Source organism: Punica granatum, chromosome 2, assembly GCF_007655135.1.
Source record: "Punica granatum isolate Tunisia-2019 chromosome 2, ASM765513v2, whole genome shotgun sequence".
In the NCBI taxonomy this organism is placed as follows: Eukaryota; Viridiplantae; Streptophyta; class Magnoliopsida; order Myrtales; family Lythraceae; genus Punica; species Punica granatum.
The window spans coordinates 845,315-906,043 of record NC_045128.1 but is presented as its reverse complement, the minus strand read 5'-3'; the positions used below and the strand labels follow the sequence as shown (position 1 = coordinate 906,043).

At 40.0% G+C, this 60,729-nt stretch overlaps 10 protein-coding genes across 24 annotated transcripts; 6 read left to right on the top strand and 4 right to left on the bottom strand.

The window, feature by feature from the left end:
* Window positions 1–553: 553 nt before the first annotated feature.
* Window positions 554–1,828, bottom strand: LOC116198126 (barwin-like). The gene is made up of 2 exons (XM_031528472.1): window positions 1,489–1,828; window positions 554–874 (listed from the first exon to the last, which is right to left on the bottom strand). The coding sequence occupies exons 1-2, from the start codon at window positions 1,762–1,764 to the stop codon at window positions 701–703; spliced, it is 450 nt and encodes a 149-aa protein (XP_031384332.1). The 5' UTR covers window positions 1,765–1,828; the 3' UTR covers window positions 554–700.
* A 5,633-nt stretch (window positions 1,829–7,461) lies between these two features.
* On the bottom strand, window positions 7,462–9,811 carry LOC116194808 (CBL-interacting serine/threonine-protein kinase 23-like). Of its 7 annotated transcripts, none has more exons than XR_004154529.1 (6): window positions 9,499–9,811; window positions 9,130–9,233; window positions 8,841–8,933; window positions 8,613–8,767; window positions 8,270–8,392; window positions 7,462–8,108 (listed from the first exon to the last, which is right to left on the bottom strand). XR_004154529.1 is itself a non-coding variant. In XM_031523701.1 (6 exons), exons 3-6 carry the CDS (start codon window positions 8,682–8,684, stop codon window positions 7,773–7,775), a joined length of 426 nt encoding a protein of 141 aa, XP_031379561.1. In that variant the 5' UTR covers window positions 8,685–8,767; window positions 8,841–8,933; window positions 9,499–9,791; the 3' UTR covers window positions 7,462–7,772. The 7 variants fall into 7 exon arrangements, 3 of the variants coding, with proteins under 3 accessions (XP_031379561.1, XP_031379564.1, XP_031379563.1); XM_031523701.1 differs by lacking the exon at window positions 9,130–9,233 and having other exon boundaries at window positions 7,462–7,844; window positions 7,950–8,108; window positions 9,499–9,791; XR_004154528.1 differs by lacking the exon at window positions 9,499–9,811 and having other exon boundaries at window positions 9,130–9,492.
* A 1,179-nt stretch (window positions 9,812–10,990) lies between these two features.
* Window positions 10,991–12,138, bottom strand: LOC116196590 (protein ANTAGONIST OF LIKE HETEROCHROMATIN PROTEIN 1-like). The gene is made up of 3 exons (XM_031526385.1): window positions 11,623–12,138; window positions 11,311–11,536; window positions 10,991–11,190 (listed from the first exon to the last, which is right to left on the bottom strand). The coding sequence occupies exons 1-3, from the start codon at window positions 12,136–12,138 to the stop codon at window positions 10,991–10,993; spliced, it is 942 nt and encodes a 313-aa protein (XP_031382245.1).
* A 133-nt stretch (window positions 12,139–12,271) lies between these two features.
* LOC116197384 lies at window positions 12,272–15,075 on the bottom strand. 2 transcript variants are annotated; one of them, XM_031527524.1, is made up of 3 exons: window positions 14,543–15,075; window positions 13,126–13,453; window positions 12,272–13,028 (listed from the first exon to the last, which is right to left on the bottom strand). In XM_031527524.1, exons 2-3 carry the CDS (start codon window positions 13,438–13,440, stop codon window positions 12,426–12,428), a joined length of 918 nt encoding a protein of 305 aa, XP_031383384.1. In that variant the 5' UTR covers window positions 13,441–13,453; window positions 14,543–15,075; the 3' UTR covers window positions 12,272–12,425. The 2 variants fall into 2 exon arrangements, with proteins under 2 accessions (XP_031383384.1, XP_031383385.1); XM_031527525.1 differs by lacking the exon at window positions 14,543–15,075 and having other exon boundaries at window positions 13,126–13,470.
* A 7,069-nt stretch (window positions 15,076–22,144) lies between these two features.
* LOC116195321 (mediator of RNA polymerase II transcription subunit 14) lies at window positions 22,145–32,478 on the top strand. 4 transcript variants are annotated; one of them, XR_004154626.1, is made up of 9 exons: window positions 22,145–22,650; window positions 23,993–25,069; window positions 25,704–25,801; window positions 26,871–27,045; window positions 27,155–28,141; window positions 28,235–29,281; window positions 29,764–30,830; window positions 31,191–32,176; window positions 32,254–32,478. XR_004154626.1 is itself a non-coding variant. In XM_031524429.1 (8 exons), the coding sequence occupies exons 1-8, from the start codon at window positions 22,438–22,440 to the stop codon at window positions 31,990–31,992; spliced, it is 5,466 nt and encodes a 1,821-aa protein (XP_031380289.1). In that variant the 5' UTR covers window positions 22,145–22,437; the 3' UTR covers window positions 31,993–32,478. The 4 variants fall into 4 exon arrangements, 3 of the variants coding, with proteins under 3 accessions (XP_031380289.1, XP_031380291.1, XP_031380290.1); XM_031524429.1 differs by having other exon boundaries at window positions 31,191–32,478; XM_031524431.1 differs by having other exon boundaries at window positions 27,155–28,145; window positions 28,260–29,281; window positions 31,191–32,478.
* Window positions 32,479–32,829: 351 nt separating this feature from the next.
* Window positions 32,830–35,370, top strand: LOC116195324. The gene is made up of 2 exons (XM_031524436.1): window positions 32,830–33,406; window positions 35,076–35,370. Exon 1 carries the CDS (start codon window positions 32,927–32,929, stop codon window positions 33,401–33,403), a length of 477 nt encoding a protein of 158 aa, XP_031380296.1. The 5' UTR covers window positions 32,830–32,926; the 3' UTR covers window positions 33,404–33,406; window positions 35,076–35,370.
* Window positions 35,371–36,791: 1,421 nt separating this feature from the next.
* LOC116195322 (VIN3-like protein 1) lies at window positions 36,792–45,681 on the top strand. Of its 4 annotated transcripts, none has more exons than XM_031524433.1 (5): window positions 36,792–37,178; window positions 37,987–38,059; window positions 41,542–42,184; window positions 42,940–44,337; window positions 44,477–45,681. In XM_031524433.1, exons 2-4 carry the CDS (start codon window positions 38,023–38,025, stop codon window positions 44,306–44,308), a joined length of 2,049 nt encoding a protein of 682 aa, XP_031380293.1. In that variant the 5' UTR covers window positions 36,792–37,178; window positions 37,987–38,022; the 3' UTR covers window positions 44,309–44,337; window positions 44,477–45,681. The 4 variants fall into 4 exon arrangements, with proteins under 4 accessions (XP_031380293.1, XP_031380292.1, XP_031380294.1 ...); XM_031524432.1 differs by having other exon boundaries at window positions 36,794–37,178; window positions 44,472–45,681; XM_031524434.1 differs by having other exon boundaries at window positions 36,795–37,178; window positions 37,987–38,053; window positions 44,472–45,681.
* A 977-nt stretch (window positions 45,682–46,658) lies between these two features.
* LOC116197986 (tRNA (guanine(37)-N1)-methyltransferase 1) lies at window positions 46,659–50,324 on the top strand. 2 transcript variants are annotated; one of them, XM_031528275.1, is made up of 11 exons: window positions 46,659–46,978; window positions 47,081–47,178; window positions 47,523–47,627; window positions 47,829–47,891; window positions 48,072–48,145; window positions 48,241–48,763; window positions 49,045–49,164; window positions 49,281–49,421; window positions 49,524–49,630; window positions 49,715–49,795; window positions 49,920–50,324. In XM_031528275.1, exons 1-11 carry the CDS (start codon window positions 46,884–46,886, stop codon window positions 50,007–50,009), a joined length of 1,497 nt encoding a protein of 498 aa, XP_031384135.1. In that variant the 5' UTR covers window positions 46,659–46,883; the 3' UTR covers window positions 50,010–50,324. The 2 variants fall into 2 exon arrangements, with proteins under 2 accessions (XP_031384135.1, XP_031384136.1); XM_031528276.1 differs by lacking the exon at window positions 48,072–48,145 and having other exon boundaries at window positions 47,829–47,890.
* Window positions 50,325–50,681: 357 nt separating this feature from the next.
* LOC116198115 (flocculation protein FLO11) lies at window positions 50,682–53,733 on the top strand. The gene is made up of 4 exons (XM_031528459.1): window positions 50,682–51,875; window positions 52,275–52,493; window positions 52,631–52,722; window positions 52,813–53,733. Exons 1-4 carry the CDS (start codon window positions 50,757–50,759, stop codon window positions 53,498–53,500), a joined length of 2,118 nt encoding a protein of 705 aa, XP_031384319.1. The 5' UTR covers window positions 50,682–50,756; the 3' UTR covers window positions 53,501–53,733.
* A 149-nt stretch (window positions 53,734–53,882) lies between these two features.
* LOC116198116 (omega-hydroxypalmitate O-feruloyl transferase) lies at window positions 53,883–55,767 on the top strand. The gene has a single exon (XM_031528460.1). It carries the CDS (start codon window positions 54,142–54,144, stop codon window positions 55,531–55,533), a length of 1,392 nt encoding a protein of 463 aa, XP_031384320.1. The 5' UTR covers window positions 53,883–54,141; the 3' UTR covers window positions 55,534–55,767.
* The last annotated feature ends 4,962 nt before the right edge of the window (window positions 55,768–60,729 follow it).

Sequence of the window (60,729 nt, the reverse complement as noted above, 5' to 3'; positions counted from 1 at the left end):
GTCAAAACCATAATATCGTTAATTGTTTGGATGTAAAGGGGAACATGTGTATTCACCCAAAAAAAGAAAAAGGAAACATGTATAATGTACATTACTCCTTAATAGGGTAATTAAACTGGAAAATATAAAATATAAAATATCCTTTCATCATCTTAAAATTAGAATTGTCGCCAAAACATCGACAGTAGTTAAATTACGGAGTGCATATATTGAAATTAACATTAAAAAATCCTTGCGGATAAATTTCCCGGTCAACTCCGCTAATAGAAAAACAAAAATAATTTCACTTTGAAAATATTGACTATGTCTGACTATGGAAGGACCGAAGGAGTATATTATTCGGTGCAGCCGGTAGACCATGAGCGCTAATCACAACCGTAACAACTGGACAGCGGGACCCACGCAATGTTCAAAGGGGGCCCACAGCCCGCAGTCTCCCGCATGGGCTCGACGGTACCTAACGTTCGAGAGGTTCAATTAAGGCCCACTGGGCCTGAATTATGGACCCACCGTAACATTGAAAATCATCGTCCAGTCACGTCCCAGAAAGCCGTAGATATAATGGAAAGTTCAATTATTATTACTATTACAGTCTCTGTTTTTCATAACAACAGATAAGATAACGTACGTTATCACTTATTTGATACATTTAGTACACGATGTTTATTTTCGATGGGACGGTCTTCATCGTGCTGCTGCTCTAGTCACCGCAGTCCACAAAGTCGTAGTTCACAATAAGGTGACCCTGCTGATATCCGTTTCCGTCGGTATCGAGAGGGCGGAAAACGCCTTCATAGTCCAGATCCAGTCCTCCGTTGCTGCACTGGTCAACGATTCTAACGGTTGCTTGGGATCCGGTCCTTGTGTTCGTCACCTGATGAATGAATATTTACACCATATTGATTTAGAACAAAAGCTCTCTATATATACAATTTATAATATGATAACTAGTATTATATCATTTATATATCCTGAGATTATCTTTTGATATATCTCGATTGAGTTATAAAAAATGTGTGTATATATATATATATATATAATATGATAACTAGGGTTTTCGTAAGTATGAATGACTATGCCCAAGACTTTCGTATGTACATGAATGAATTGGCCCAGGGCTTTTTCCTTTTTCAACCCTATCCTCATAGACTATTGAAATTTGACTTATTCGTCCCAGCTCTATCGTCGAGAATTCTCGTGGTACCTTAACGAATGAAATTGCATGTGTAATAATTTGCTTTTATATTGGCCAACTGAAACGTCTTTTGGGGAATATTGATGTACGTACGTAATTGATAATATAACACATATCTAAGTTCCAATTCCGTGAAAGTACGTTCTTCCTTCGAAGCACGATCGAGCTGATTAATGAGTCTTTCATTGGGTGTCTACACAAACATCGTTGGTCGGGAGAATGTTTCATCATTCGTGATGATGGAATGCAAAATAAGGGAGATAGAGATTAACTACTTAATGTGCTTTACGTACCCTCAAGCACCTGCCACAGGCGTCCTGGCCCTGAGGACCGACCGGCCCGCAAAAGGCTGTCCAACCATACTTTTGCCTCCAGGCGAGGGGCTTGCTCGCATCCCAGGTGGCACAGAAAGCGCTCACGGCGGGCGCGCCCAGATCCCAATTGTTTTGGGTGGGATTGTAGTAGTGATAGGTAGCCCTGACGTTGGAAGCGCTTTGAGCAATGGCTACGTTAATGGAAGTGGCAAGGAGAAGCAGAACCGAGAAACAAAGGGCTGATCTGATCTCCATATTTTTTGTGAGAGTATCTGTGTGTAGATTTTCTCTCTACCTAAGCTGTGCGTGGGGGAAGGAAGATAGGGCAAGTATTTATAGGTGAAGTAATGGTACTTAATTAAATTACCAAAGTAGGCTTGGAAATTTATGAACTTTGAAAAGATCAGATCAGATCAATTGCAAGTTTTACTTTTCAAGACTTGACTCATGACTTAATGGAAATTAGGAGAAATTAATTAAACTCGCGGTGGTGCGAACAGACGACATACGTATGCATTTCCTGTGCAAATACTTAATATATATGTAGCAATATACTCGAACTATGTACGTGCTGCGTGTCGGGAACGATCATTAATTTGAACATTAGTTATTCGACTCATGGTGTTTCATTTAATAATAAACTCGGAATACACATGAGATTGAAAGATGAGTTTTGGAAACTTATTAACTTTCAATTACCATACAGCTAAGCTAGCAAGAGGGGAAATTTTAGTGACTAGACGTGTGGAAGCTGCTTTAGTTCGATGATGGACCGGCAAGCAAATGCAATGGAAGGGCTGATGTTGACCATTGACTAAGACTCTCAAGAAAGGCACACATTATTTTTCCATTAACTGCGCTTATTAATGTCCGTCTTCGATGGATGGTACTGATTGATTGTTATCAAGCGGCTCATAATTGCATTCAATTTCTTGCAGAGATTTTCGGGACTCTGAAGAGTCAAAAGAGGCAGCTGCCCGCTTTATGTGGCATATCGGTCTTCTATATTCATAGGAGATATACTCTACACTATGCGCCTTTTCGCCTCGACCAGTTTTTCACCCAAAAAAAAAAAACAAGAAGAAGAATGTCTACGGATCATATTTTTCACGGAAAAATTTGTTCCCGTAATCCACTCGCTCTTGCTTTTATTATGAAGGTAGTTTTCCTTATTTTTCATTAGAAAATAGATATCGTTCTTTTTTCTTTTTGCTTTTTGGGGGAAGGGAGGGGACAAAGAATTGAAATATTCGTTTGCATGCAGCGAATAATTCGGTGAAAATAGACCGTGAAAGCAATATCCCGTGCAGGAAGGATCATTTGATCATATACGGGCGATTTTCTTAGTCTTTTTTCTTTTTTGATCAGATAAACGGGTGAGTTTTAATTGGTTAGCTCTTGATCTTAATGGTTTGTTCTTCTTTATGTTTTGCCTTGGTATTCATGCGGTACTTATTACCATATCGCATGTTCAATTGTCGTGCTAATCAATTTCATATAATTGATTGAGCATTCAAAACTACATACATTTCACCCCTGAAATTATCTAATACTTCGTATAATGCATAACCGTGGATATCACCATAGATGACATCACAGATATATTCCACATTAACAAATAGAGTGAGGTTTAAGTGTGGCTTGGCTTTTCCGTTTTCCCCTGTGGTCTCATGCACAACAATCTCAAGGCGAGGTATCACATACTGTGTTCTTGAGTAGCTTAATATTACAAAATATACTTGATCATATAAATATCTACGTACCTCAGTCGTTTTACATTAGAGTGGCATGAATTAAATAAGGAGACGCAACAAAATGACAATAAGGAAACCAACAAAATAAGGAGACACAACATTAGGCTAATTTGATAGTAAATTAATAAAAAATCTTCACAACTAAGGAAAATCTCGGCTGAGGCTTCTTGGGCAGCAGGACAGTGCTACGGCAATGAAATTTGGTTTTTAAGCACCGTGCAAACTATCTTGAAATTTGGGAGTCAATGCTATAGCACGAACGATCTATTGCTAAGGCACTGAGCACGTTGGCTGATTTGATGCTGGGACACAGACTGGTGGGAGTTATGGCACCGAAGCTACTATCGTTACTTAATCTTTCGTAAATCCCAATTCTCCATGAAGTCACCTATTACTTGCTCCGCATCAATTCCTTAATGAGCCTATCAAGCTTCTCATGACATCCAATCAATTTGTTATAAAATATTAATACATTTTTAATTGTTATTTTTATTTTGAATTTCTTTCTTTGTAATTTCAGTGGAAAATTTTTACTTAATTCCCAGATATCTATTGGTGGCGTGAGACACGCTAGTTTGATTGTGGTTGTCGACAAATCCTTTCATAATTAATTTAGTACTTTACTATCTTAGTATTAACTAACTAAAGAGGATGTGAAATAATGCGTTGTGGAATATGTGTAAAGACAGTGTGTTGGAGTAATATTTTAAGCAGCCTGTCTATGTCTCTTTGAGGGAAAAAAAAAAAAAAAAACATATGAATCACTCGTAAAACCCGCAATCTATCTGTTAAAATGTCAGCTTACATGACAATGTCTAATGCCATTGATTCGAATCATCTCTCATTTTCATCCCTAAGGCCCGATATCCGGCTTACTGGAGTAACCGAGCACTCCCGATAATTATTTTATTTGGCTTAATGCATCAAATTCTGTAAACGATATACGAGTGTTTTTCAGAACTTCTCGTTCTATAGTCGTAATTCATGGGAGAGCACTACTAGCACAGCAATACACTCGCACGTTTTCCTCGATCACTGTTGAGCTTGGCAAATTAAGGACCGGGTGGAAAACCGACTTGGTCGAGACCCTGCAAGCTCGGCTTGGATGAGAAATGGTCAATTTTGTCTTGGACGGTGCTAGTGGTCGAATCTATCAAGGATCTGCAGCACCCGCCTGTCCCTGCGCAAAACCACCCGGTTCTTTGACTAATCTACCCGGCTTTAACCCAGTTTTGACGGACCTTTTGACCGACAGTAGACCTTCAACTGCAGTACATATGTGGGTTGCATATAACGGGCCTGTTGTGACATGGACCGATAGAAGGCCCGGTTAAGCCTGATTAACAGGTGACTTAACAAGTTACTATTTAACTAGTCATTCAGTATGCCCGTTGTTTGTACTTTCAGGAGACGCAAGAGCATGTTGGGAATATATTGAATTTTCTTTTTGAGAAATTCAAAATTCATTAATTTCTAGAGAAATAAAGAGGTAAGAATAAAAATTAGAAAAGTAAAAGTGGAGAACGTGAAGAGACGATAAACCCTTAACTTCTTATTTTTCGAGAATGCTTATGTGGAAGCTCCTCAACAAATAAATCGGAAGCTCTCGACGAGATTACTTTGAATTATTATATATATAGATTAATTGACTACTTTAAATGCCTGATTAACCAACTATGCCTTAGTTACTAAATAGCTCTTCTAGGAAAGAGATCGCATGTCAGATACAATCATTTAAGGTTAGGAATATATATACACACAAGCCTATATATAAAGATATAGAGGATGAGGTTTTAGTGTAAGTACAAGACGTTGTCATGTCGATTCTCATCAGTGAAATTTATATTTTATTTTAATTCATATTATTGTACTAGACTTATATACCTCTATTATTATTGAAAAAATAAGGTACATCACTTTGTGATTTTTTCTTATGTTTGGAGGTAAGAATGTCAAAACTTTTAAAAAATTTCAAATTATATATTATATATTATAGATTTTATTATAGGTCCCATTTTGGGCCCTAGCAGCGAGTGGGGAATTTTTTTCCACTCCCTCTCCTCTTTTTTTTTTTAAAAAAATTTATATTTCCAAAATTTTTTAATTTCTTTCTTTTTCTATATTTCAAATCCAATTCCAATAAAATGTCACATAATCCAATTGATTTGTCATGATAAAAGATATTTTCAAATTTATCTCGAATAAAATATCACACAATCGATCCGTTTGTCATGACAAATGATCCGATTATTATAATTAGATCACTCATTTCTAAAAGGTACCTTTTTGTAAATTTTGAATTTTTAAATTTTCAAGCTTTTTGAAATCTCTGCTTTTTCCATATTTTTTTTTTCCAAATTCAACCCGAATAAGGTGTTAAGTAATATGCTCCACACGTTAGGCCAAGTGATTTGATCGTTATAGTAAGACCACATTTCCAAAAAAAAGTTTTCCTCCATTTCTTTATTTTGAAAAATTATGAGAAATTTTATATACATGCAATATTTTTTTCCCAAATTTTAGGTTGTGAGTAGAGATCATTTTGCCACTCCAATTGTCTTCTTCTTGTTTGTTTTAATTTCCTTATTTTGTCCATTATTTTTTTATCATGGCAGAAAGGTAGCGGTGTAACATGATTAATGGGTCGAGTCAAAAGATCCCGTCATTATGGTTAGAAGCAAACTTATGAAAGCAAAACCTCTAGTATTCATAAGTAAATATAATATCATATTTTTTCCCATATTAAGTACAAGTTTTTCTCAATCACTATAGGATTTTACATCCAGTTGAATAAGGTATTAGGTAATTTGGTTGAGCCTCTGTGTCGAATAATCTATCATATAGTAATACCACTAATTTCAAAAAAAAAATCCTCGAATTCTATTTAAAAAATTATTTTACTTTCCTTTTTATCCAATATTTTTAAATCCAACAATGTAATCCAATTCACCCATTAACTCAAATGATTCAATTAATATGATCTAACCAGTTATTTCTCAAACTACGTTTTGCCTTATTTTATTATAGATTTATTCCAATTATATGCAAGTTCTATCCCCTTTTTCTATGAGTACTATGCATAACAATAATGTCACATAAGGAAGTGGACCTTCACAACATCCACAAGAAAATATAACGTCACGTTTTTCGCCCTTATAGTTACAGGATTTGCCATCTTTTTCATTGATCACTATACGATTTGACATGATTCGTTTTACTTCTATCTCTATATGTTTTATCATATTCTAAAGAGTTATACACATACTCTCTATACCCTTTTTTTTAACAAATTTCCATGGACGGACACAAATTTATTCCTCTCTATTGTACCTTTCTTACAAGTAATATCTTTTTTCCTTTATCCATAAGAGCGGACCCATAAACGTTAAAATATATTGTTTTAAGATATTATAGTCATATACTTAACTAAGTATGTCCAAGAAATAAATATTTCTTAATATTATATATATATCTAACAAATCATATAAGGCACCTTTTGTATCCGCGGCGAAGCGCAAGCGCGCTTGCTAGTACACATTACAATTGAACATATATGCCAAATAAAATAAAATTAATGAAAATATTGTAAAATTGTAAGGTCTATTCTATCCCTATCTTAAAATTTCATGCAAACACCGATGGATGCGATGTAATACTAACCCATCGAGCTACCTGCTTTCTTCCTCCATCTATGGTTTTTTATTTTAGATTTCCCCCGTGGACGACAAATCTTGAGGATAACTTGTAAAACTGCACTTATGTATATGTAGATTGGACCATATTAATAATTGGTGACGTGAGACAACAAGCTAGTTAGTTCGTACTGCTTGACCGCTGAATATATGTTCTTCGAAACAAGATACTTGAAATTTATTTATCTCAGTCAGTAATATCAATTTTGTGAAGATCGATCCATCAGCTGAAGTGAGATGATGATGATGCTATTAACTATTATTAAGTACGAACGTACCGAATGAAACTCCAATGTATTCCCTCCAATGTTTCGAAGCTCAACCATGTGAAGTGAAGGGGCCGCCTCAAATATCTTAGAAATACTCGAAAACACACACGCTAATTAAAGGGCGTAGCGAATATTTTGTGTATTAATTAATTCTTTTGGGTCAAACAAGAGAACACACCAAAAAAGAAAAAAAAATGTATGCACAGGGAAATTGACTTACGTACGTACATACCTCACTCAAAACAGCTAAATGACTTTTTCGTCGTCCGTTTTTCTACCTCAGCAACTTCATTTGTGTTTAGGTACACGGCAACGGTGTCCATCCATCAAACAATCAGAACACAACCAGCCCAAGATAAAAAAAAAAAAAACACACACACTGCATATATTCTGTGAAAACAATTTGAGTCCTATATATATACCTAGCTAGCTTATATAGGGAGCAAATACCTTGTTTTTTACTTTCTTCACAACATCGAAACCCAATGCCTTCGCGGTGTGTTCAATCTTTGAGGTTATCTCATGGGCTGGGCGGTTCAATATAAATCTCATCTCCTTTTCCACAGGCTCCTTTCCTCCACAAAGGATACAATCAGAGAGACCAATTTATGTATACATGTCTGGAGAGAGAGAGAGAGAGAGAGAGAGAGAAGACAGCAGCCTTTGAATATATATATACACACACACACAACAAATATAATAGTGCAAGCTTGAAGATCGACTACCATTTGATTTTCGAAAGGAGAACTGAGGTTGAGACCCTGTGATGTTGATAAGAGGTCAAATGCATTGACACTACTGACAGGGCCAGCAGTACTAGCAGGTCCTCTTTTTCGCCTCAGCTGCTTGTCGACAAGATTATTTTCCGGATCACCAGCCTGATACTGTGATACATATACAAAGAATTTAATTTAAATCAAGTCATTCATTACCATATAAATGTACTGTACTCATGAATAACTTAACGTGAATTATATATAGGGCGATCTAACTGCAGCTAGCTTCAACATAACAGTATTCCATAACATAGACCCCGCAAACTTACCCCTGATGATGAGTTGATGAAAGCAGCATTTTTTGTCCCGTCATCAAGGCAGCTTTCTTTGGCTGGAGGCTCACATCCTTCCTTGAACCATTCGTGTTCAATGACCTCGGCAATTGTAATGCGCTGTACATAAAGGATATCATAAGGGATATCGAAGCACCATCAGCATGCATGTAAGTACATACGAGTGAAGTGACCAAGCAATGCATGCATGTGTGTCTTTGGCATGTGGGAAATTTATTGTAGACCATTTGCAGGCTAGATATGTGACAACGTATCTATATTGTTCATTTGTTCTTCTTCCTGTTGTTCCTGTCTGCATCGAGACCTTGGGAGCGCTTACCACCAAAGAGGAGAGCAACCTCTCCTTCTTCTTCGGCTGTGGTGGGGCCGGGGGCCAACAGTTCAGGGGCATTTATTTTTCTTCTCTTTAGGGGGAAAATTTTAGCTCTAATGTCTGGCAAATTGTGGTCGGGCCTTGAAGTTGTCACGCACTTTCTATCAAGCATCCAACAATTTATTTAGCAAGAATTCCTCTAAACATCCACAAGAACAAAAAATAGAAACCGACCTTAGTTTCTCCACCGAGAGACATCCGAGATCGATATTGCACACTGGGCAGCAATCTACCTCCTCATCGGACAGCTTCTTGTATATGCATTTCCTACAAACCGTTATAAATATGTTCGAAAATTTTTATTGTCAATCATCAATGTTAGTGCAGTTGTGTATCAGGGTGGACTCTCAACAGTCCATGTGACTATATGGAACTATCACCCCATAATTTCTGTTTCTTTTACTACGTAAATTATATTGAATATTTTATCGAAATGTCACATTAGGGAGTGGTAGCTATGGACCTCTTTGCTTCCACGTAAATTGAGCACACGACAAAATGCATAGCAAACACAGCCCCACGTAGGAAACACGCACAAATCAAGAAGCCAGCCAATTACAATGCAGCCTGCATCGGAGAAAATCAACAAACCGGCAAGAGAGACACGGTCCCGCAAAAGGGTGAATTTTGAGAGCCACCCCAGCACAGGACCAGCACATCAAGAGCAGACCCAGATCGCAAAGAACAAGAAACGACGTGCCCAACGATCGAAGGGAGCAAAATCGAAACAGAACGGACTTGAGCTAACATTAATCAACAGAATAGAAGCTTGAGCTAGAGGGGGAACCAAGACCGACGACAAGGAATGTGAGAACGTGAACAGTTGACTCACATGTGTGGAGGCAGAGAGAGATGGTGGTGGCTTCCTTGATGAGCTTATTACAGATTGGGCATTTCGTGCTTGCCTCTATCTTCTCTCTCTTCACTTTCACAGCTTGACCCCCCATACCCTCTCTCTCTCTCTCTCTCGCTCGCTTCTCTCTCATCGTTCGTAGAAACACGAAACTGCAGATCCTCCTCCTCCCTCTCTCTCTCTCTCTCTCTGTAAACCACACCTTGACCTTCCATACGTAAAATCTTCGACGCCTCCCTAAACCCCATCTTCCCGAATTCCCTCCTTCTCGGTTAAGTTACCGAAAAGAAAAAAGAAAAAAGAAAAAGGAAAACGGTTTCTGTTCACTTTTAATTTCTCGTACGGCTTTCGCCCGGTTAAGTTACCGAAAAAAAAAAAGAAACCGGTTTTCAAAGTTTTCTATTTTCCGTTTTCTGTTTTTTTTCGTTTTCCATTTTAAATTTTTGCTCCCGACTCTCTCATCAGTTTCACTTCGAGAATTCCTCCTTTTTTTTAATTTCCATTGCTATATTTTCTTTATTTCTTACAATTTCTTTTTTTTTTTGTTAGCAGAAAATTTCTTCATTTATTTTGTTTTCGGAAATTGGGTGAAATTTTTCTTCACTTTTCTTTTAGAAAAAATTTCGGTAGATAGAGGGGTCGAAGCAGGGTATAAAGATTCTAATGAACATAATCATTTACCTAGATATGCATTCTTCCTGTTTCCTTATATATGGGGGTAGTAATATTTTTTTCAATAGATTTTTTTGGGTATAGTGTTATTTTACTTTTTTCTCATTGTAGTAAATTATTTTTTTAACTATATATATATATATATGTATGTTACGAATAGTCGCCTCATGTTTTTGGTATGTACAAAAAAAAAGCCATTTGAAAGGAAAGGAAGAGCAAAGAGCAGCGGTGTGAAAAGCATGAACACTGATAAGAGCCACTCAAGATAATAACAAACGAGGGACCAAACACGTTCTACCATAAATTTCCTTCTATGTCTTGTGTAATGTAATGATAATGCTTACTCGTCTTCTATTAATTGTTGAACACGCCATGTTTGGATAGTGGGTTAAAATCACCATGATTTTAACTTTAACTTTAACTTTAACTCTACGCTACACAACAAAACACACATTTGAAAAGTCGAACTGGTGTGCCCCATATCTTATTCAAACACACAATTTCATTATACACAATTATCTACTACATCCATTCATTTTATTTATTACCGACTTCATCTTGTTTCCGCTTGCCATATTGCATCTGCGATACGGTTACGTAATGCATCCATTTCCCTGCTTCTCATGTTTACGTCAACCCGATCTCCAATTAGATGAGGAGGATTTCGGAATTCATCGTAATATTGCCATGCATTTCCATGCTCTGCGAATAATCTGTCGTGATAATTATTAAGGCGAATGAAATTATGCAATACGAAGCATGCAAGAGTAATTTGTTCTTGGCAAACCGGGCCGTAATTTTACATTGACCGCAGTATGGCAAATCTGCTCTTCAGCACCCCAAAACACCGCTCGATAACATTACGAACGAATGCGTGCCGCTGATTGAATAACTCTTTCTCCGTCGTTAGTGGTGTGTCATCATTAAAGTCACTGCGGTGGTACCTCTGCTCTTTGTAAGGAGCCATATAACCGAGAATATTGGGGTATCCAGCATCAACTACATAATATTGTTCTGCAATATTATAAATATAGATCTAATATATAAGAGTTGTAAAATGTAATTATGGAAATACATACGCGATTGACAAGAAAACATGCGATATGAGTAAGAACTTACCACCATATGGAGCGGGGAATGTCTGCAATGTAGCGGCATCGGACAAAATTCTCGAGTCATGAGCCGAACCCTCCCATCCAGTCACGACATGTATGAACATCATGTCATGCGAACAAGCGGCGAGAACATTTTGCGTAATCTCGTTATTTCGATCGCGATACGCGCCTCTCACCGATGAAGGAACAGTAGCCGCCACGTGTGTTCCATCGATTGCTCCAATGCAATTCTACGAGAATAATGGAAAGAATACGAATTACAAATTAATTGGAAAACTTAACTGCCAAATTAATATCTCAGATGTATGAAAAATACCTTAAAGAATGGGTACCATTTTCGGCATCTCTGAATTTCAGGCTGCACGTCAACGTTCCTCCGTCTTATGTACGTTGGTGACAATGAATGAATTCCTCTAACTATTACCTTGATGAGCCGTGACACCGTCTCCTTAGAATGCTGAAAGCGTTCGACAACCACAGACAATCGCGTACTATGTGCAACAAACATTAAGAACATGTCGACCATTTCCTCGACGGTTGTACCTTTCCAGGTATTTCTGATTCCACAGTTTGCCCTTAGCGTATCGCACAAGTTATGAAATACGTGAGGGTTCATCCTGAAATTCTCGAAACACCTTGTGTCATTGGCAAGAACTTCCTCTATGTAATGTCTACCTTGTAGCGTTGAGGTTCTACAAGGAATGTTGCGCGGGACATGTTGTTCGGCCGCTGCATTCTCAAGCGCCAGATAAATCCACAATAGCTCATTGTCGTAATCTTCTTCATAACTTGGTTGAGTTTCATTTCGCCGTGAATTACCATGTCTTGGCATCGTGCATTCCCTTTTGCTCAGCAGACTATAGTGACAAACAATATGGCATCAACTACGTAATTTAGATTTATAAGGTGAAACGAAACAAGTTTCAAACACTGTATACGAATGCAAGACCAATGCACAAACAAAATAGACAAATAGCACAACATTCACATATAACCAAGGCAAACAATCAAAGCAACGTACTTGCACACACAACAAATATAAAAGGGAAGTGTTTAGTTAATGTCATAGCATTTAAACGATACAAAATTATGACAGAGTAGAGGATGCATCATGCCCGCTCAAGGGGCAACAAGGCGACGAACCCATGGAAGCCTTGCTTCATCGAGAAAGCACATGAACATACGCCTTGTCTGCTCATCCTTGGATAGACAGTCACTGGCCACGAGGTACTCTTCAATGGACAGCTGTGGACGCAAATCATTCAGTACAGCCATCGACTCCTCGATAGAACCCGCAGCTAGTTTCTCGGGGCTCGTCACGGATTTACTTCTCTTCGATGTCGGAGGGGTACAATTTCTCTCCTTCTCCCTCCTGCTCATATTGCACTTCAACATGTCGAGGCACTCCTGCAATCGGGAGTCAGCGTTGGAACTCCTTCTACGCACTTGACGACGGGACGCTGTAACAACAGTTTCGGTAACCTCATGGACCGGGTCATCACTATCGCCGGAGCCCTCTTCAAGATTGACTGGTTCTTTTCCCCGACTTGTCGCTGCTGCTAGGAAGTCCTCTTCCATGAGTGCATAAGTTGCTGGGCTCTTTGGTGGTTCTGCAGACGAAATACGTAACGCACATGTTGCTGTCTTAGATCTGAACAACTCATTTAATGAGTTGTAATGCTTGCACCCTTTGGCTTGAAAACTCTTGTACCCACTGTTCTTCTGCATGTAAATAAAAATGAACAGTTGCGCAGTAACAACTTACAGTGAAAACATACAAATTGGAAAGAGCAAGAAACACAGGTTATTATTACTATACCTTAATAAATTTGTCCCACACATCAACACTCGCCTTTACGGTGTTGGTTGTCTCATCCCAACCGACACCAGTGTGCGAAACAAGCTCAGTGAACTGCGTGTATTGGGTCCGCAGCCTGCGAAGCTTCTGCTGCAACTTCTTGCTGCCGAGAGTGGTGCCTGGAAATTGCTCTTCCAACTCCTTATTCATTTGTTCCCAATCCTTTCCTTTCCAAGATGTAGTATGCGTCCTTGTGAACTTCTCGAGCAACACGTCAATGAATGCACTCTCCAATGCATCTGTCCACTCAAGTATGCCATCACCCTTGGGGGCCATCTCTTTCTAAATGCTGCAGCAAAAACTTACAAAGCCACGCACGTAACTACCATTATGAAACCACGAACTGATCAGCGCAAATATCAGTCCAATGCAGTACAGATCAAATTCACACGCAGCTTGCCAAGAAGGGAGTCCATAACGGTAAAGCAGCAAAGTTGTGATAAGCGCAGTATGGCAAATGCAAATACATAACGGTACCTAAGTCTAGGATAAGCGAAACACAGCTGCCAAGAAACACAGGTCATACTGTACTGCTCATACAACAAGCGAAGTGAAATCGGAGTACAACAAAAAACAAATGAACTGAACCATCCGAGAGACAAGTTTCGATCAAACACAATATCAGTCCAATTCAGCGAACACAAGGAGTACATATCAGCGAAACACAGGTCATACTGTACTGCTCATACAACAAGCGAAGTGAAATCGGAGTACAACAAAAAACAAACGAACTGAACAATCCGAGAGACAAGTTTCGATCAAACACAATATCAGTCCAATTCAGCGAACACAAGGAGTACATATCAGCGAAACACAGCTGCCAAGAAACACAGGTCATACTGTACTGCTCATACAACACGCGAAGTGAAATCGGAGTACAACAAAAAACAAACGAACTGAACCATCCGAGAGTTACAACAAGTTTCGATCAAACAATTTCTCACATACATTTCATCGAACAAATGCAGTACAGATCAGCGAAACACAGCTGCCAAGAAACCAAACGTTCATACTGTACTGCTCATATAAAAGCGAAGTGAAATCGGAGTACAACAAAAAACAAACGAACTGAACCATCCGTAAGTTATAACAAGTTTTGATCAAACACTTTCTCACATACATTTCATCAAACAAATAATGTACATATCAGATTGTGTTCTGTGTTAAGCAGCCAACGGCGGTAATAAACACAAAGTGACATGAAATTGGTCCAACAAATTCACCAAACAAATGAAATACAGAACACAATCCAACGGAAATTAACAAAAAAATCGAAGAATGCTTCGACCCTCAGTAACGGCATTGACATTCTCGAAACCCTAACCAGGAATTCAACGATACAATTCAAATTGGACATGAAATAGATCGCAGAAATTACCTATAATGTCGATGTGGAAGTTGGAAGTGAGCTCAGGCACTTCTTAAGAAGAGAAAGAACTGGTAGGGGACCGGCTTTGTTCGTAATACTGGAACTGATGCACTGCCGACACGATGCTTCAGAGGTAGGTGTAGCGGCTACTCTTTCTCGCAGAGGACAAGCAGGGTAGAACAGATTCGACTCGTTAACCTTGAGATGTTTAGCAGAGGAGGAAGAAGGATGGGGGGCCGGCGTTGTGTCGCAGGGGAAGAAGACGGTTGCAAAGGGGGGGGCGATCCTCCGTCTTTTGCCAAGAACCCTGAAAGTCAAGGGGACAGATGAAGGGGGGCCACAATGGTAATAAAGTCCTTTTGTCTTCTTCCTCAGTTAAAATCAAAATTAAAGTTTCGTGACTTTAACTCCGAGTCCAAACGGCCCGTTAGGCTTTGTATAACATTCACGGTTGCGTGTTTACATAAATTTTTAGTATACAAGTCATGTCATTGATCACTAAAATAGATAAGTGTAATTTACATGCAAGTTACCTCTGTGAGTGGAGGACAGAAATCAAAGAAACAAAGAACGTACGGAAAATATATGATATTTCAAATTCGAAATGATAAATTTACCTTTTTATATAAATAAAAAACTCAATATTTTAATATTTTTTTGCTAAGGAAATAGTATTAAAAAGTAAGGATTCGGTTTCCTTCCTATAGTTTGATATGATCATGGTCTTAAAATACTTCCTCTAATTTCACTTTTCTCAAAATATTCTTGAAAAATAGCCAATTCATTTCAATGCACTCAAAACCATAATATCGTTAATTGTTTGGATGTAAAGGAGAACATGTGTAATGTACATTACTCCTTAACATGTAATTAAACTGGAAAATGTAAATAAAATCATCATCTTAAAATTGAAATTATAGCCAAAACATTGACAGAAGTTAAATTATGGAGTGCATATATTGAAATTAACCTTAAAAATACTTGCTAATAAATTTGCAGGTCAACTCCGCTAATAGAAAAACAAAAATAATTTCACTTTGAAAATATTGACAATGTCTGACGATGGAACTGGAAGGACCAAAGGAGTATATTACTCGGTGCAGCCGGTAGACTGTGAGCAAATTGGGTGGAATTTTTTTGTTCTTTTTAAATTTTGGTAGATAGAGGGACAGAAGCCCAAATAGAAAACTAAAGCATACATAAGCGGGGTATAAAAATTCCAATGCTATTGCTTAACAAAATGATTTACGTAATTACACCTTCTTCTTCTTTTCGCTGAATAGTTACACCTTCTTCTTATTTCCTTATGTATGAGGATAATAATAATTTTTTTCGTTAAAGTTTTTTATGGAATACTTTTTTCATTGTAATAAATTATTTTTTGACTATTTTTATATATGCATTACGAATAGTCACCTCATGTTTTTGGTATGTACAAAAATAATCATTTGAAAGGTAAAGAAAAGCAAAGAGGAGCGGTGTGAAAAGCATGAACACAAATAAGAGCCACTCAAGATGATAACAAACGGGGGACCAAACGCATTCTACCATTAATTTCCTTCTATGTCTTGTGTAACGTAATAATAATGCTTACTTGTCTTCTATTAATGGTTGAACACGGCAAATGCACTTAGGCTTCGTATAACATTCACGGTTGCGTGTTTAAATAAATTATTATCTGCGTGTCATTCCATTGATCCCTGGAATGGATCAGTGCAGCTTATATGCAAGTTACCTTTGTGCATAGATGACAGAAATCGAAAAACAAAGAACGTAAAGAGAATATATGATATATCGAGTTTGAAATGGTAAATTACACTTTTTTATATATACTAGTAGAAACGCACGTGCGTTGCACATGGTTGTTCATTAAAATGGTCCACAAACCAGTATTCTAGTAATGATATAGATTAATTATATTTTGTCAAACGTAAATAAATGAATGAAGCATATTTCAAAATATTGACGACAAATAAATTATGATGCATTTCTCTTGGATCTAGTTCGATAAATTTCACAAATGCTTTGGCGCGGCACTAGTCCTACAGTCGTTATCTCACCTCTTACTATTCTAAGAAAATCAAATTGGTTTATAACACTCCAATAATCTTTCGAGAAAGGCAGAATAGCATTCTAAGTTAGCATTAAGATGGAATATTGTCAATAAGATAGAAAGATCAATGCATGGGCAAGATCAGATTATTTTTGTTGAAATCGTATTACAATCAATGAAAAAATTATTTGAATATCTTGATATCAGCTGTCTATGTGCCGAAGTATTGATGAGGTTGCAACATATGAAGAAATAAATTTTGAGAAAGCACGGAATGTGCCTCATAATTATAAGGCGTTGTACAACCTTTGTTTATCAGATAAATTTATATATTTATAGCAAAATATTTGATAATTTCAGAAGATATTTGAAGAGATGGAGTACTATTTTAATTGAGGTCATCCAAGATAATGTTTATAATTGACAACAAAGTTTTTAATGAAAACAAAACTAAACTTGTATGAGCGATCAATAATGCACACAAAATTTGCCTTTTACTTTTGTTCAATTTGAAAAAAAAAATGCAATCAAAAAGCTCACCATTTCTTGATTTGCCAAACCACCTGCAGATTTTCTTAAAGAAAATATGAGAACATAGAAAAAAATATGAAAGAAAACAACCTTTTCTTAGGCGTGATAGTAATAAAAAATCTCCTTTATTAGATAGGATAGGCAAGTATGTAAGACTTTATTTGGTTTTTGGATAATAATCCAACTCTATCCAACTCAAATTTATTATTTCTCAAATTCAACAATATAATAATAGTTATTTTGTCATTTTCTTCTATTTAATAATACTTTCTCATTCGTATTTTTTCCTAACCATTTTAAACTTTCATTTAATAATATTTTATCAATCATACTTTTTCCTAACATTTTGAAAATCAAATTTTTAATAATAAATTTATCATCTACTTTCACATCATATGTACATATATATATATGTTCTTACACATCAATATATGAGTCAACACTTACAATCATTGCATAAAATCAAGTTGAGTTTGATCACTTATCAAACTCGAAAACCAACTGCAAGCTAAATAACTTGTAGATCAAATAAAGAATAACTAATTTAGTATTCCAAAGAATTTTTATGAAAAAAAATATAAGACCATGTCTTGATAACGTCATGAACCAAAAAATCTCATTATATAGACTTTTGTTTCAATGGGATTCTCAGTGTGTTTGATTTTAGAGTTAAGTAGAGTTGAGTTTTGATTTTAATTGGATTGTAATGATTGTGTTGTTGAATTATGAGAAAATGTGCGAAAAAGTAATGAATAATTGAGAGAATTTAGTATTAAAAATTGAATTGAATAGTTAAAAAAATTGAAGAAAAGGGAAAAAGTAATAATTATATTATTGACTTTTGTTGTGTAGTGAGTAGAGATAAAGTTAGAGTTCGAATTCTAAAAATCAACCCTAAAATCAAACGGGCTGTAACATTTTGTGATCTAAGAGGAGTAGCTATAGGTGTCCTCTAGCAAATGGTGGTTATTAGATTTTATTTTTCTTTTAAAAACTTAAAATCTAAAAATTATTTTTTAAGTCTATTTAATAAAATATTATATTGTAAATGTTTCATATAATGTTTTACATCTACTATCGTACTTAAAAATTCACGAAGGTCGTGAAATAATATTATCAATTAGGTTGATATACCAATTCTTATTTGTAGCTAATAATATTCATTTCAATAATTGAAATTTAATTAAAATAAAAAAATGAAAATATAAGAAGTAGTCAAACTGGTTGTTGAAACAGTCGAACCAGGTGAACCATGAATTGGTGGGGTGCACGTTTGACCACCAGGCTAGATTTGAAAAATAGTAGTTTCAATTCATCAAGTTTAGTTCAGTCCTCTAAGGGAACTTCCTCAAATATCGATGATATGAAAAAAAAAATACGAAGGAAGAAATATAAAATAGCATGTCCATGTATCAACGTATATATACTGCTGTCACACACCTGGGGTGTAATTAGCTTGTTATTGAATAAAGTTTCTATCACTATGTTTGGGAAAAGTACACTAACCTCCCTTAAAAGTTTGAAAAATAATACAAAAATGCTTTTGTAGAAAGAATAGGCAATTAACCAACGTAAATTGGTTTAAGGGGTTTGACGTTTGTTTTGGTTAAACAATGTCTCGGGTTCGAGTTCTTATGAATGTAGAAAATTCATATTGAGAGAGTTTTACCCTTTAATGGGCCGATTCGACTTGACTGGATTGATCGGGGCCCAATTAAGCTTTCAAATATTAGGGTTTACACCATAAAAATGAGAAGAATAACCATAGATTTAACTTTACTGAATAAAAGCAACCACATTACATAAAATATTTTTATAGAACTTTTACAAATAAAAAAGCTTCAAAAAATTTAAAAAAAAATCGGAGGAGAAAGACAAGTCTCCAACAATGTTTCCTAGGGTGGTGGTTATTAAATGAAATCACCCCATATGACATTTGTAAAGTCACGTATAATAAATTTTAATATATAAAAATCTTAAAAATATTTTGAAATATAAATTTGGATAGGGTCCGGTCCCTATTGAATTTCTCTAAAAACCCGGAAATTGAATTAAGGTATGAAACAGTCCGAAATTGAAATTAGGCATTCGTTTTTAGATCGGGTCGTGTCTCGATTTTCAGCTTTCTATTTTCATCCTTAGTGCTCAGCGATAGGCCACCTCTCCCTCTCCCTCTCCATATTTGTCCTCTGTAATCGAACCTTAAGTCCCTGATTAACCAACTTGGCCATAAATAGCTTTACTATGAAAGAAAACGCATGTCACGATACACTCATTTAAGGTTACGAATATACACACACGAACCTATATATAAAGATACGTAGGATGGAGTTTTCGTTGCCTTGAACAAATAGGTCCTACAACTATATTCGATTTTCAGTAGTGGAACTTATGTTCCATTTATTCCTCTTTATTTCTTATTTTTATACTATGTCTGTATATCTTCCTTATTACCGAAAAGTAAGATACATCAGCGTGTGACTTTTTCCTATGGTCGGGGTTAAGAATGTCAAAACTTGCGAAAGATTTTAAATACACATTACAACTGAAAACACATACCAAATAAAATAAAATTAATGAAAAATTGTAAAATTGTAAGGTCTCTATTCTATCCCTATCTTAAAATTTTATATAAACACGGATGGATGCGATGTAATACTAACCGATCGAGCTAGCTGCTTTCTTCTTCCATCTATGGCATTTCATTTTAGATTTCCCCAACGACAAATCTTGAGGATAACTTCTTGTAAAACTGCACATGTATATGTACAATGGACCATATTAATAATTGGTGACGTGAGACAAAAAGCTAGTTAGTTCTGCTGCATTGACCGCTGGATATATGTTCTTCGAAACAAGACTTGATAATTTTATTTATCTTAGTAAGTAATATAAATTTTGTGAAGATCGATCCATTAGCTGAGATGAGATGATGATGATGATTATGATGATAAACCCTAGGTTTTAGGACTCTGACAAAACACATTCCGATTATAATTTGTTAATCCGTCAGTATCATAAAACAAATAAACTTAAAATGAACTTATACACTCGTGACTTGACGACAGATATCATGTCCGTCGAGTCATTTCTAAGTAAAGCCGAATGCTACATACCTTTTAGGGCGGTCCATGACCGATTTTCACCACATGTGACCAATCTCTTTTTGTCTATTTAGGATAGAAACATGTTTGTTAAGAAACCCTAATTCACACCTCGACTGTTTTATCCGTTTTTATCTGTTTTTTATCTGTTCGTGTCTGTTTTCTTGCGGTTTGGGCCCGAACCCTTAGGGCACCATCAACATGGGGTCCAATGTCCCAGCCATCGATAATGACATCCAACGTCCCTACACACCGAGTGCGTGCGATCCGAGCGCGGTATGGGGTCTGGTCTTGAGTCACCGTTTCAACCCGAATAGCATCCAAGCGGAAGATGACTTGGGTCGGGACGCATGAAACAAGGTTAGACAATCACACGGGAACTTGAACGATCTTGTGGCTATTTCAAGGACTATTCAGTCATATTGGGACTTGCTAGTTCAATCGGAACCGACCCCCGACTCTCACAAGCTCGAGTTACATTAATTTCAATTTCGATTTTTCACACTTACGGTAAGCGTGAGCGGAATATTGGCCGTACGCGAACCGATTAGAATCAGATTATTGTATCTGTATATATTATTGAGAGTACATTGCGAGGCATTTACTTGTATATTTATTCATGTAACGATTCCAGTCGGAGAGCGAATGGTTTGAGAGTTGAATCGATCGAGTCGGTTTGCGTCACCAGGGATAAGTGAACTGAATGTTTCGCGGTTTCGGCCCCTGTCAAGAATTGACCACCATGATCCGATGAACCGTAGTACGAGGGTGGCGGCCCGAAGCCTTGATGTGTGAGCCTACTCTTCTCTCGAGCTCTTAATCCGAATCGATTGTTTCTGCGACTTTACAGTGTCAAACTGAGCAAGACGAGCGAAACCTAATCGAGCGACATAAGTACAATGTTAAGAGCGCACTTGATGGCAATAAAAGGTTGATGATGGCGCCATCGTCATGGACCAAATTCGTAGTCTTTTTTCTCTTGTATGTATATATAATTCTTTTTTCGCAGTTTGCCCCCTCACCTTTAGACATAGGAAAGCTTTGCCCCATGACCTTTCAAAAGTTGCAAGTTACCCCCCGATCTTCAAGGAAAATAGGCATTTTGCCATCTTGATCAATGTTCTACCCAAATCATTTAATAATAATAATAAAGAAAAAGAAAATAAGAAATCGGGGTGGGGATGGAGGAGGCCCTACTGGCCCGCACACCCCCCGATCGAAGTCACCGGCGGGCACATAACTCCCCCGCAACGTCGATCGGGGGGTGGGCTGGCCGGTGGGGCGTTTCCCCTTGCTCGATTTCGAGAATCCCAATCAGGATTTTCAAAATCGGGGGTGGGGAAAGGCCCCACCGGCGACCCCACCCCCCGATCGACGTCGCCGGGTGTTTCTATGCCCGCCGGCCACCCCACCCTTCAATTGGAGTCGCCGGGGGGCTTTGTGGCTGCCGGAGACGTCGATGGTGGGGTGGCGTGGCCGGCAGGGCCTCCTCTACCCTCACTCTCGATTTCTTCTTTTTTTTTTTTGAATTATTATTATTATTATTAAATGATTTTGCCGAAATTTGATCGGAATATTGACCGAGAGGGCAAAGCGCCTAATTTCCTCGGAAGTCGGGGGGTAACTTGCAACTTTGAAAGGTTAGGGGTAAAACTTTCCCACGTTCCTAAGGTGAGGGGGCAAACTGCTCTTAACTCTCCTTTTAGTACATGGACTTCCCATTTACATGGTCAGCTTCAATCCAACCCAATGATGCCGGGCCTGTCGACCGGCCCAGGTAAAGGGGCCGTTCATCGGCCCAATGGCATGCACACGTTTGACTGTGCCTGTGGTGACGTAAACCAAAAGGAAGGCCAGCCCAGCTCCGGCCGCCGGTCAAAAACTCCCAAGAAAAATATTATTAAAATCTGTTGACGGACATAATATGAAAGGAAACCCGAAGAAGAAGAAGACGGAGGAGGAATCAACCGGGCACACATCCATCCATTACCTTACCATTAGACGAGATGATGAGAGCGAGCTGAGGAAGAAGAGGAAGGAACAAGCCAGCCCCTCTCTCGCTTCCTCCCTCCCTCTCTCTCTCTAAAGCAGTTTGGGAGGGAAGCCAAGCCAGTTCCGCTCTGCTTCAGTTCAAACCCTAATCCCCATGGGCGCTGCTGCATAGATCTCTCGAGACCAGTCAGTCAGTCAATTCACCCGTTTACGGACCGGAGGAAATGGCGGCCGAGCTAGGGCAACAGACAGTGGACTTCTCCACTCTGGTGGGCCGAGCGGCGGAGGAGTCGTTTTTGTCGCTCAAGGAGCTCGTCGAGAAATCCAAGTCCACCGATCAATCTGACACCGAGAAGAAGATCAACCTTCTCAAATACCTTTCCAGGACGCAGCAGCGGATGCTTAAGCTCAACGTCCTAGCCAAGTGGTGCCAGCAGGTTAGTTCGACCCGTCTGCTCCAATCTGATGTATCTTCTCGCACTGAATGTGTGGCTGTGTTAGCTGAGTTGGCCTGTAATGTGCAAGTTCTGGGGAGTTCTTTATTTGGGAGCGAGGACTGTCAAATGGGCATCAAGAAGTTGGAAATGTAAGTCCAATGGGAGGGTTTAGGGTGGGCTGGCCTTTGGAGCCTGGCAAGATTTTGGATTGAAGGTCTTTCTTCTAAGTAGACTAACTTTAAGATATTAGTAGCTGAGAGTTCTGCGATTAGACTTATATTGTCGAGTTCCATGAATAAAAGATCTGCCTTAGCTATTGACTGAAGTTTGTGGCACCATCAGCTTATATTATAAAACCTTCCTCTGTACCCACGGATATGTAATTAGTGGTATCGATGTTTATTTTGGTGGTCCGGTGACATTATTTGGTAGAAGGAAATCTCGTTTTTTAGAACTTAGGTCATGGGTGTTCGCTGCTGAGTGAGCAGAGGTCTGACTTGGTTTCGATTGCTGATGGATTAAGGTTGTTACCTTAAGGAACTTGAAAATCCACCAATTCCCCTTGTGCTCCGATTACTCGAGTTTGCAGTCACCACTTATATTTTTTCATATGATTAGGGTGATATCTGTAGTTTGTAATCAGTATATGCAATTTGAATTGTAGACCATCTCGGTTTTCTTTTGGGTTCCTTATTGCCCTTTCATATAGGTCATTTTTTTTTGCTTTCAGCAGCTCAGTTATGGTTTACTACATTTTTGTAAGTTATTGACGTAGCTGTCTCGTGTCCTCTTGGTCATCCAAGCAATGTGCATTGTACTTTATCCTCCACCAATTTAACTGTTTCATGGACCAACACCTCAAGAGGTTTGAGGAACATGTAATATATGATAGGTTGAGTATGTAGAAGAATCATAGAGTTGCCTCTTTCTTTAGAAATAGAACTGAGCATGGCTTATATTGATTTTCTTGCGTCATTGACTTCTTTTGCATACTGATCATTGTAGAGTTTGTTAGGAACCATGTAAAGGGGATTAGCGTATAATTATTGCTGCAAAAGAAGGTAGGATCTATCTGGGGACATTGATGCGACTTTCATTAAAATGGGGGAATATTCTGTACATGTTCTTCTTATTTTTGCATAAAGAAAGTTTGCGGTCAAGATTTTGCTTATAGGTAATATCATGAGATCATTTGCATAGTTCCATGTGTGAGTACCTTGCGATTCTCAAGATCCTGCTATCATTTGAGTGTAATACATTTTTTTTTATGTCAGGTTGGGGATTTCATGTTGGATTTATTACATTCAATCTCACACTTTAGCCTTATTCTTGTATATTGCAGGTTCCACTTATACAGTATTGCCAGCAGCTTACATCAACCCTATCAAGTCATGCTACATGTTTTACTCAAGCCGCAGATTCCTTGTTTTTCATGCATGAAGGTCTTCAGCAAGCACGTGCTCCTGCTTATGACGTTCCATCGGCTATTCAGGTCCTTCTTACAGGAAATTACCGGCGGCTGCCTAAATGTATCGAGGACGTAGGTGCTCAAGGTGTTCTGAATCATAATGAGCAGAAACCAGTCTTAAAGAAGTTGGACACTCTTGTTCGATCAAAGTTACTTGAAATTTCAATTCCGAAGGAATTTTCTGGAGTCAAAGTATCTGATGGTGCAGTGTTACTTCGTGTGGATGGAGAATTCAAGGTTTTGGTTACTCTTGGTTATCGTGGACACCTATCTTTGTGGAGGATATTGCATCTGGAGCTGCTCGTTGGTGAGAAAAGTGGACCCATAAAGTTGGAGGAATCACGTCGCCATGTTCTTGGAGATGATTTGGAAAGACGAATGGCCGCTGCAGAAAATCCATTTGCTACATTGTACTCAGTTCTGAATGAGCTCTGTGTAGCCCTGACCATGGACACTGTTACAAGGCAGGTGCAAGGGCTTCGACGAGGCAGATGGAAAGATGCCATTCGTTTTGAATTTGTCATGGATGGCAACTCAAGCCTTGCAGGAAGTTCAAGTTCACAACTAAATCAAGACGGAGAAGTCGATTCAGCTAGTTTGCGAACTCCAGGTTTAAAAATTATGTATTGGTTAGACTTTGGCAAGGGCTCTGGTGCATCGGACCCTGCATCATGCCCTTCTATCAAAATCGAACCAGGGCCAGATCTGCAGATAAAATGTCTCCACAGCACTTTCGTATTGGATCCATTAACTGGAAAAGAAGCAGAGTTTTCTCTTGATCAGAGTTGCATTGATGTGGAGAAATTGCTGCTCAGAGCCATATTTTGTAATAGGTATACTCGCCTTCTTGAAATTCAGAAGGAGCTGAGCAAAAATAGTCAGATCTGTCGATCTGTGGGTGATGTTAAACTGCAGCCTCTTGTGGGCGAGCTTGATGTCAACTATAAGAAGGTTAGTTTGCTTATGATATCATTTTGACTTTTTTTCCTGAGTTTGTGCAGTTAAACATGATGATTGAGACTAGTGGACACCAATTTTATAGGATGGATGGCCGCAATTCGTTATTGTTCCTGGATGACTTCTGCAGTTAATTGATGCCAGGCTTTGGCATGTTTACTTTAGTTTGGCTATTGCTCATTATGGCAATTAGTTGAAATCGAGCTATTGTCCTGTAGATGCTGGCTATATCTTTAAACTTATGGTGACTTACCCTATGCATAGTCCATTTCTCGGATTGATCTTGTTTCCTTTTTATTTTTTTTTGCAAGTGGTGATTGGTGAATATCAGGTTCTCACTGATATTGCTTGTAGAGTGTCGCGGGGGTCGTTTTCATGGATGATTTCGGGAAACGCACGAAACTTTCAGAAAATGCCCCCCCCCCCAAAAAAAAAAAAAACAGAGAGAGAGAGAGAGAGAGAGAGAGAGACAACATAAAGCTGTATATCCAGTATAGTCCTCTAACCTCTAGGAAATGATGGTGCTTATCGTGTAGTACCATTTTCTACATTTTTCTGATTGTGCATCTGAAGTCACTCTATTCACTTTGGAATGATACTTCTTTTGCTTGATGAACATTCGTTGCAGAAAGATGGCAAGGTCAGCGCAATGGAATATGAGGGACAAGAGGTGTTATGTGTGCGTGCATATGGTTCATCATTTTTTGCTCTTGGGATCAACATAAGGTCGCACTTTTCCCATTCATGTTTACCTCTATTAATGTGTTATAACTAAAGGCCTTGGTTCTCCCTCTACTGCCCCTTCTCTCCTGCTTTAATTGATCGATATACTAGGAAATGCATTATTTGGTGTAGTAAAACGAAAAAGAAATGTTGTAGAGAAAAGCATATAAGAAAAGCTAGAGTCAGTTAATAAGTTTTTTGTGGTTGGTAAAGAAGTAAATATGTTGAGTTTATTAGGAAAAGCATTAATAATTATAGGAAAAGGATTAATAATTCTCAAGCAACCTATATGAGGTTTGAGTGCCAAAATTTTATCTTTAGCAATTTAGGCTCAGTTGGTTTACTGGGGTGAAGCTTTACAGCCAAACATAGGAGATGAAGCGATGCAATTTAATATAGACAAGGCACTGGGGCCCTCACGGTTGGCCACCACTCCCAGCCCAAGGTCTCAGGTGGCCTATATGGTCTCCCTGTGACCTTGAACCATGATTTCACATCTTCCAGATGCCACTGTTCGCAGTCACTGGCATTGGTCGGCTGTTTGTTGATCAGTTGAGGATTGTCTCAACTCCAGAAAATGTTTCACCGAGATTTTACTTGGTTGTTTTCTGAAAATTATAGCTGTTGACGTTCTTTGTGAACAAGTAGTGGAAAGTCAGGAAAATGAATACCTGAAGTTTCATTTTTCCCAAAAAGAAGAGCCTTAAGAGTAAAATTCAGACGACCTTAAAATCTACGTTATCGTGCCCTTTACCTGGAATCTCTTAGAAGCTAGCGGCTATATTGTATGTGGATCTGTAGAACAATCACCAGCATCTAAATTCTCATTGTCCTAGTTTCCTACCTTTCTTGTGAGTCAAATGTTTTTATGTAGTTTCGTTTATATTCCTACATAAATTAACAGGCACTAAGAGTTTTTGACTTGATGGCGTCTGATTGATGGATAACCCAATTTCATGCACTTAATGGAAACTCTAATGCACTTTATTTTCTTTTGTCCCTGTTCTTGTTGGTTTATTCCACGCGATGGTCTTATGTTGGCTATGTTTTCACTGCTATCGTTTGACTGCAGAAATGGTCGTTTTCTTCTCCAATCTTCTCAAAATATTCTTCCGCCTTCTTCACTGTCGGAGTGTGAAGAAGCTTTAAATCAAGGAAGTATGACTGCAGCAGAAGTTTTTATAAGATTGAGGACCAACAGTATATTGAATCTATTCTCATCAACGGGCAGATTTTTGGGCCTCAAGGTAGAGTAATTTGTTCTTTCACTAGAATTGATATATATTTGGTCAATAGGCAGAGAACAGTTTTATATGTGTTATGTTTAAATAAAGCTGGGTATTGTCATCCTTGCAGGTATATGAAGATAATTCTGCTGCAGTGAAAATTCCCAAGAACGTTGCCACTGACTCGACTATGTTGCTGCTGGGGTTTCCTGATTGCGGAACTTCATATTTTCTTCTAATGCAACTTGACAAAGAATTTAAGCCCCAGTTTAAACTGCTAGAGACTCGGAGTAATTTATCTGGAAAAGCACCTTCCGGGGACAATCATGTTACCTGCATTAAGAAAATTGATATGGACGAGATGCAGTTGCCGGAAGATGAACTCAATTTTGGCCTTCTGGATTCAGGAAAGCTACAGAGTTTTTTGCCAAATGCTGGAGGTCTTAATCAGAGCACAGAACATGGTCTTCTTTCTGATGTAAGCCTTGAAGGTTCAGGGCTAGCTACAGTTGGCACCACATCCAGTTTCTCTTCCGTTGTTGATGAAGTGTTTGACCTCGAGAAAGGGACATCTCTGCCTCCATTCTCTGTTCAAAACTTCTCATCATCTTACAATGCATCTGCTTCTCAATATGGTTCAAACCCACCAAATTTTCAGAGCATGAAGACTGGATCCCCTTCCCCTAAGTGGGAGGGAGGTATGCAGGTATCTCAAGTGAACAAGGTCTCAGGTGGGGGCAGATTGTATCCACCGAGCAATATGAGTGGCTCGGTTCGGTCTGTGACTTCCCTTTCTGCGGGCTCTGGAAGGCCCGCATCTGCGAAGAGAATATCTACTTCAAAATCTGAACAGGACCTGGCTTCTCTTAGATCCCCCCATTCTGCTGAAGTCGGTCCTTATCCATCTATGGATGAGGACCAGTTGAGATTTCTGACCGATTCTTCAAAAGATACATTATCAGGGAATAGATCATATCGGATGTTGTCTCCTCCTAGAACAACAGGCACTCGATCTCCTGCTCCTAGTGGGAAGCTTAGTGGACCAAGAACTGCACCTAATGGATCTGCCCCTGGTTCTGTTAAAGCCCTGTCGTCAAGTCCATGGGTTACTACTCCCGTATGTAAGATTCTTTACAATAACATCTGAATTAGGTTTTTTTTTTCCTTGCATTTATGTGACAGATTTTTCGCATGACTGTTCTGACCTTAGAAATGCAAAATGTCAGCACCTGCAGCAGATTCGGCCATTCCACTTTGTGCAAGTCAAGAAATTGTTCTGAAAGGCAATAGGATTTCAAGGAAGCGCACAGTTACTGATATGTTGGGTCTAATTCCCTCTCTGCAAGTTCTAGAAGCTAATACGGGGTTTCATAAGAGAAGAAGGATCTCAGATATATCATGCACTTGGACCCAACAGTCTTCATCACATTTGCTTGTTTCAACAGAAGCAGTGAGAACTTCTGGGTTCAGTTATGGTTATCTTTTATCAGAAGCTAACAAAGGGAATGTCCCATCGAGCATATATGTCTCGGCTCTCCTCCACGTGGTCAGGCACTGTTCACTTAGTATAAAACATGCGAGACTAACGAGCCAAATGGAAGCACTGGACATTCCTTATGTCGAAGAAGTGGGCCTGAGGAATGCTTCCTCTAATGTATGGTTTAGACTGCCTTTTACTAGAGGTGATTCGTGGCAATACATCTGCCTCAGGCTCGGAAGACCTGGAACCATGTACTGGGATGTCAAGATAAATGACCAACACTTCAGAGATTTGTGGGAACTTCAAAAGGGTAGCGGGAGCACTCCATGGGGTTCAGGTGTTCGTATTGCTAATACATCTGATGTGGACTCTCATATCCGCTATGATGCTGAAGGAGTTGTTCTGAGTTATCAGTCTGTTGAAGCTGATAGTGTAAAGAAATTGGTTGCTGATATTCAAAGGCTCTCTAATGCTAGAATGTTTGCCCTTGGAATGCGAAAGTTGCTTGGCGTGAAAGCAGATGACAAACAGGAAGATAGCACAAATGCTGATAGTAAATCACCAGTTGGAAGTAAAGGTGTTGAGACAAGTGATAAGTTCTCGGAGCAGATGAGGAGGGTTTTCAGGATTGAGGCAGTTGGACTGATGAGTTTATGGTTTAGTTTCGGTTCTGGTTCTGGTTCTGGTGTTCTCGCTCGTTTTGTTGTTGAGTGGGAATCAGGTAAAGAGGGCTGTACTATGCATGTTTCTCCCGACCAACTTTGGCCTCATACAAAGGTAGGCTCTTTGATCTCAATCATATTATGCTGAGATGAATTACTGTAGAGAATAGTATATTTGAATTACATCATGTAAAACTTTTGTCATAACTATATCCTTATTTTTCTCTTGCAAGGCGTATGTCTAGAGTTATATTATGCGCCAGTCTAGTATAGTGTTTTACCTATTCTTTTAATCTCTGACATACCTCCTACAGCCATTCATACATGTCATTTCTTTTGAGTAGGCAGGTTTAGAATGCAATATCTTCAGTGCAACCTATTGAGCAGTAATCAACTGCAGTAGCATGTGTTGATCATTTGTGAATCCTTGGACTTCCATTAGGTTGCTTTGGATTCAATCGTTTCTTTACATGAAGGCACAATTGTTGTTTATGGATGAATTGTCAGCTCTATCACTTAGTGATGACATTCTGGTTCTGTAAATTTGTCTTTATTTCTATCAGTGTTATGACTTCACTTCTACCATATATTGTACAGTTTCTGGAAGACTTCATAAATGGAGGAGAAGTTGTATCTCTCTTGGACTGCATTCGCCTTACTGCAGGGCCTTTGCATTCTCTTGCAGCTGCCACTCGACCTGCACGAGCTACTCCTGTCACAGCAGGCCCTGGGGTTGCAGCAGCTCTCTCTTCAATGTCAAAACAGGGCCTTCTATCAAGTAATGTGAGCTCAAACATTAATCAATCCACTGCCACTCCGGCAGGGAATCCCATGTTATCTTCTGGTACGGCTCCTCCTCCGGGAATTCAAAACCTTCAAGGGGCCGCAATGTTGGCTGCAGCAGGACGCGGCGGACCTGGCATTGTCCCTAGCTCACTGCTGCCGATTGATGTCTCTGTCGTGCTTCGGGGTCCTTACTGGATAAGGATTGTGTACCGTAAGAACTTTGCAGTAGATATGCGGTGCTTTGCAGGAGATCAGGTTTGGTTGCAGCCAGCGACCCCGCCTAAGGGTGGGCCATCTGTAGGGGGCTCTCTGCCTTGTCCTCAGTTTAGACCCTTCATCATGGAGCATGTTGCCCAAGAATTGAATGGTATAGAACCCAGTTTCACTGGTGGTCCACAGAATGTGGTACCAGCTAATTCAAATGCTCCAAACATGGGTTCAGGTCAACAGCTTTCTATGGCCAATGGGAATAGAGTCAATCTCAGTGCTGCTGCTGCTGCAATTTCCCGGTCAGGACCCCAAGTTTCTTCCTTGAATCGCGTGGGGCCTGCTCATCCAGGATCTCCGAATTTAGGCGCAGTGGGCCCTGCATTGCCGATCCGCAGATCCCCAGGCGCAGGGGTCCCACCACATGTGAGGGGGGAGTTGAACACTGCCATTATTGGTCTTGGAGATGATGGGGGCTATGGGGGTGGATGGGTCCCTCTCGTCGCTCTCAAAAAGGTCCTACGTGGAATTCTGAAGTACCTCGGAGTTCTATGGCTGTTTGCTCAACTACCCGATCTTCTGAAAGAGATTCTCGGGTCGATTCTGAAGGATAATGAAGGTGCTCTCCTGAATTTGGACCAGGAGCAACCTGCCTTGCGTTTCTTCGTTGGGTATGTATGATCTTCAATATTCATGCTTATGAGCTGCCAATTGTAGAGTTTTTCAAACCGGAAACCACAAATTGAACCAGGCGATATACATCCTTGGGGTTCAACCAGGGCATATTGTGTATCTTGTTTTCCTGAAGACGGGACCTACCAGGGTCTCCAAATATTTGGTTCAATCCATTTTGAAGACTATTCTTTGTGTGTGTCCGCCTACACCAATATTTGATGTACGATCACATTGAGTTGCTTATTTTAGTTTTTCATATTGGAGATGGTTTAACGACGTATTGCATGAGTGGTTATTAGTAAGGCTGATTAATTACACACTTTGTCCTGAGATTCAATGTTGGGATTCTTCTACAGGGGCTACGTGTTTGCTGTGAGTGTCCACAGAGTCCAACTCCTCCTCCAAGTTCTCAGCGTGAAACGCTTTCACCAGCAGCAGCAGCAGCAACAACAGCAGCAGCAGAACTCCTCTGCTGCTCAAGATGAGCTCACACAAGCTGAGATCGGTGAGATCTGCGACTACTTCAGTCGGCGTGTTGCATCGGAGCCGTATGATGCGTCTCGGGTCGCATCATTCATCACTCTCCTCACCCTCCCAATCTCTGTCCTGAGGGAGTTCTTGAAACTAATAGCATGGAAGAAGGGCCTAGTCCAGGCCCAAGGCGGAGAAATAGCTCCTGCCCAAAAGCCCCGAATCGAGCTATGCCTTGAGAACCATGCTGGTCTTACTGATAATGCAGAGAATCCTTCTCTTTCCAAGAGCAATATCCACTATGATCGGCCACGCAGCTCTGTTGACTTTGCCCTGACTGTGGTGCTTGATCCCGCCCACATACCGCACATCAATGCCGCTGGTGGGGCTGCTTGGTTGCCCTACTGTGTCTCAGTGAGGCTCAGATATTCCTTCATGGAAAATGCCAGTGTGTCCTTCCTCAGGATGGAAGGGTCCCACGGGGGACGAGCCTGCTGGCCAAGCAACGAGGAGTGGCAGAAGTGCAAGCAGCGGGTGGCTCGAACTGTCGAGGGGTTCTCTTCTGGAGGAGATATCACTCAGGGCAGGCTGAGAGGAGTTGCTGACAATGTGCAGAGAACTCTTCATCTGTGCCTACAAGGGCTGAGGGACGGCGGTGGGGCCACTGCTTCCTCAGGGGCAACGTAATTTGGACAAAGTCACCAGGCATTCCTTGGACTTCCATGGATGACTGATCGCGTAACTTGGGTCGTGGCAAATTGGCACTTGTTGCCGTGGGAACTGAATGATTGACGGCTACGACGGATCCCGTCTCTCCCTCCCTGCTGGTGGAAGAAGGGGGTAATCGGGGAACTTGAGACAAAATGCTTAGGTGAGTCAGAGAGAGAGCCGCCTCTTGTTTTTCTGAGTATCGGCAGTGGCGTGGGCTAACTAAGCTGGCACTGGCAGGCTCTCGAGGCACAGTGGATTTTTCCTGGAGGGAATGCTTAAGTAGGGATGCTTTTGCTATCGATGCTGTGATTCTGGGGGTGGTGAGTTTTCTTTGTACAGATCACACCTACTGATTGGACGGACAGTTTTGTACAAAGACTGTTTTTTATTAGATTTTGGCTCGGAATAGAAAATTTCCTATTGTTCCGATGTAGTTCAGTTCTAATCATCAATTTTTATGTATCTGATGATTCGAAATCTCTCTCTCCCCCCCCCCCCCCCCCCCCCCCCCCCCCCCGCGTAATCCCACTACTATTTTTGGATGGATGAGTAGTCCCATCCCAACACTATTATTAGCCCAGTCAAGAGCTTCTCGTTGATGCTATTTGATTTGCTATTTGGTATTGGCCGAGTGATAAAAATAAAAATAAAAATAAAAATAAAATAATTTCTGTTAGCTGAAAAGTGAAAAGGTCAGAAGAACATGCACAAAAAATTATAATGACATCATTCGGCGTCGTCTGTTGCATGTCTGCCACGTCAGCAAGTAGGAAATCTCTCATATAATTACAATATATAGTATATACAGATACGATACACTACACCCTCCCCCGTCTCTGCTTCTGTGAAAGTCCGCAGTTTCTATCTTTCCTTCCATTCTCGGGAAAGTCCCAAGTCCGCAACTCGTAGCATGGCCAACCAATCTCTCCTCCTCTACCTCATCTTCTCTCTCCTCCTCCTCCTCCTCCTCCCCAGTTCCTATCAGACCCCTGAGCCGGCCACGCCGAGGCTCTCAGTAGCCCACACCGAGCTGACCAACTACGGCTTCCCGGTCGGCCTCCTCCCCTCCGACGTCAGCGCCTACTCCATCAACGCGACCTCAGGAGAGTTCTCTGTGGACCTCGCCGGCGCCTGCCGGATCACTCTCCCCCCTGATAACTACCTCGCCGCCTACTCCAAGCGGATCAAGGGGAGAATCGTGCGGGGCAAGATCGCCCATCTGGACGGTATTAGGGTTCGGGCCTTCTTCAGTTGGTGGTCGATTACCGGCATCAGGGCTAGCGGCGACAACTTGGTCTTCGAGGTCGGCTCAGTCAGCGCCAAGTATCCCTCCAAGAACTTCGACGAGAGCCCTGCCTGCGAGGGCAGGCAGCACTCAGCTTCCTGAAAGGTACTTCCTTTTTCCGTGTAATTGAAGCAAATCCCTTCGGAAGCTCTTCTCTTTTAGCTGATGCTGTTGTCATCATCCCTTCTTCTAATGGATCGATAATATTCTTAATGCTTAGCTCTTCATGTCTTGTTAGTAAAGCCCCCACATGTTTTTTTATCCAAACGAACTCTCTTCATCGATAGATATGGTCGTTCTTCAACGCTTGTTTGTACGTATATTTCAACTAGAGTAATGCAATTTACCCAATATTTTGATGCTAAAACAGTGGCTTGTCATTAGTTGCTTCTGAGACTTAGTTTGTGAAATCAGGTGGCTGACTTTGACCATCGTATCATACTGTCATTCTTCTGAAATTTTTTGCTTTCATACTTTCTTAGCTTAGATTTTTTTTTTTTTGTTTTTTGTTTTTAGGTGGTGTCAGGATTTGTTTTGGTCCCTTATGGATGGCTTTTTTATTTGCTGTTGTCCAATAAAGTTTTTGTAGTCTTCTTTTCTTGTTGGGAAAGTATTGATTTTTTGAGTCCTTTTGAGTAGTTGGCAATTAATAATCTAATAAAGAATGAATCGATGCTGCGGGCATATTCTTTATTCCAAAGGCCATTCTTATATGCCCTTGTGGAGAATTATTTTATGCCTCATAGATGGTTGACCTGAATTGTTGATATTTGAGGGAGTCCATCGGCAACTGTATTACCGTCCGCTGCTTTACTTTGTTTGAATATGTGCTTGATATTATCGAGATATCCTTAGCTTTGGCTTCCTTCTTTGTTTTTCACGGTAGTTTTATAATCTTTACTTGGGGAGTAATACATTACAGCGGGACAGCTGGTATTATTCTGTATAGGGCATAGTGGGCAGGCTTTTCCTTGCAAACATCTAAGGAATTGCTAAGCTTGTATTCCAACTCAGGCTGAGCTGTCAATAAATACATTATCTTGATATGATGTCTCGGATAGGTCTGACTAAGTTCCGATTCAAAAGGCAAGGGATAGTGTTTCTTTAGACAATTACTTTGGGATTAAAAGTTCACTGAATGAGACTGTGAATTTAACTTCAATAAGTAAACTTCAAAAATTGAACTTTCAATTAAAGATTTTGAGGCAGCTCCATTTTGAAACGGTGAAAGGGCATTATATTAATAGAGGCACTGGTTATTGCATGTGCACAACTTTATTCCCTGCTCTTGATGCTTTTTTGGTGGCACATCTTTATCGATTACCTTGACCTTTCTTTAGACCATTGAATGCAAGAATAGATCGTTCTGACCTATGTTGGGCAGAACAGTGACGCCGAACTCAGATTAAGGGAAAGTCTTGACTATTGGCATCTGAATCCTGTTTTCCCAACTTACTTTTGCCTTAGTTTTCCTACTTTGTAATTCCTGGTGTTTATTGTGTTGGCTTGGACTGAACATTTTGCCTCACTTAAAACTACATCCACTGATGTTTTACCTTGGTAATGATTGCTTGCAATAGAGAGAAACAATGATCTCTCGATTCTAACAGTTAATTATGACGATTGATCATCCATTCAGACAGAAAGAAAGTTGCATCAAACAATAATAATGTTATAAAATCGTTTCGCTTCTTTCTCTCCTTTTTCTCTTTTCCTTACTTATCTGATTATACTACACAATAATAATGGTGTCATTTTACTCTTTGATCTCCAGTTCAGCGGCCTGCACTGGATCTACAGATCGACATACCTGCCCGTGGCTGGAAGTTATGCCATACTATCAATGGTAGAACACATTCCCAGAATTGTACCTCGCATCATTTGTAGAGTAGGGGCTCGTAGGGTTTCAAATGTAAACAAGCTAAACTGTTGCATGGATGCTTAGGAGTTTTTCAGATAGCCGAAAATTTGAAAAGGTGAGCTTCTATGTTCCCCTGTTCTAGGAACTACTACTGAAAAGAAAGCTAGAATGTCAAAGGTTCAATAAGTTGATAACTATGTTCTTCGTAGAGAGGCTTCTGAAATACCGATGTTGACGTTGAAGATGGGGACCACTTTTTGGGTTCCGCTCAGGCACGGTAGCTGAGAGCCTCCGTGCTAACAGGGGCTGGCTCTGCCTGCCCAACGATGTGTGGTGCCTGAGCTATGCTAGAATTTCTAATTAGCACAGGAGCGCCATTCCGACAATGGTCTATGAACTTTCTGTATGGATCACCCAGCATGATCCCAACATCATAATTGGGACACCTTTGCCCTCTCGTTTCTTTTGGAGACCCATCTGCTAACTCATGACCCACATTTGCACCCCCCCCCCAAAAGGCTGTATAGGGCAATGTCGATGAGATACTGTGACCCTGGGTAGGACAATAGGTTTCATGAGTCAAATCATGCATCCCGAAAAAGGTGAAGTCACAACTGTTTTAGCATAGATCCCAATTGCTTGTCCTCACAGGGGGGACAAAATGAGCGATAACTGTTTGAGCGGATCTCCAGTACCTTGTGCGACCGACGTCCCCCCTGCGACACAGAAGCCAATCCAATATCGAACAAATCTGAGTCTCCGGTTATGAATCTGAATAATGACTCGTTCAGTTTGTTGAAAGGAAACAATTCCGGTTCATTGCCGACTACCCTTAGGTCAGGTCAATCAAAGGCCGACTGTCGCTTATACTCCGATGAATACGCTCAGCATGAACTTTCCGCTTACCAGAGCCCGGCAATACTGGGCCTTGAAACTGCTGAGGTGTTAATATTTTGTTTTGTTAATTATTTTTTTCACTTTTTTCGTTTATCGCCACATATGTGTAATATAATATAATTTTTGACAGATCAGGGGGCCCGCAGCCCACTGAAGCCTGCCACGTGGAGGGTAGTTGAAAGGCCCAACTGTAAGAATCGGGGAAAAAAAAAAAGAGCCCAGAAAAGTAAGAATAAGTACCCCCCAACTCACCTGCCCACTTGGCAGCCCTTGGTCTTGACTCGAGTGGGTCAGTCTCTTTTCTTATATTCTACTGCCACGTGTCTGCCCGGCCTCCGCTTTATCGAGTGAGACCCACATCCTTCGACGATTACTCCGATCTAAATACACGCATATCTCGTGTATGATGTCTCGCTGTATATATCACTCGAGTAATATGTTTGAATCGCAAGTTAAGTAGGATTATGGAGGGATGCCGTGAGTGAATGCAATGATATAGACGTGGTCTTTTCACGGTCTACAGTATGGCAAACCAAATGAGATTCCCCGTCGGGAGGTGGTGGGGGGCCCAATTGGAGGGTGCAGATTGCTCCATCACGCATCCTCGTATTAATGCTGAATGACACGACACGGATTTGATTATACACGGAACTTGATAATAAAAGAAGGAAATAATATCAATGATGAATAAGAAAAAGTTCAAAAAGGCCAAAAAAAAAAAAAAAAAAAAAACGCCGTGGAAAATCGTTATTTCTAATTCAGTTCCCCCCACTCGCATCGAGAGTGAGTGAGCCACACTGTCCAATGGGACAGCAGGGCAGTGCTCCCCCGTACTTTTCCTGCTCAGCAGCAGGAGCTCACGCTTCCGACATCCATACGCGCCGCAGCCCACGCGTGCCCCCCACGCCTCCGGTTCCATTTCCCCGAACGGGAACTACAAGAAAGTGAAGGTCGGGGAAGAAGGAGGAGGAGGAGGAGGAGGAAGAAGAAGAAGAAGAAGGAAGAAGCTGCTCTTCCCTTCTCTGATTCCTGACGGACGAGAGAAGCTTTCTTCTTTGACTCTTCTTCGGGCTCTGCTGCCCCTCTAAAACACCCTGAAGCTTCCGCCATTCCCCTCAGGTACTCCTCGAGGATTCTTCCGTCCGTCCCTTGGCTCAGATCCGTTTCCGCTTTTCCTGAATCCCTTTTCCCGCTGATCCGTAATGCACGCGAAAAGGGTTTCGGCGTGTATGTTTTCTCGCGTCATTCCTCCATTGATTATGCTGTTCGCGGGGCAATGCTTAGCTCCTTCTACGGTTGAATTCCCAGAAACATTGTCGTAGGGTCACTGCATTTTGTCTGAATTTTCGCGGAGGAAACGTTGGTTTCTCATATTCCCCTTTTCTCTTCCTCCCTCACGCATGGCACAAAAATATCTCTTTTTTTTTTTCATTTCTATTTTCTTATTAATGTTTATATTTCGATTCTTATGGAGCTTAGAATGTAGTTAATGTGAGTATTTAACTCGGTTGTTAGTTACTTTTATGTTCCATGGGATCCTTAAATGTAGCTGCCCGTCGTTGTGTTCAATTTACTTCGCTCGCCCTTTTCTTGTTGGTGCTGTTATGCGTAGTCTATTTATAGAACCATTGCTTTGTGATCTTCTGAATTTCAATTTTTTTTATAGTTGTAAGTTCTGCAAGTTTACTGCTCAACCTCTCGTGCTCTGCCCGGTCCAATCACGTACTTGTGCCGCAACTCATGGACACTGAGAGTTTGGGGAATACGGGAAAATAATGCCAAGTGGCAAGATGTGTTTAAATTTAAAACATTTATTGCCTCTTGATGTTATTTCTAATTAGTACCGTGAATGATCGGTGGATTCTCTTATCTCAGTTAGCTTTGATGCTCGCCATGCTGAATTTTTGTGCTTCATGCATTGTTGCAGGGTGGTAAAGTCAATCATAATATTTGTTACTGGAATATGGAATTAGAAGACAAGTTCCTACTGAAAGGTATGGGTATGGACAAAACAACTTATGTATCTTTTCTCTTCATTGCTCTTTTACCTTTCAATTTGCTGTTATATATATTGGAATTAGAGAAGAGGGTTTCTGGTAATCAATAGACACTTCCATTGGTTTGGTGAGTGCCATCTTGCATTCTGATCATAGGTAATAAAGAGTATTGTTCATGGAGGGTTGGCTTTTGAACGTATGGTCTGTAAATCATGAATAGCTCTTTGGCATGCTCTCTAGGATCTAGCAATCTCTATCAGCTTACACAATCATCATATGTAACTGTTTTGGTCATCTTTGTCACTTTATGCATAAATAAAACCACTTCCTACTTGAAGAGTTCATAAATAAATTGTATTTTAAAACTGTAGCCCAGTTCATATATATGTCCAATCACTATGAAAGTATTTTCAGTTTTCATTTTACATAAGATCTACAAACCTGTGCAATGCAAGAGAAGAAGATTATCAATTTTGCATACTGTATTTTCAGAATAACTTTTTCCTGTTGCAGAGAAAGTTGGTTTGAAGGAGTTGAATCTTCAAAGATTTGAAAAATACTCATATGTTGGTTGTAACGCTGTCGAACAAACACTACATTTCTATGGAAATTACGTGATTGCAGTAATGGTGTTTCATCTTGCATTACTTAGCTAATTAGATATGGTTGGAGTCTCTTTGGGATTGTGGTATGTATTCCTAATGCAGACATTTCATCCGGTATTTGACAGCTGTGGACGCACCTATTAGCCTATGTCCAACTAGATTGCCTATATGGAAAAATGGATTTAAGTAAAAATGAACTCACACAGGTTCTGGGTAGATGATTGGAGCAAGCTTTATGTTCCACAGTGATTGATTTCAGTTAATGTACTTTATATTCTTAATTATGTATATCCTTGAGTAATGGCTCTTAGATTTAAGAACCTGTATAAACGCATTTTCCCCTTGTATGTGTCATATATGCTTAGCATGAGCAACACATGACAACTGACATCACATATTTGACCATCGTATAAGGGATGGAAGTTATTACACCCATAAGGATATCAAGTGGCCTTTTTTCTTTCAGGATACCTTTTTAAACACCTGTATAGTTTGCGTGTCCTCGATACTGTCTCGATATACTTTCTTTGACTTATCTAAAACTAGGAGCTCTGGTTTGCCTATAGCAATTGCAGTCTTCCTTCTAGCTTTTGCCGGTTGCGTGTTCTGAAAGCAGGTATAGTGAGTCTAGGATTGATCACTAGTCTAGATATTTTCAATTCTTCTTTTTGTTCAAATCTAATTTGTTGTTAATACTGTTGGATTGAGATTCTATCTGGTTAATTCCTGAGCCAGAGCTCGTTTTGTGGTACTGATATTTTCTTTCAATGTGAAAAGGGTGTAGCCTATTCATGATTGAAGTGTAGCTCGCGATATTGGGATCTGATTTTCCTTCTTTATTTCCTTTCAAAGATGCTATTTTGTGATATTAGATCTAGTGGATCTGTCAATACCAATCTATTTTGCTCAATCATTGAGGTCTTACGATGAATTCATGTTTGGATGCCCAGATGCCTTTTGGTTTCATCTGCAAATGCGTAAAATCCTGGTAGCTCTGACAAATCAATTATTGTTCAAGGGCTGGATCTGTTTTTTCCCTTTTTGGTTCCTTTTGAAGGATATTGTTTTATGACATTAGATCTTGTGGATATTTGAATACTAAATTATATTGTCCAATCTTCAAGATTTCTAACAACAATTTGCTGTTTGGAGGTCCTTTTATTTCTTCTATAAAGTAAGGAAGATCCCCGATAACTTCAATCAAACATTTACTGTTCAAGGGTCGAGATCTGTTTTTGCATGTTGTTTCATTTGAAAGATATAATTATATTATAGTAAAACCCATAGATCCAGGTATATGAAGATGTTGGATGCAATCTCTGATACTTTATGCTGATTTAGCACCTTCCAGTTCGTATATTCAATATAAGTGTGCTGTCCAATGGCTTTTTGAGTGTGTAGGCAATCTGATTTGTGCCATTGTGAACAAAGAGAGAATGTTTTTCGGTTGTGAAGTTCTAGTTTTGGCTACTTATTCATTGGATCCTGTTTCTACTTTTTTACCTCTCTTTTCTCAAGAGATGTGGTGTTTATGCCAGAGAATGCGTGTTAGGGCTTTTCTACAAGAACTGCCATGAATTGTTTGTGCTGCATGGCATTCTTATGGCCTTAAAAACCTTGTGTTTCTTCCAGTTGTGTGGTCTTTTAGGTGCTGAGAAGATATCTCTTTAAACCTGATAAGATTACATTCCAGTTTTAAAAAACTGCGGACACACAGGATAAAGCTAACTAATGCTTTCTGTCCTGTAAGTTCCTAGTTTTACCATGTCATAGCTTCCCTAGATTCATTCTTGCTGGTAATTTTTGGTGCTGAATTACAAGGTCCTCCTGGCTTTTTGCTACTGCCGTGCTATGGCTAGAGGGAGTCGGAAAAAGCTTTCTTTTTTTCCTTCTTTCTTTTTACATCAATGATTAGCTGGAGGTTTCCTTCTTTATGATTCTGCAATCTTAGAAAATATGGGATTCTTGACAAGCCGTTCAGCTATTGTTTCAGTAAAATAAAACACTTTTGAAAGATACCAAAAAATTCAACTAGAAGAGAGGCATCGTCAGTTCTCAACAAGCCAGATGGGGATGAAAATCCATAGATAGTATTTAGATCTAACATTTCAATTCTTGAAATTGACTTTTGCATTTACACTATTTCTGCAATGGACTAACTTGTGCCCATGAAGAAGAAGGTATATTAACATCATCTTATTATAGTACCTTACTGACATGAGAAGTTGTTAAGCTATTTCCTGGACCCTCCATGGATTATAGAAGTTTCTCAAATTGTATGTGTTTTGTATACAAGTGAAGATGTTAGTATCATTTTTTAAATTCATGAATCCTTTAAAGTTGCATGTAAAATCTTGATCACTTCCCATAAATCCTACTTATATTTGTTCTCTGGATTGTTACTTGAATTTATAAACATAGAATACATTCTTAAGAACTAGAGATGGAATTGTCTGAGATAGTATTAATTTTGTTAGGTTATGAAATTTTTCTGAAGCATCAATGAGATGCATTGATGCTTCTGCTGACCAGGAGCTTGTGGTGGTTCTTACGATAGATTTTGCATCATTTATAGTTCGGGTCAATTAACACGTCTAGGGATATGAGTGTCTGCCAAAGAAGAAAAATATGTAAGTTGATATACATTCTGCTGCTTGCTATCTACTACCACTGGCTGGATAATTTTTCTCGTGTGTCTTGTTTTGAAGGATGGATTCTTGCACTTGAAGTTGTTTTTCCTGCCGTAAAACTTTGCAGTTTTTTTTTTATGTTTTTTCAATTTCTTTTCTGTTGCACAAGAGCTATTGGTTTTTCTGTTTTATAATGTCCATCACTTCAAGAATCTTGTCACAGTTCGAATTTATGTTTATCTGGTTTCAGGCATTCGAAGCCTCTCTTCCAGTGTCCAAAGTACTCCAGAGAAAAACGGTCACTCAGATGATGCTTCCAGAAGCCCTGAACTCCTGCAAGAGTTTCTAAAATCCGGTCTGAGAAAAGAACTGCTTCGAGCTTCTTCAAACAAGGACAAGGACAAGAAAAATCCGGCTTCATCTAAGAGCAAAATGAGAGAGCCCTCAAAGCCAAGCAACAACAAGACTACCAAGAAGCAGGAGTCCAGAAAAGCTTCTAATAGTCCCCCAAGTCAACCTTCTTCCAAGAAGCAAAACAGAAAAGGGGAACATCCCATCAGGATTCCACTGGCTCCTGAGCACAGTCGTGATCTTGGGTACTCAAAGTCGTTTATCTGTAAAAACTCAGCTTGCAGAGGTCTTTTATCCCCGGAGGACGCATTCTGTAGAAGGTGTTCTTGTTACATCTGTCACTCATTTGATGACAATAAGGATCCGAGTCTCTGGTTGGTGTGCTCATCAGAAGATGAGGAGGAAGACACATGTGGATTCTCCTGTCACATTGAGTGTGCTCTTCAACGTGAGAAGGCTGGGGTCGTCAATCTCGGTCAGTTGATGACACTTGATGGAAGTTATTGCTGTGCTTCCTGCGGTAAAGTTTATGGGATTCTCAGGTGAGTGTGTATTTTGTACGTTATGACTTGCTGAAAGTTTTCTTCCTCCAAATTTCTGCTGCTATCTACGTACAGTAGGTGTATTGTCTATGTTGAGTTCGATTATAATTGTCAGAAATGCCAAGTCACATTGCATGAAAAACACATGTTTTAGACAAATGCTTACAAATTGGAATCTAGGAAAAGCTTCCTCATGAGAGAGAGTCCTTATACACTTTTATAGATGCTACAGGGTGCCTCCTTTTCCTGGCAGCTTTACGAAGAGTTCTGCGAGTCCAAGTTTGTGTACATTTGTTTCTTATGTTTCTAACATATTGACTACTTGAGATAAGCAGGAGCAGATCTATAAGAAGAGGGTCGGTATGATTTAGGTTAAACCTTCGGATGAGCAAGAAAAGCCAAATGGAGGGGGAGGGGAGGGGGGGCAGTAATTTTGTAACATGGTCAGAAATCTATTTTGTTAGTTGAAACCAACAGCTGCTTGCACTAAATACATACACTATGTTTGGATACAAATTAGAGTGGGGGGGAAAAAAAAAGATTCAACGGCACATCTTTATTAGATACAAATTAGGATACAAGAAATACAGTTATCATATTTGGTACGAATAAATGGAGATATAGCGACCATGGAATCAACATGACTTACTAGAACTCTATTTGGTGATATTACGTTGCATTCCAACAAGTAAAAAGAGGAAAAATATAGATTCTTCCAATGGTTCTCAGCCTTTAGCTTTATTGATTTCTCCCAGATGGTGGAAGAAGCAGTTAGCCATAGCCAAGGATGCTCGCCATCTCGACGTCCTCTGCTACCGGATCTACTTGAGCTATAGGCTTCTGAATGGGACTTCAAGGTTCAAAGCTCTTCATGGGATCGTGACAGATGCAAAAGCCAAGTTAGAGACTGAGGTGGGTCCAATCAATGGCATCTCTGCGAAGATGGCCCGCGGTATTGTCAGCAGACTCCTTGTGGCCAACGATGTGCAGATGCTCTGCTCTCTTGGGATCGAGAAAGCGGAGGAATTGTTGGCAAAGTCCATGCCAGAGGATTCAGGTCCTCCTTCCTGCAAGATCTTGTTCGAGGAGGTAAATCCGTCTTCTGTTGGAATCATTCTGATCGACTCATCTTCCTCTGGTTCATCTCAAGATATCAAGGGCTACAAGCTCTGGTACTGCAAGAGCGAAGAAGAGACATACAGCAAAGAGCCTGCTTGTGTCTTCCCAAGAGATCAAAGGAGGATTTCTGTATCCAATCTTCAGCCCTGCACTGAGTACACCTTTCGCTTAATCTCTTTTACTGAGATGGCTGATTTGGGCCGTTCTGAGGCAAAGTGTTTCACAAGAAGCACAGAGATCTTCCACAGGCACTCCAATTCAACCCACTCGATGAGCGGAAACAAAGAGAGGGCTGAGTTAAAGTCTACAAATAACACAGTTGGCTCCTCAGGATTCAAGGTTCGTGACCTTGAGAACATTCTTCAAGCAGCTTGTGGCCAAAACCAACGAGGCCACCCAGAAGGATTCTGCACCACTGATACAGAGAAGTGCTGCAGGACAATGATCAAATTGGCTGCTCAGTGTGCAGGAAAAGATCAGGCACCACCTGTCTCATGCGGTCTTGATCTGAATGTTGCTTCTGTGCCTGATCTCAACGAGGAGGCCACTCCTCTGTTCGAGAACTCTGGAGATGGAGAAGATGTTCTTGGGATGCATAACACAGTGCATTCTCTCGGAAGTAGGGGCAACTCTGGAGACGAGATGTGCAGGAAAAGGGCAATAACGAAAGAGGAGGCTCATGACTCAGACAGCACCCTAATAAATGGTTCAAACTCACCAAGCCATATCTCCAACGGGTCGGGATGCTTGGATGAGAACTTTGGGTACTGTGTGAAGACGGTCAGGAGACTTGAGTGCGGAGGCCTTATAGATCGGGAGTTTAGGCTTAAATTCTTGACTTGGTTCAGTCTCAGATCGTCGGAGCAGGAGCGGAGGGTGGTGAACACCTTTGTTCAGACAATGGTGGATGACCCCAGCAGCCTAGCAGGGCAGCTGGTGGACTCCTTTTCGGAAATCATGTCCACCAAAAGGCATCGGACCGCGCTGTGCAGTAGCAACGCTTAGGCGATTTAGACTCGAAGGTGGAATGCTAGGTAATAATAGAGAAAGGCTGGAATGTTCTCAGCTGCAGATTTGTTTCAATTACTGCTACATGACCTTAGATAGAAGAACCAAAGTCCAGGAGAAACTGATGTCTGACATTTTTTTTTCTGACATTCTCCTGCAGGACAGTTTTTCTTTTTCTGTGACAAGGGGGATTCGGGTAAAAGGTTTGCTCGGGTCGGATCGAGACCATTCTCAAGGGAATGCCAGCAGGTAGTGGTGGAGAGGAGCTTTACATCCTCCTCATGTCTAGTTCTAATCGGAAACATTAGGAATCATCATTTCATAAATTATTTGGAATTATAATGGGTTCTCCTATTCGTTGCCTCTCCTATTCAGAGAGGCAGAAGAACTTCCATTGGACATTGTTACAATTTAGATAGTTTTTTTTTTTCTCACTTTTCGAAAACGTTCTTTTGGATCCTTTTCTTTCAGCGACCTTTGGGTACTATGGAACAGAAAGGTAAATGCAGTGCAGAACGAGCAAAAAGATTGAAAATGGTTTCCAGAAAGTGCACATTTTTGGTCTTTCGGAAAGGGAAAAAGGAGAGATTGAAGGTGGAAGCACTCTGAAGGTTTTGGGATGGGTTGGAAAACGTTTTCCAGACCTGCAAAGGAGTAGATTTCTGCCTATCATGAGGGAAGGAAAACAGTAGTTGGAGAAGCGTTTACAGGGGGAACTACTAAGTTCTAACGCTTGGAAAGGGGTGGTTCGAGATAACTATTTCCTGGAAAACGTTTTCCAGGATACTGCAGGGAACTGTATTTCCTCTTTCTGCTTTTCCCAGGGGAAGAAGGAAAACTGGGGGAGGAAAAAGTGTTTTACGCAGAGAATTGAATTAGTAGGAGTGGGATTGTTGTTTGTCTCAGAGGAGGCAGCGCAATGTCAGTTTGATGAGCGGAGACATTGCCTATTTTATAGGGGAGGGCTCTGCCCACCGCCCACTGCCCACTGCCCACTGCCCACTGCCCATTGAATTTCGACTTTTCCACTGTTTTCCATTTCCCCATTTGAGGTGGGTCATTCTTTCCTCGTGACAGTGGGCCCCACAGCCGTTCGGCTACATTAGCCCAGGTGTACCTCGGACCAAGAACTGGGGCGCCACCCTGAGCCTCCGGGCCCACGTGCACCTGGTGTATGGATGAAAGTGGACCCCAGGCTCCCAGGATTTGGGGTGCGGGGCAAGGGTTTATCTCGTGTGTCTATGATGGCAGGGGGCAGCACCAGCACAGCGTGGCCCACACAAGAGGACAAGGACGAGGAAATATTCCATTTTCCCTTTGCATAATTTTTTTTTTCCGTATTAAGAAAGACAGAGGTTGGCATTGTGACACTCGTTCTCGACCCGAGATAGTGAGCGAAATCGAAGGTATCGGTTTATCCTGCGTAGCCATTTCGTTTGAAGCATATCGAACGCCTTTGGAATTCAAAAATTTCCTCTCATAAAATGTACATACTTTTATTAACCTCTCGTCCACTCATGTTAACAAAAGTGGGGAAATTTTAATTCTCGATTTCGTTCTACCCAACTGAAATGGAAAAACTATCTTGAGGAAATTTCAATTTTAGTTGGTTGCGAAATTTATTCTCTATTAAGTTTATTTGTCTCGATCTTATTTTTATTTCGGCGCTCATTATAAATATACTTTTTCCATTGGTAGCATATTCCACATATGTTGCACATACTAAAATAAATAAAAATTCTAATAGTTAATGAAAGACATGTAATTTCACAACGAGTATTAAACTTAGAACATTTTGATTATTAAGTGAAAGTATACATCATTACACTACATTCTCTAATAAAATATTAGTAAATTTAGTTTACATCAACGTGAATTTTTATTATAGCTGTATCTTTATTTCCATAAATTTGGTTGGTAACTATGAAGACTTGAAAAGAGAAATGACATGAGAAATCAACATGTACGAATTGTCAGATTGCTGGTTAGGAAGGGTTATGGAATTATGCTTTTATCACCTTTTTAAATTCAATAAAAAATCAAGATATGGAAAATTTAAATAAAATTTTCTATTCTTAATTATTCATTATGCAACTCTTCATGGCCTGGAACCCAAACAAACTATTGATTCCATACCATTCAAATAATGTTGGAAATTGTATTATTACATCCTAAAAATAAGTGGAAGAAAGGGGATTCAATAAAAGCTTACAAAATATGGAAGATGCACCATAATGTTTCCTTGCATGAACAGTAGAAATTGGTCCGTTCTCTGGCTGGGCAGGCTTGGCCCATTGAGCCCACTTTCATGGCCCATTGTGGCGGGAAATCCCAATCCCGTTCTCTCTCTCTCTCTCTCTCTCTCTCTCCATCCCCTGCTGCGACAACCCTACTGAACTGCAGTCGAGTCAATTTGGCCGGCACATTGGTCGTCGGAGAATGTTAAGATAACCAATCTGTGTCCTTATGATCCTATCACCTGTTTCCCCCCACTTTGAGTTGAGCTCATTGTTTGAAGCTTGACCTTGAATTGTGTGCATTTGTTCCTTCTGGAAGTTTGATTAAGGCCACAATGATCGATGAGAGCAAGTTCGATGTCCGTTTGGAGTTGTGGGCACTTCGGATTCCTCGCGAGCTCTGCAAGGTCGCAACTAGGCTGTTGAATGGGTGAGCTCATGTCTTTCTCTTTTCTCTCTTCCTCTGGTGTTTCTCCGTAAATTTTCCTTTTTTCTTTTCATGTTAGTGATTCACTTATTGATTTGCTTCCAGTCACTTGCTTGACAAGCCTCGAGTTAAGCCCATTACTGAAGACCCAACAAGTGAAAGAAACCGTCTCGTCATTCTGTCGGAAAAGGTTCAAAATTCCGGTGAGCGATAACAGTTTCAGTCTAGCTATATGGTGGGAAGACGTATGATATGGTTTAATAGCAGAAATGCATTAAGACTGTGCACTCTGTTATTGCGTAGTTTCTCATTGGCTCGTATTTTTTTTTTTTTTTAATCTTGGTTGTGTGATAGAAATCTGGTGGCATGATAAAATGGTGGGAAGGTCGCAGAGTAGCTTTAGTTTATAGGGTGTGATTAGTGAGAGTCACTGTTTTGCCTTGTTCAGGGGAAGAACTGTTGAAAGCTGTTGTAAGCAAAAGCGGTTGTTCCCTTCTTCATCTTGTGAAATTTTAAACAGCTAACTTGATGTTATTCGTGTTAATAGATCTATCAGATGTTCCAGAAGAAGTGCTCGACCAGCTAAAAGAATCGTGCAAGATCGAGGTTGTTCCATACTCGCTGACTCTTGGATACTCCTATTGGGGTGCAGGTCAGGCACAATTTTCTTCTTTGAATTCTGCAGCTCTAAAGCAATGTATTATAGCATTTTGTCGCATAAACATGTTTCTGCAGTGTAATTTTGGTATTTACATAGCAGTTACAACCAGATTTTCTACTTCATCTTGAAGCCACATATGCTTTTTCTTGATAACCAACAATTCTAGCTGCTTTAGAAATTTCTGGTTCGCAGACCATATATTGAAGCAGATTCTACCGCCTGGTGTCGAGGTTCCTTCATCCTTTGAAACAATAGTTAAGTATACTACCTCTGTTGGTTAAGTATATTCTACATCATGTATTTGCAGTTATCGAACTTTATGGTGCTAATTTTACTAAAATCACCATTTATCTATACATCTACACGCATACAAATGGACAGAAAAGTCAGGAAAACTGAGTGAATTATTGTTTTTTTTTTTTAATGGTGGTGCAGGTCACATTGCACATCTTAATATTCATGATGAACTCCTTCCCTACAAGGATGTTATTGCAAAAGTTATTTACGATGTATGTAGTGGGTAATTCCTGAAGTCATAATTCGTAGTTTGCCTAAGTCTTTTATGATGTCTTGAATTGACGATTACTTGCTTTTTCATGACCAGAAAAATTATCCACGAATTCAGACTGTTGTCAATAAAATTGGAACCATTACAAATGAGTTTCGGGTGCCAAAATTTGAAGTCTTGGCGGGAAAAAGCGATATGGTCACAGAAGTAAAGCAGTATGGGGCAACGTTTAAACTTGATTACAGTTTGGTCTATTGGAATTCAAGACTGGAACATGAGCACATACATCTCGTTTCCCAGTTTCAATCTGGGGAGACCATCTGTGACATGTTTGCCGGTATTGGTCCCTTTGCCATTCCAGCGGCTCAGAAGGGATGCATAGTGTATGCAAATGACTTGAATCCTGATAGCGTGAAATATTTAAAGATAAATGCACAGGCAAACAAGGTCAATGATCGCGTACATGCATACAATTTGGATGCAAGGAAATTCGTATCGCAGTTGATGGAACGGCCTGATTTGGAAATTAGTTTGGGATCTGATGTTACTATGGAGAGAGATTTCAATAACTGTGGTCGACTGAGTGATGGAGGAGAAATTGTAAAAGAGAGTCCACCAGGTAATGTGTGTGGATATAACTCCTCCTAGTTAAGTGGTTGATTTACCTGAAAGCTAGGTTTCATAGTTCGTATCTTGACATTGAGTCCTTAATCTCTATTGCAATTACTTATGTTTCATGTTTCTGCCAAGTTCCTATTTAATAATTCTTTGAAGCCCTGGTTGCCCTGCTTAAGTGAGATTCTTTTCCTAGATCTTAGCTATTCACAGAATTGCTCACTTAACTGCTATCTTCTTTTTGTGTTCATCTACATGTGTCATGACTAACTTCACACCCTGCAGTCAAGGTGCAACTTGTTGTGGATGATAATGCAAGTGATGAGAATGATGCAACGAACTTATTGGCTGGCACTGTGTCTTGTCTACCTGCTGCTAAGAGGCCGCTAGATACTTGCAAGGAAGGTACAGAGGCATCATTTATCGCTTGATATTTCAGGGCATGCAGTATTGCCTTCTGAGTGCTTACATAATTTTTTGGCAACTCGGTATTCTTCATTGGAAAGTTTTTGAATTCTCAGGAGAAATGAATGGTAGCAGTTCAAAAAGGAAAGGAAACAACAATAAAAGAGCACGGAGCCCCGAGTTATCTTGTAGGAAGACTTGGGAGCATATTGATCATGTTGTGATGAACCTTCCCGCTTCAGCCTTACAGTTTTTAGGTACCTCCCTATCTTCTCGCTCTGTCAATATTTCTACTTGTGGGAGCTGTGTTGCGTAGAAGACCATGCAACAGAAATCTAACCTGATCTTTTTCTGTGCAGATGCTTTTAGGGGGCTTATTCAGAGGAAATATTGGAAGGGGCTTGCTCCATGGATACACTGCTACTGCTTCATGCGGGCAAGTGAAACCAGAGAGACGATAATCGCCGTAAGTTGCGTCTGGCAGAAATGGATCCATTTTCTCAGTTGCTTGACTCACTTCATGGGCTCAACGACACTGAATTCCTTGCAGGAGGCAGAGTCTGCCCTTGGTGCTGCTAGTGCTATCAAAGACCCAGTATTTCATCGGGTTCGGGATGTTGCTCCAAATAAGGTAACTGTTACAACAAAATTTGTTAGCACCTCTGTTGCGCACCATATACATGCATGCCTTAAGGGTTTTGCATGAGTTGATCACTCCCCGAGATGATTCATCTGCGCTTCCCTTTACTATGTAGGCGATGTATTGTTTAAGTTTTAGGCTACCGGAAGGATGCTTCAAGGAAGATCTGCCAATTGGCATACATTCGACTGATGGAGATTCCTAAGGAGCACTGGACGTCCGGTCTGACAATGGAGTTCTCTTTGTGGGTGGTTCTCGTAGTTTGCTGCTCTGTGCGCCTAATAGTCTACTAACCTGACAAACGAAACAGGAACTTAATCGAAACCCCGAGGAGGTACTACATCGGGATGCATTCATATCGGAAACTGATATTTGTATATTTATGCTTGGAGATTTGTCTTTAGTTTCCGGCTAGATTTTTTGTATAACATTCGGCATTAGCATGTTAAACCTCTTCAACCGTTTACTTTTGTTCCCCCTCGGCTCTAGCCATCTTAATCCTATGCAATTGTGTTGATTATGTAGCAGGGCTTGATTATAAACGATTATTCGTAGTGTTAGTCACGGGACGACGTTTCTACAGCGCATCCTTAGATTTTATCAATCATCGCGCACATACGGTAATTAGATAGATGGATATTACTTTACAGTCCTGAATGGGGCTCGGGCGGGCCGTGAAATCCTCCTTTGATGACGAGCATCCGCGTCCCCATTTGTTTGGTCCATTGCGGCATTATTATTATTACCCATCGGCTTCAAAAGGAAAGGAAACAAAGCCACGTAACGTAACGTAAACCCAAAAAAAGCCCGCTTTTCAAAATTTTGAATTCGAGCAACGGTCGCTCTTTTCTCACAAATCAAATATCTCTCTCTCACACTCCCTCCTCTGTCACCTCACTACTTCTCATCTCCTCTCTCTCTCTCTCTCTCTCTCTCTCTTGAGCTCAGTGCAATGGCTTCTCTAACTCAGGGAATCCTGCTGAAGCTGCTTCAGTCGATGGACTCGCCGACCCGTGTCACCGGGGAGCACCGATCTGCGCTTCTCCAGGTCATAGGTATAGTCCCGGCCCTCGCTGTCCCCGATTGCCTCTGGCCGAACCACGGCTTCTACGTCCAGCTCTCTGACTCCCTCAACTCCACTTATGTCTCCCTCTCCGACCACGACACCGACCTCATCCTCTCCAACCGCCTCCAGCTCGGCCAGTTCGTCCACCTCGACCGCCTCCTCCTCCACTCCCCTCTCCCCCTCGTCTCTGGTCTCCGCCCCATCCCCGGACGGCACCCCTTCGTCGGCCGCCCCGAGCCTCTTGTAGCTCGCATCTCCTCCTCAACCCCCGAGTTCGTCATCCAGCCTGCGTCCTCCGACTCCTCTGATGGCGGCAACTCAGTCGTGGAACCCATAGCTCTTTACCTCTCCTCTGCTAAAAAATCTGAGAGAGGCAAAGAGCAGAACCAGCCGGATCTGAAGGCTGAGAAGAGCCATCCTCGGCAGGCTCTGGCCCCAAGAAATGCAAATCTTGAGGAGCCCAAGGAGAAGCCGTCGAGGTTTTCGTCCCCAGCAGGGGCGAAGAGATTGGCATCGGTCGGAAGGAAGACACCAGCGGCCCCAGAAAGGGATCCGTCTCCGGCAACCAAGGGCGGGAGGCGTTCAGCATCTCCGGTGCCATCCAAATGCGTGGTCCCGAGCCTCACGGCAGCAAAGGAGGAGAACAGGAGGGTCTCGAGGGAGCCGGCAATCATAGTCCCCTCAAGGTACAGGCAGCCCTCCCCAACTGCGAGGAGGCAGGGGTCGCCAAACCCCCGGAGGGCCTCGATATCTCCTGGGAGGAGGCTGTCGGGGGGAGTGAAGGTCGCGGTCTCTCCGATGGTGGGGGATTCAGCCAGCAAGAAGAAGATGGCGAGCATTGCAATGGGGATCTCGAAGGTCTCCGAAGCACTGGTAGGGTCCAATAAAGCCAGCAGGAAGAGCTGGGATGAGCAGGGCCCGCCACCCGTGGCAGCTCCTCTGGAGCAGAAGGAGAAGGCTTCTGCAAAGAATAAAACCGATCTGCGAGCCATTTTGCGGACTCAGGCAAGTGTCCATCTTCCCTTTAGTCTGCTCTTCTCGGCAGAGGTTTCGTTGGTGTAATAAGCTAACAACTCGTTCAAAGCCCTGCATATGGTCGGATTAGAAAAAAGGACCAAATTTTCGGTTGTCGCCCAGCAAATTTTGTGCTAAGCCACTGTCTGTTTGACGTAAGTTTTTTTTATTGTTAACAAGCGACAACAGCCATTAACAGTTTTGTAGTTTGCTTTCCAATTGATGATAAGCCAACTCGAAAGGGAAAGTTTATGCGAGAAGAACATCCAAAATGGTCCCAGTTGACCTCGATTACGCTTTTAAGAGTCTGTGATTAACACAAAAGTTGGGCTCATATATATGTTTGTAGTCTGAGTTTCTTGATGCTGAAGCTTTCATGCTGTCATTCAGGCGGCCATATCAAGGAGACTCAGCGATGTGAATTGTCCAAAACCTGGTACTGACGGCTCTTCAGGCAAGGAAAAATCAAAATCTAGGATTGCTGAGGCATCCCCGGTCTCTGAGAAGTCACCTGATGCAACTCTTGGTATTACCATACATGACAAGAAATGGACCGATGGCAGTACTTCTTTGGACTCTGTCTCCAAGGATCTTGAGAAGCTTGGCAAGGTATCATCACAGACGAGGATCTTCTGTTGTAGGGATTCGTGTTATTTTGTCAATAATCATTTTTGAGACCCTAAACACCGTTATGGAACCAGTCCGATATTTATTGACTGGAGCTGTTTTGGTTTTAACTTATGCAGGAGGCTATGCAGAGAAGAGCCATTGCCTCCACTGCAGCAGCTGAAGCATTGGAGGAGGCCACTGCTACTGAGTCAATAATCCGAAGTTTGAGGTGCCACTCTCTCATTTTAACCATAATTCATTAGGTTCTTTCAGCATTTAAATTAGTTCATACAGAACTCTTTTTTTCTTTGGGTTTCAGCATGTTTTCGGAACTCTCTGCAACTTCAAAAGCTGAGAATCCTCTGCCCACGATTGAGCGTTTCTTTTCACTCTATGAGGATGTCATTAAATCAACTGCAATGGCTGAGGCAATAGCCAGTAGTCGCACTTCTAGCCCACCTACTGATGCTATTCTAGGAGACCAATCTAAATTCTCTCTCTGGGTTGAAGCTGCACTCGCTACAGATCTTGAGATTGTCAATTTCTTGACCAACCAGGATACTGAACCTTCCTCCAACCTGCAAAAGAGTTTGCTGAAACGACAGTCTTCAAGTTCTGCTTCGAAGAGCAATGCTGTGAAGTTTTCCTCCAGTGCACAATCAGACATCAACTCTTTTACTTGGGCGAGGGGTCACGGAATGAGAGAAACTGTGGAACTCGCAATGAAATTGCAGGGTGAGATGCAATTCTGGTTCATTCAGTTCATCGAGGAGTCCTTGGATGCAGGCTTTAGGGTGTTCAAAGAGTGCGCTAGAGGAGAAGGCAAAGGCCTCGATTGTGGCTCGGTTGCTGCTGTCTTATCGCACTTGAAGAGATTAAATGACTGGTTGGACCAGGCAGCATCAAAGAGGAATGAGATCCTGGCAGAGAAGATTGAGCGGCTCAAGCGGAAGATCTACGGGTTTGTTATCCAGCATGTTGGGACAACTTTTGATAATTCCGCATGAAATTTGAGCTGCTCATTCTAAATATTACGCTGTATTTAAACACGGTCGAAGCCCAATATGGAAGAGCCCAATATGGAAGATTCTTTGTCTTTAACTGTTTTTAGGGCCCTTAGTATCTTCCAACTCCTACAGCTTCTCATCAGATGAGAATAATAGCTCCATTGCTCATGTTAATGAATAGTTCATGTTTCCCCATCTATTCAAGGTCTCAAAGAAAATGTCTTCAATGGATAGGGTTGTTCGTATTCATGTTTCCCCATCTATTCAAGGTCTCAAAGAAAATGTCTTCAATGGATAGGGTTGTTCGTATTCCTTCAGATTATAATGTATAAGTATATCGGGAAATTTTCGCATTTGAGTTAGGTTAAGTTCAGATATAGTCTTGGTCCAGGGGAAGTTCTAAACCTCAACAACTCATATCACACATTAATCATGTATGTTGTTGCTCTCTCTTAACTTTGACCCGAAACTTGTCTAAACCTCTGCAGCAATCCCATTGATCCGATAAAAAAATAGATAAAATAAACGTTCCACCAAAACCTTTTGATATGGCTAAGCATATTTTTGTTTGTACGAATAATCTTCTCATTCATCCAAATGCCAATTTTTGCTGACCCAACACTAACAATAAGCTTTCTCTGATGGCTCCTCCTCTTCTGGTGCGGGAGGTTCATTTCCCGGAACTAAGCATCCCGATAACGATTACCCGGATGATTCCTGTCTTGCCTGCAGGACAAATCCCCGCATCGCTTGGTGACACCCTCTACCTCTCCAACCTCGATGACATTATTGGTGCGAGAGTTTTCACCCCCACTGTCTACTTTTACCGGTCGAATGTCTCAAATCCTGAGACAGCCAGACCTGTCCTGAAGACAATTTACGATGCACTGGCTGATGTTTTGGTTCCCTACTACCCTTTATCGGGTAGGCTCCGAGAGACTGAAAATGGGAAGCTCGAAGTATTCTTTGGGCCGAATCAAGGCGCTCTTGTGGTTGAAGCTCGCTCCAAGATGAGATTAGAGGAGCTTGGAGATCTCACCGTCCCGAACCCAGCTTGGGAGCCGTTAATCTATCAGTTCCTGAATGAAGAACCCTACAAGATCCTAGATATGCCGCTGGTTATAGCCCAAGTGACTCATTTCAGTTGCGGCGGATTCAGCCTCGGGCTGAGACTATGCCATTGCATCTGTGATGGGCTTGGTGCAATGCAGTTTCTTGGAGCCTGGGCTGCTACAGCAAAGCTCGGGAGACTAGTAGCGAGCCCAAGACCCTGCTGGGACCGCGAGTTCTTCCGTGCCAGAGACCCACCTATAGTAAAATATCCCCATATTGAGTTCATGAGGATTGATGATGGTTCGAGCCTTACGAGGAGCCTATGGCAGGAAAAGCCAGTGCAGAAGTGTTACAAGATTACGCGGGAATTCCAGGCCAGTATCAAGGCTCTTGCCCAACAGGAGCCTGGTTCGTGCACCACCACCTTTGATGCTGTAGCAGCCCACATATGGAGATCGTGGGTGAAGGCACTCGATGTGAGGCCATTAGACTACGAGCTTCGTTTGACCTTCTCGGTCAATGCTCGGCAGAAGCTAAGGGAACCGCTGAAGGAAGGCTTCTATGGGAATGCTGTTTGTGTGGCTTGTGCTGTAAGTAAGGTCTCCGAGCTTGTGAAGGGTAACCTCTCGGAGACAACTTCTTTGGTCCGGCAAGCAAGGCTGGGCATCTCAGGGGAGTATCTAAGATCGACCATCGATTATGTGGAAGTTAACAGGCCCACAAGGCTCGAGTTTGGAGGAAAACTGACTATAACTCAGTGGACTAGATTTTCGATTTATGAGTCCGCCGACTTCGGATGGGGGAGGCCAGTGTATGCAGGGCCCATAGACATAACCCCGACCCCGCAGGTCTGCGTGCTGCTTCCGGAAGGCGATGCTAAGGCTAGTGGGACGATGATCGTTTGCATCTGTTTGCCGAAGGAAGCATCTGATAGATTTAGAGAGTTCTTTTGCGAGATAAATTCAACGGATGTAATGTGAATACATATATTTCAAATAGTTCAGGTCGAAAATGATCGATACAGTCTATCGAGGAAATGCCTTTCTTATGCAATCAAACACCATTCCTTGTGCTGTTCTATTATAAATAGATTGCTGACCCCCTTTCATTATAATATCTATAAATACCACTTGGCCCTTCACATGCCCTCTCTGCTCATTGTAGTATCGATGCCAAACTCGGAACTTAAGTTCTTCGATTGCTTAGTTTCTCGGAAAGCGGGTTACAACGGGTTGATTTTCTCAAGGATATCCGATCCAGAGAATGAGCTGAAGAGTCGCTTTGTAAAATTCCATTTTGTGAGGTTCAAGCTTAGCACTATTTCGTTGCGTGACATAAGGAATTGAATTTCCTTGATGATCCACACATGTATACTTCTCTTGGGCTCATAAGCCCATTGTCTTTCTTGGGAAGAATTCCATTTCTTATAGGCCATAATATGTATGTGATGAATCAACACAACCACATATCAAAATCTCTGTCCCGTCGTCCAAAAGAATAATTTAAAGGATCTCTGTACAGCGGATTAGGTTGCAGATCCATCAGAGCGGATATAAATTAAATGCAATGACTTTCATTCTTATTTTGTGTAATCAATCACCGGATTTTGCAGACGATATAAAGTTCTAAAAGACAAATATATGCACATCGATGACGCAAACCGCTCCACAGATTACATGCACAGATCTCACCAAATTAGGTAGAAAGCTTGGGGTCCCTCACCCTTGCATGTTATACAACTCGGGACGGTGGGGAACTTTGGAATGCCCCTCTGGCACAATTAATTCCCACACATATATTTGGTCTTACACGAATGATCAAGCAAGTCAAAAGAAAATACACAATTCCATGTGACTCTAACAATCTTTATATGCTATTTTTATATATATAACATATAAACTTGCATGTCCATATATATTTTTATTTTTATTAAGTAATTTAAAATTTAAAATAAATAGATTATTTAATGCGTAAAAGAAACTATTGGTTTCATTACCCCTTTTTTCTCCTGTGCTCAAGCCCCTCATTAATTACCTCTCTCGTGAAAATGCAAAATCGCAGAAACTGATGAGTATGCGAGTTATTATTCAATCTGAAGAGAAATTTCTTTTAATTACTTATGATATCATTTTTCATCATTAATTTAGTTGTTATTCTCAATCAACTTCATACTTTTTTCGTTAATATTATTTTTCCCCTTTCATATTTAATCGACTAAACTGATTTTTGTTGCAGCTAACTATTAACAAATATTTTTTAAGAATTCTTGATTATCACAATAAAAACTCCATTGATAAAATAATGAGATAAAAATAAAAGAGTGACCCGTGCAAACACGCGCTAACTTGCTATGTTATATATATATATACATATATATGTATATATATATATTCCAATATTTCCATACTGTCTCTCTATTATAGGCCACAGGTTCGAAGTATGTGGGATGAAGGGAAATTATGGAGAACAATGCATCATCAAGATTCAAATTTAAGCAGTAATTTTGATCTCGAAATTTCAAGCACTATTAGTCTTGGTCTATTCTTTTTCTTTATATTAGAATCCACCAGAACAAATATAGGAGTTTTCTTAATTATTAAGTGAATACAAAAAGATAAGATTATGTGCTTTTTTAGTTTTTACTTTGCTATGTAAGGTATACCAAGAAAAGAAAAGAAGCCCATTTTAAAATCTTTCCAAATCAATTTTTAGCAAAGATGTTTGCTTTTTTTTTTTTGTCGAAGATCTTTGCTTTTTTCGGTTATAAAAGAGATACAAGGCAAGATCTTTGCTTTTTTTAACCTCTGACCTGTCTACAAATTAAGGCACTCCCATGTAAGTTTGGCATAAAAATGGAATGACATTATTAAGTTATAGTTGATTAAGGAAATGTCTAAAGTACAATCACATTAAAATTTATCATATATATAAATAAATAATTTAAAGTTGCAGTGAACTAACTTAATATCAAGATGTTACATGTATTTCAATTAAGTTAAACATATTTTAAGAAATTAATTGAGGATAAATTATTTTGATTCCTAATGATTTATTTATAATTAAAGTAAATTACACAAAATTCGAAGAATCTTTACTTATTATGTTAGTAAATTACATGAATTTTGAGGAAATTTTTATTTAAAATTAGTAAAGTATGTGATTGGACAATATTGCCATTTTTGGTGATTGTAATTTGTACCAAAGAATTTTCCGATTGGTTAGACGGGGTTTGCAGAATTTCCGGGCTCTTCTTGTTCATATAGATGGGCTGAATAGTGTCGTGTACCAAAACATATGATTTTATATTTATTCTAGTTCTAATAATTGATGCCCATACTATAAGAGATTGAACTTGATTTGAGATTCGAAGTCTACATATCGAATTAACCTCCGTGTTTATAAGTTGTAGTCAACTAATTAAGATCACATGGATGAAATAGAACGATATGTACAAATTGTGTGGATGTGGTTGCTCATCATGTCACGGAAATTTTTACATGATTAATGCATTTGATACATTTTGCATGATGGAACTCAACTCATGATGAACCTTCCTCAAGACACATAACATCTTCATGAAGTAGTACATATTGAGTTATGATTGACGTGAAACTTGAAATCATGTCAACAATCGGCACCAACACAAACAAGGCTCAAAGCAAATGTACCGAAATTCCCCATACAAACTAAATTAAAAGAAAAAGAAGAGATGTATGAATAATAAGAAGAATTTGGAGGAATTAATTTGGGTTGGATGGTCCTTTACTTAAGATTTGTTGGTGCACCAAACACTAACCTACCCACATGTAACCCCTAAAGACAGACAATGTTATGTGATATCTATCTTCCTCTTATATAAATAAATATATATATCATATATGTCCCTTTCTTTATTAAGATGATGAAAAGGAAAGACGTCGTGGATTCAATGAGAAGCCAAAATTAGTTGCCCTCTTTTCAAAGTTGATATTTCTTTGGGTATGAGGTCTCTTATACTTTATTTCTCTCGATTTTTCTTTGGGTATAAGGTCTCTATACTTTATTCTCTCCATCGCCCCACTCTTGTTGGAGTTAATGCTAACATGCATGTGTACAGGTATGCAAAAACATATACATTTTCTTCCTCTTTTTTTTTTTCAATTTATCAATTTTCACAGTACATTCAATTGTCTTTTCACCTCTCGCATTGTACACATAATCAAAGTTTCTCGCATGAAAGGCGGTTTGCTATTATAAAAATAATAATAATAATAATGTCATTATCCTATACATACGAAGCTTTGTAAATTGCGTTAAGATGGATTATACTAATACTAGTATATGGTCGATTCAGGTCATAGTTTCTTGAGGTGCCTACGTAAACATGACAACGGAGTTATTATTATTATAATATATATTGTATATTATATTTTTCATATTTCTAAAGAAACTATTCTTTGCACAATTGTACTCTTTAACTTTGATCTTAGAGATCTCATGGCACGAAAAGAGCTGACCCCTATAGAAGTTTCTCGACAGTCCAATAGGGGCTTTCCAAAGCGGAAACAAGAAAGGAAATAATTACAATAATTAATTAACCATAATAATCAAAGAATATGAATATGAGAACAATAAAAATTTGACCAGAAAAGGAATTCCACTCTCCTGGGTATATATTACTATGTGGTATAAATACAGTTTTGATACGAATTTACATTACTTAAAAGATATATGTAAGGCACATGCAATTAAATTATTTTTATTTTTCAAATAAATTTACTTTACCTTGAGTAATTTACTTTTTAAACTTAATTTACTTGAATTATATGTAAATTACTTAAAGTTTTTAAGTAAATACATATATGTACTGTACATGTATTTTAACTATATATATTATAGAATTTTCAGATATTTATATTTAAAAAAGACTACTTTTGAAAATTCATGTTCTACTGCGTGGGATATATATATATATATATATATATGTATGTATGTATGTATGTATGTATGTATGTATGTATGTATGTATGTATGTATGTATGATCTATTGTTGTTTTGGTTGGTCTTCCATGAAAATGCGTCCCACAATTTCTTGTAATATCATAAAATACTGGCGTACGTTCACGCACGCTATTTTGCAATTTCTTCTATTTGAGCTCTGTAACATAATAAAAGAAATAAATAAAATTTGGGTGAAATAGCAAACGGGTAAATTAGTTTATCTTTTTTGCTAGATAGGTAAGTTAGCTAATCAATGGACGAACATTCACGTACGTTCGTTTGTGTGCATGGACGGACTGACAATTAGCAGGCGCCCACCTTTGCTTCTCCTTCCTGGTAAGACGTCTGTCAGCCATTAATTGATTTTATTTTTCTTCTTTTCTGGTAAATTAGAGTTCACGTCAGCGTCACGATGCACGTACTCCGCATTTTATTTATACTTTTAGAATTCTAGCTAATTTTATTTTCTTGCAAAAAATTAATGTTATAAATAGAAAAAAAAAATTGCATAAGAAATATTTTCTTTTAATAAGTACTTGTACTATACGTGATCCTGAGCACATTCCAAATTTTCAACATAATCCAACAAAAGGAAAGAAAAGAAAATGCCATAAAAAAAATTAAGTAACGTGAAAAACCACGGAAATAAGTGAAAAATAAATGGAGAGAAATAGATGGAGAGAAAATAGGGAGATTGGAATGAGGTAGTTGGTGGTTATGTTTTGGATTTACTTTTTTGATCTTAATCTAATAATCCTTATTAATTGAATAGTTAATTGTATGGGTATTTTTGACAAATGAAAGTGAGAAAAACTGACTTCTCCCTTTATAATATTAGAGAGGATAAGAGATAAAACAAAATAAAGTAAATTCTTATTTATTTTGTTTTTCATGTTCGTTCTGTCATGGGTTTCAAACTAATTAAAAAGAATATGTAGCTGAGAACGAGTGGTCTATTATTTATGTATATACTCCTATCCAAGGGATAAGATTGTGTTTATGTGCAGCTTTTTTTTTTTCTTTTGGGTAAATGCACCTTTTTTAATATGTTAACGAAACTATTATCAATATGAGAAAAGATAAAGAGTGCAAGTTTAATTAATAGATACTCCTCCTCAACTATGGCTCACTTGCACATGCAATGCATGGTGACACAGCGGGATAAGCGTGAAAAATGAGGACTATGCAGCGATAAT

What these genes read in the sequence shown, in the direction of transcription:
- LOC116198126 (XM_031528472.1), bottom strand. Translation starts at nt 1,764, where the DNA reads ATGGAGATCAGATCAGCCCTTTGTTTCTCGGTTCTGCTTCTCCTTGCC. An exon ending in CCTGTGGCAGGTGCTTGAGG is followed by an intron (nt 875 to 1,488) that starts GTACGTAAAGCA and finishes TTCATTCATCAG; the next exon opens with GTGACGAACACAAGGACCGG.
- LOC116194808 (XM_031523701.1), bottom strand. Translation starts at nt 8,684, where the DNA reads ATGCCCCTGAACTGTTGGCCCCCGGCCCCACCACAGCCGAAGAAGAAG. An exon ending in GGTTGCTCTCCTCTTTGGTG is followed by an intron (nt 8,393 to 8,612) that starts GTAAGCGCTCCC and finishes CTTTATGTACAG; the next exon opens with CGCATTACAATTGCCGAGGT. An exon ending in TCATCAACTCATCATCAGGG is followed by an intron (nt 8,109 to 8,269) that starts GTAAGTTTGCGG and finishes TATGTATCACAG; the next exon opens with TATCAGGCTGGTGATCCGGA.
- LOC116196590 (XM_031526385.1), bottom strand. Translation starts at nt 12,138, where the DNA reads ATGCCAAGACATGGTAATTCACGGCGAAATGAAACTCAACCAAGTTAT. An exon ending in AATGGTACCCATTCTTTAAG is followed by an intron (nt 11,537 to 11,622) that starts GTATTTTTCATA and finishes TTATTCTCGTAG; the next exon opens with AATTGCATTGGAGCAATCGA. An exon ending in ATTCCCCGCTCCATATGGTG is followed by an intron (nt 11,191 to 11,310) that starts GTAAGTTCTTAC and finishes AATATTATGTAG; the next exon opens with TTGATGCTGGATACCCCAAT.
- LOC116197384 (XM_031527524.1), bottom strand. Translation starts at nt 13,440, where the DNA reads ATGGCCCCCAAGGGTGATGGCATACTTGAGTGGACAGATGCATTGGAG. An exon ending in TGTGGGACAAATTTATTAAG is followed by an intron (nt 13,029 to 13,125) that starts GTATAGTAATAA and finishes ATTTACATGCAG; the next exon opens with AAGAACAGTGGGTACAAGAG.
- LOC116195321 (XM_031524429.1), top strand. Translation starts at nt 22,438, where the DNA reads ATGGCGGCCGAGCTAGGGCAACAGACAGTGGACTTCTCCACTCTGGTG. An exon ending in TAGCCAAGTGGTGCCAGCAG is followed by an intron (nt 22,651 to 23,992) that starts GTTAGTTCGACC and finishes TGTATATTGCAG; the next exon opens with GTTCCACTTATACAGTATTG. An exon ending in GCAGATTTTTGGGCCTCAAG is followed by an intron (nt 27,046 to 27,154) that starts GTAGAGTAATTT and finishes TCATCCTTGCAG; the next exon opens with GTATATGAAGATAATTCTGC.
- LOC116195324 (XM_031524436.1), top strand. Translation starts at nt 32,927, where the DNA reads ATGGCCAACCAATCTCTCCTCCTCTACCTCATCTTCTCTCTCCTCCTC.
- LOC116195322 (XM_031524433.1), top strand. Translation starts at nt 38,023, where the DNA reads ATGGAATTAGAAGACAAGTTCCTACTGAAAGGTATGG. An exon ending in GTTCCTACTGAAAGGTATGG is followed by an intron (nt 38,060 to 41,541) that starts GTATGGACAAAA and finishes ATCTGGTTTCAG; the next exon opens with GCATTCGAAGCCTCTCTTCC. An exon ending in AAAGTTTATGGGATTCTCAG is followed by an intron (nt 42,185 to 42,939) that starts GTGAGTGTGTAT and finishes GATTTCTCCCAG; the next exon opens with ATGGTGGAAGAAGCAGTTAG.
- LOC116197986 (XM_031528275.1), top strand. Translation starts at nt 46,884, where the DNA reads ATGATCGATGAGAGCAAGTTCGATGTCCGTTTGGAGTTGTGGGCACTT. An exon ending in GGAAAAGGTTCAAAATTCCG is followed by an intron (nt 47,179 to 47,522) that starts GTGAGCGATAAC and finishes TCGTGTTAATAG; the next exon opens with ATCTATCAGATGTTCCAGAA. An exon ending in CCAGAGAGACGATAATCGCC is followed by an intron (nt 49,631 to 49,714) that starts GTAAGTTGCGTC and finishes AATTCCTTGCAG; the next exon opens with GAGGCAGAGTCTGCCCTTGG.
- LOC116198115 (XM_031528459.1), top strand. Translation starts at nt 50,757, where the DNA reads ATGGCTTCTCTAACTCAGGGAATCCTGCTGAAGCTGCTTCAGTCGATG. An exon ending in ATCTTGAGAAGCTTGGCAAG is followed by an intron (nt 52,494 to 52,630) that starts GTATCATCACAG and finishes TAACTTATGCAG; the next exon opens with GAGGCTATGCAGAGAAGAGC. An exon ending in TCAATAATCCGAAGTTTGAG is followed by an intron (nt 52,723 to 52,812) that starts GTGCCACTCTCT and finishes TTTGGGTTTCAG; the next exon opens with CATGTTTTCGGAACTCTCTG.
- LOC116198116 (XM_031528460.1), top strand. Translation starts at nt 54,142, where the DNA reads ATGGCTCCTCCTCTTCTGGTGCGGGAGGTTCATTTCCCGGAACTAAGC.